Source organism: Nicotiana sylvestris, chromosome 3 (genome assembly GCF_000393655.2).
Source record: "Nicotiana sylvestris chromosome 3, ASM39365v2, whole genome shotgun sequence".
Classification (NCBI taxonomy): domain Eukaryota; kingdom Viridiplantae; phylum Streptophyta; class Magnoliopsida; order Solanales; family Solanaceae; genus Nicotiana; species Nicotiana sylvestris.
This window is the reverse complement of record NC_091059.1, coordinates 220476263-220547979: the sequence shown is the minus strand read 5'-3', so window position 1 is coordinate 220547979 and position 71717 is coordinate 220476263. Positions and strand designations below refer to the sequence as shown.

The 71717-nt window shown below is 36.4% G+C and overlaps 4 protein-coding genes and 1 pseudogene across 8 annotated transcripts; 3 read left to right on the top strand and 2 right to left on the bottom strand.

The window, feature by feature from the left end:
• The first annotated feature begins 14760 nt into the window (after window positions 1-14760).
• On the top strand, window positions 14761-16483 carry LOC104240269 (elongation factor 1-delta 1-like; annotated as a pseudogene).
• A 520-nt stretch (window positions 16484-17003) lies between these two features.
• LOC104240266 (uncharacterized) lies at window positions 17004-20178 on the bottom strand. Of its 3 annotated transcripts, XM_009795078.2 has the most exons (5): window positions 20064-20178; window positions 19928-19955; window positions 18183-18652; window positions 17321-17598; window positions 17004-17244 (listed from the first exon to the last, which is right to left on the bottom strand). In XM_009795078.2, exons 3-5 carry the CDS (start codon window positions 18555-18557, stop codon window positions 17151-17153), a joined length of 747 nt encoding a protein of 248 aa, XP_009793380.1. In that variant the 5' UTR covers window positions 18558-18652; window positions 19928-19955; window positions 20064-20178; the 3' UTR covers window positions 17004-17150. The 3 variants fall into 3 exon arrangements, with proteins under 3 accessions (XP_009793380.1, XP_070024775.1, XP_009793381.1); XM_070168674.1 differs by lacking the exon at window positions 20064-20178 and having other exon boundaries at window positions 19928-20000; XM_009795079.2 differs by lacking the exons at window positions 19928-19955; window positions 20064-20178 and adding an exon at window positions 19428-19483.
• A 1679-nt stretch (window positions 20179-21857) lies between these two features.
• On the top strand, window positions 21858-27972 carry LOC104240265 (protein MICROTUBULE BINDING PROTEIN 2C). Its single transcript, XM_009795076.2, has 5 exons — window positions 21858-22463; window positions 22563-22646; window positions 26445-26792; window positions 27189-27407; window positions 27568-27972. The coding sequence occupies exons 1-5, from the start codon at window positions 22254-22256 to the stop codon at window positions 27721-27723; spliced, it is 1017 nt and encodes a 338-aa protein (XP_009793378.1). The 5' UTR covers window positions 21858-22253; the 3' UTR covers window positions 27724-27972.
• A 99-nt stretch (window positions 27973-28071) lies between these two features.
• LOC104240264 (protein BREAKING OF ASYMMETRY IN THE STOMATAL LINEAGE) lies at window positions 28072-30067 on the bottom strand. Of its 2 annotated transcripts, XM_070171506.1 has the most exons (6): window positions 29987-30067; window positions 29746-29842; window positions 29333-29664; window positions 28908-29018; window positions 28381-28547; window positions 28072-28272 (listed from the first exon to the last, which is right to left on the bottom strand). In XM_070171506.1, the coding sequence occupies exons 2-6, from the start codon at window positions 29831-29833 to the stop codon at window positions 28158-28160; spliced, it is 813 nt and encodes a 270-aa protein (XP_070027607.1). In that variant the 5' UTR covers window positions 29834-29842; window positions 29987-30067; the 3' UTR covers window positions 28072-28157. The 2 variants fall into 2 exon arrangements, with proteins under 2 accessions (XP_070027607.1, XP_009793375.1); XM_009795073.2 differs by having other exon boundaries at window positions 29746-30065.
• A 1966-nt stretch (window positions 30068-32033) lies between these two features.
• On the top strand, window positions 32034-48376 carry LOC104240263 (uncharacterized). Of its 2 annotated transcripts, none has more exons than XM_009795071.2 (27): window positions 32034-32235; window positions 32366-33085; window positions 33802-33898; window positions 33988-34085; window positions 35048-35179; window positions 36821-36889; window positions 37169-37291; window positions 37372-37521; window positions 37731-37862; window positions 37993-38072; window positions 38233-38327; window positions 38440-38507; window positions 39727-39828; window positions 39913-39983; window positions 41251-41358; window positions 41451-41526; window positions 43987-44123; window positions 44206-44365; window positions 44472-44651; window positions 44747-44860; window positions 45108-45263; window positions 46048-46215; window positions 46328-46440; window positions 46548-46671; window positions 47730-47825; window positions 47910-47972; window positions 48060-48376. In XM_009795071.2, the coding sequence occupies exons 1-27, from the start codon at window positions 32077-32079 to the stop codon at window positions 48111-48113; spliced, it is 3645 nt and encodes a 1214-aa protein (XP_009793373.1). In that variant the 5' UTR covers window positions 32034-32076; the 3' UTR covers window positions 48114-48376. The 2 variants fall into 2 exon arrangements, with proteins under 2 accessions (XP_009793373.1, XP_009793372.1); XM_009795070.2 differs by having other exon boundaries at window positions 44744-44860.
• The last annotated feature ends 23341 nt before the right edge of the window (window positions 48377-71717 follow it).

Sequence of the window (71717 nt, the reverse complement as noted above, 5' to 3'; positions counted from 1 at the left end):
GAGAGTTGCCGATAGTAGAACTATTAGAGTATATGAGGACCCTTCTTGAACGTTGGATGAAAAAAAAATTGTTGAAAACAAAGTGTATATTCACATACCTTGGATACAAATGCAACAAAGAGTTGGATGACAACATAACATTGTCGCACAAACTTAGAGTAAGATCTGATTATTTATTGAATCAAATTCATAAACAGCACAATGTAGATTTTTTATAGATATTTTGTATATAGCCTGATTATAACCGTATATGAAATGTTTTTTTGTTTGTAATGTACTCGTAGGTGAGGGCTTCATCAGACTATATCCATACAGTAATAGATGGTGCGAGGCGCTATATTGTTTGTCTTGAAAACAAGAAATGTAGTTGTGAGTAATTCCAGCTTGATGAACTACCTTGTCTACATGTTTTGGCTGCTTTAAGACATAGGGATGAGTCTTTTGAACAATATTGTTCTCCTTATTACACAAGGGCAAACCTCTTGCGTACTTATGAAATACCAGTAAATCCGTTGCCTGATGAAAGCAAATGAAATGTGCCACAACATATAACTGAAGAAGTAGTAAATCCACCTAAAGGAGGGAAAAGGCAGATAGGAAGACCTTAAAAAGAAAGATACAAACATTTCTTGAAATAAATTCAAAGAAGTACAAGGTTCATGCGGTAACTGCGAAGGAGAAGGGCATAACAAAAGATCTTGCAAGAATGCACCAAAAAAGAAATAATATTTTATGTAGTTAACAGAATATTTCATAAAATTTGTTGGTTAGTTCTGGATAACAGATTTTGATGTGTAATCATTGGTGCTTTTTAAGATCATAATGTAGTTAGTTAGGATTTTTCTATATTGAGATAATACTTTCATAGATTGATTTGTTTATGAATGTTTTCTATATATATAATCTAGAACTTTTTTACTATATATGGAATACTTTATATAGTTGTTAATGTGTTTTTGCAGTTTATCTACAATAAAACTACAAAAAAATATATTATCTGGAATTTACAGAGTATATACATTATAAATCTGTAGGAAAGTAGTTAAAAAATTAAAATATTGTAGATGAAGTATTGTTTACATTCAAAAAATGAATATAAAAGAAACAAAACACATTGTTAAAATAATATACAATACAATTATAAAAAACTACAATATCTGTAGCTGACATAATATATAGATTAAAATTCAGGTAGAAAGAAGCTTTATGGTGAAAATAATATAGATCAGAATAAATGTATAAAATTTCAGTTGGAAAGGATTTAAATGCTAAAAACAATGAAGATCAAGTACTGTAAAGATTCAATAAGTGAATATAAACCCAACAGAATGTTTCCATTTGAACTACAGTACTGGATAAGAAAAAAGAAACAAAGGCTACTATAATTGTAGCACAAGTCTCCTACAATTAAAACATAATAAATTGTTCAAAAACTTGTCTACCATCTTTCTTATAAACTAGTATCAACTACACAATTGTACTACATGTTCCATTCAAAACATTACAACTACTACTTCTTCCTCTGGATTCGTATTTTCTCATTCAAAGCTGGTGCACCTTTCCTCCTTGCCAATTTGCCTGTCACCTCACTATCACTAATTACCCCATGCTTCTGCTTCTTTCTAGCATAGTCCCAAAGTAGCGTTCCATAGCATCTACGGTGTTGATCAATATCAGAAAGGTCTTCTGGCGGAATTGATAATTCTCCAATACTAACATACTCTGCAAAGGCATCAACAAATACACCACAATCGCTGCAAAAGATAAAAAAATGTCAATATTTACCAAACCATCAGAAAAAAGGTTAAATGTATAAAAAGAAAGAAGATTTTTGTTACAGTGATCATTCTTTTTGTTGTGGTATCTCTCCGACGATCCACTGAATATTAAGAGGGTCGGTAACAGATTTCTCAATGTATGCTTTTGTATTCTTGAAGTTGATGTCTTTACACTTCCCATAAAACCCGGTGCATGACAAATACAAAGGGATGATAATAGAAAATTTGTCGACACAAGATTCAACAATAGGGTGATTGTGGGAAGAGAACATGGAATCATACACATAAAGACACCTTTCTGCAATGTCAAAAACAACCAACACCCAGTGAAATTTTTCTACAATGTTGACGGGCATGATGACATAATCAACTTCATCCCATGCAACATTTGCGAGTAATCTATACCCCACTATATATATTCTGCTACAACGTCCTGGGATTTGACAACAGAAAACTTCTTTTCTTGAGGAGAATTTTTGAACTTTTCATAAATCTAATCAATCCTAGTCTTGAACACACAATCTATTGTAGTAAATCTGGTTTTGTTGTGGGGGCCATACTTGCCTCTTTTTCTCAAGTAATACATTATAACATTAATGTGATGCAGCAAAAACAGATTGCATTTATTCTACAAGTTATCTCAAAATATTCTACACAAAACTACAAATAACTACAATTCATATACAATCAGAATACAAAGCATCTATTCATTCAGAACACAAACTATCTACAAATTATCTACAAATCAAATACATTGAATCTTACCGAGTCATTAAGGACTTGTCCTGGGTGTGCCAGGGAAAAGAACCACTCCTTCTTGTCAACCTTTTCAACTTCAAGATCCAACCATGGCTTAATTTGGTTGTCCTTTATAGAATACGGAGCCTTCCTCCTATATAAACAAATAGAAATTAAAATAAAATTGTTGAATAAAGTGGATGTGTAAAAGATGAATACTGGAATAAAAGTGTCAAATTGTGCAACCTAACCTCTTTGGACCTGTGTCGGTACCGTGGTATAACCACTTGTGGAATTGATCAAACAACTCAAGGTCTACATTTTGACCAATAATACTAGTAAACGGGTGCTTGAGGTGAAATATTTGAGGTCCAACCGAGGTGCTGGCACCAGAACTGTATAAAGGGAGAAATGGTGATCGGGCACGCTTTCCCGGCTGCCTTGTTCTACCTTGATGCACGAGTGTTGTTTCATCTGGTATAGGCTCGCCGAACTTAACCAACTGGGAGAAGTTATCAGGCAGCTCGAAATCATCAAGCGTAACCTCCTTCTTCTCACCTCCGGATTCTTCTGAATCACCTACATTCACATACTCTGCCTCTTCACCTATATTGTCATCTTCCGAATTCTGCTGTTCTCTTTGAGCTGCTACTGTCACTCCGTGAATTGGAGATTGTGCATGCATATCTTCCCTCTCTGTAACACCATATATATATAACTTAATAAAATGGTAAAAATATTGAAACAGAAAGAAAATATCTCTGAAAACAATTTCATACCTGCATTCTCTTCATCAACTGCCCCTTCAAAATGTGTATATAAATCAACACGTGCTGGATGATTTTCTTCACCAAGTGCACACTCGACATGTTCTGTTTTTTCATTAAAAATGTTAAATAATACTAGATAGTATTGGCTTGACAATTTATGAAGATATGAAGGTGTGTCATAATATCTACATAAACCTATATAGTTGTGCCAATAAGCTGGATTTAATTGTATATATTGTGTATATATAATGTAGACAAATTGTAGTTATGTTGTAGATAATTTGTAGTTATTTTATAGATATTTTGTATCTAATTGTAGATATACTGGAGATATATTGTAGATATCTGTTTTGCTGGGGCTGATCTGCACTGGTTCACCACTATTGAACTAAAATTGCTGATTATTTTTGTCTTTTGGTTGGTCAGTATTTTTTGTTGAACTCCCAGTAAACTGTAAGTTTTATATTAGTTAGGATATATATTTTAGAGGTGACATAAATAGTTTTGTTAATATGATTAAAATTCAAATGTTATATTTACATCAACTTGATCATTTGGATTGTTTATTACCTGCAAAACAGTCTTGATTGAATCCTTTATTAGGTCTCGAAGGCTACTCAGTTCTTCAAATACATCTTTCCTAAAATCTTCAAGCTTTTCATCGACCTACATACTTAAAAAAATACATAGTTAACTTCAAAAATATGTATTAAAAAATAGATGCACTATTATATATAAATCACAATGCTTTTTAGGACTACATGTTACCTTCTCAACACCTCTTTTTAGCTTTTTAATTTTACGAAGAATAGACTCCTTTTCCTCTTTTCCAATTGATTCTTTGGGTTTCAATGGAGGAACATCAACTTTTGGATTTTCAGAAACATGTTCAACCTCTTCAATTGTGTACTCAACTTTATCAGGCAAAGACATAACTGAAAGCTCTTCAGGTGATTCATTTATGTTGGTGAACTGAATGGTGAAAAAAATAAATTAGCTTGTTTAAGGTAGAGTATGTATACAAATTGTAGATATTTTGCAGATAAATTGTATTATCATAAATAAAGACCATTTACCTTCATCCATTCAGGCTTGATCATTTTGTCTTCAATTGCAGCTAACCAATCTGACCCTTAGTAGCTGACCAGTTTACTATGCGATGGATTGAATTAGAAATCTTTGTAGCTATATCAATATTGACGGAGGAGCAACACTCATACAACCATACTTGCATGGCTAGGGGGAATCCTCGAATGAGATAAGAATGAACGAAAGGATTTAGCCTGTGCCTAACTGATTCAATCAACTGTCTGTTTACCCCATGGAAATAACTCGTACTTACCGGACTCCACCAAATAAAACCTAAAATGATCTATCAACCTAATATGGTCTCTCTCTAAAGGACAAATGAAGAATTTTATGAGATATATAATACATAACTTTACTGCATCTTCATCATTGACCCAACATTTGTTGGTTACTATCTGTTTTAGGTATGTCTTCTCCACTTTTACCTTGTTTGGAAAGTAACTGCTCATTATCTTACTGACATAAGTAGGAGTGTAACCAAAGTCTGTCACCTCAGTATGACATCTAAGACCAATTATTACTGCAAACTCTCTCAATCCAAAATTTAACCTCTCACCTTTTAATTCAGCTGAAAAACAGGAAGTATCAGATGATTTCAATTCATACTTCATAAGAAGATGAATAGCTTGATTTTGCATGCATAATTTGGGAAATGATAGTAAATAACCAAAGCATGTCTTCTTGAGCAGCTTCAAACCATTTGGAGACAAAAGCACTTTAATTTGGCAAGGAATGCTAGGGTTACATAATGTCTGAAATCTAAGCACCACATAATCAACATTATGGGATACAAAAAAATATCCATTCTGCAAAATTCAACAATATAATCTAACATTAATACAATAATTAAAAAGCACTGATACATTTGTATTTTATCTTCAAAACTTCAAAAATATACAATATAACAATAATGTTAAACAGATCAGCAAATCTACAATTAATCTTCAAAATTAAGATAAATAATCTCACATAATTTCAGTGCTTAAAAACATAAATACATTTGCAATTTATATACAATATTTCTACAAAAATCTACAAAGCAAAAAAAAAACACAAATTATGTAGATTTTTAACAACTAAAACATGCGAAATAAGTAGTGAAGAAAGTACTAAATTCTTACCTTCCTCAATGAGTGTTTTCGAACATTTTTAGGAGATTTAACACTAGTTTTTTTTTTTGAATTTTTCTTCTTTTTGGGAGTTTTTGAACTGGGAGTCACCTTAGCTTTCTTTCCAGGTTTACTGATAGACACATCTTCTACAAAATCATCATCAAACACTATCTCTTTTCGTTTCTTATCCGCTTGTTTGATTGGCCTCGAAGATTCTCCAGCATCGAAATCATGTTTTTGTTTAGTTCTAGCTTCAGTCCTGATTTGACGCGAAAAAACACTATGCTTCATATCTACAATTGCATGTGCAGATTTCCCTTGCTTTTTGGGTGAATATGGTGATAATACACCCAAATCGAAAGAAGGTATATCAACTTCTAGATCTTTTTTAGGGCTGTGCTTTGAAGCTTTGTTCTTCTTCATTGAGAAAATTTGAAGCTGAAGGTAAAAGGTACATGTGTGTATGAACTTTGAAGATTTGACTTCAATTTTGACATGGTTTGAATCGTGTATGTGGGGTGATACGTGAGTGAGGTTGTGGGTTTAGGAGAGAGAAACGTGGGGGTGGGGGTGGGGGGAGATATGGAGGAATATACGGTACCATTAATTTAGGATTGATATAAGGTACAATTAATGTACAGTTAAAATACCTTATGATATAGAATTGTTAATTAGATATATTAAATGTAATTATATCAAACCTTAAACATTGAGGGTAATATAGTTTTCTATATGGCATGATCACGCTAGGAATCAGGAATCCTCCAATCAAAGGTTCCGTTTGAACATCAGGAGAAAACTAAATTGCAAAAGTCTTTTCTTTTTCTCTATTAATTTTAACACGTAGTTTGAAATCTCATAATAATCCATTATGTAAAAATCGCCAATCACATTTTTTATTTCGTTTGACAACAGAAAATTACTAAAGGATGAAAATATATTTCTTTTGTAAAGGGAAGTGAAACCAAAATGTTGTTGATCAATTTAAGCTGCCGATTTTTTTTTTTTTATTATTTCTGGACTAATCCACACTAATTGGATATGCCAATCACAATTGTGTGAGGCTTCTTTTTGTCTCACAAATTTGGGGAGAAATTCAAAAATAGCCAGATTTACAACTGGTCGTTCAAAAATAGCCTAGTTTTAAAAGTAATCGAAATTTAGTCACTTTTTCATGTAAAGATAAATCTGAGCGAAAACACTGTTCAAAATCCGGAAAATACGCCAGTATATTATACTAACTCCAACATAATATGATGGAGTTCCAGCATAAGTACGCTAGAACTCCAGCATAATATACTGGAGTTCCAGCATAAGTACACTAGAACTCCAGCATAATATACTGGAGTTCCAGCAAGTATAATTGTCCAGTATAATATACTGGAGTTTGGAGCACCGGTGCTCCAGTCTCCAGTATATTATACTGGAGTCAGCAAAGTATATCGGTCCATCATAATATGCTGGAGTTCATACACAAGTGCACCGAACTCCGGTATATTATGCTGGACCGGTCTCTGTTGCAGCAAAATAGTAACTATTTTTCATTGACTTCGTAAACGCTGACTATTTTTGAATGACCAGTCCGAAAACTAGCTATAGCGTGCTATTTTTACACAAATTTGTGGACTCCAATCTTACACTTCTCGGTCCACAAAAATCCGGGTCCACCAAACTGTGAGACAAAAAAAATACCTCATACAATTAATGTAAATTGTATGAGACACAAAATAAAATTTTTCCGTTTTATCATACTTGGTTGATTTTATTAATTTTTTTTTATTGTGACTATTCTTACAAGGTTGAGTCACTTCAAGTCTAAACATGGGTTAAATTATTGAGCCACGATGATTATTGACCTTTTATTCAAGTAACGTTTTAAGTTTAGAGATAAGTATCTCTTCTTCCCAGTTATTATATTGAGCACATATATAAGTTCGGAATCTTTTCAACCAATTAAAATCTCATATGGATCATTTAAAACTAACAATAATGTCTTATATTTTTCATATATCCAGCTAAATAATAATCATGGCTAAGGTCTTCTTGCTTAATTTCATTTTCCTCCGATCACGATTTATTTTTTTACTAATAATTCCCTTTTCTTTCAAATTTGAAGTAATTCTCTTATCTAGATTTTTCTATTTTTATTTCTAGTGTAAAATTAGAGTGAAAAAAAATAAAATTGGGGAAGACGGTCTTTACCAGAATCCTTTTTTTACACTGATTACGTGAAAAACACGTGATATTTCTATTAGTTTTAATCTTTATAGCCTACTAGTATACAGACCCGCGCAATGCGCGGAAAATATTAAATTAAAGTAATTTCACCAAAATTTACCTCAAATAAACTTACATAACACTCAATAGAAAATCAATCCAAAGTATATGACAACAGTAAATACTTACCAATTCTCACAATAATTTAAAAGATTTATTCTTCTCCCTAAGACACAGTTTTAAATATTAAAACACTCAGCAACAAAAATATATTTTAGAAACTTTAGTACTTATTCAATTTTTTTCAAAGCAGCTATAGAGATATTATTCATCCATCCAAAACTGCAGATCTCCAATTCAAAGTATCTGGATATCATCGGGTCAGTTGAGTCGACGCCATGTAACCTCCAACACCAATCTTGCTCTGCACTTGTTATTTATGTACAGGTTGGCATGACAATAACCATTTGTTGAGGATTTGTTCCCTCAAGATTGTGTTGCTCAACCTTATGTCCAAATTAAAAATTTCAAAATTAGCCTCTAACCCAACAATGAGAAGGGCGACTTTAATTTTTATTTTTTCTGCGTCTTTATCACTAAACAGAGAAAATAACTCGATATAAACAGGAAAGAAACAAAAGAGTCTTGAAAGGAAAAAATTATATACGATAACTAAATAAAAAAAATAGTTACTAAGCCTCAGAAAGTTACTTGTAGTATCTCAAAAAGTTATTCACAATACATAATAACTGAACGTGTATATAAATGGGAAAAGCGTATAGTTGAGACTTAAGTATGCCAATAACATCTGTTAAAGTTTGGCAAAATGCCAAAGTCCCACATTGGTTGGGAGTTAAGTTTGGAGGGGATTTTTCCCCTATAAAAGAAGGCCTAATGTTTAGGATTGATACACACCTCTCATTTGCCTTCTCATCTGTTTAAGGCATTTGTATCTTCTCTCTTTAGTATTATTTCACTTGTATTTTTGGAGTGGAATAAAATATTTGGTTGTGTCCGAGGAGTAGGCAATCAGAGCCAAGGTACTGTCTAAGTATGCTCTGTGGTTGCAGCATAGTCTGATCTTCCACATCAGAAAAGATTTATCTTGGTAACTGAGTCAAGGTTCTGTCTGAGTATGCTCTGTGGTTGCAGCTTAGTCTGATCTTCCACACCAGAAAGGAAATAATCTTGATTTGTGTCGTCAGCTATTAAATAATATTTGTGTCAAAGATGGGAGACAATAAACAAGAAGAATCTACATCAAGTGTCAACAATACGTCATCATTGGCATCTTCGCTTATGACAAGAATTGTGTCAAATGCGAAATTTGCGGTCGAAATATTTGACGGGTCCGGACATTTTGGGATGTGGCAAGGCGAGGTTCTAGATGTCCTTTTTCAACAAGGGCTAGATCTGGCCATTGAAGAAAAGAAACCAGATGTTATTGGAGAAGAAGATTGGAGAATTATCAACCGTGTTGCTTGCGGTACCATTCGATCCTACCTTGCTAGAGAGCAGAAATATCCATACACAAAGGAAACTTCTGCAAGTAAATTATGGAAAGCACTGGAGGATAAATTTTTGAAGAAAAACAGTCAAAATAAATTGTACATGAAGAAGAGACTGTTTCACTTCACCTATGTTCCTGGTACCACGATGAATGAACATATCACCAGTTTCAATAAGTTGGTTACAGATTTGCAAAATATGGATACAACTTATGATGATGGTGACTTGGCCTTGATGTTGTTGGCGTCACTTCCTGATGAGTACGAGCACCTTGAAACTACTCTACTCCATGGAAATGACGAAGTTTCTCTCAGAGAAGTTTGTTCGGCTTTGTACAGCTATGAACAAAGAAAGCGAGAAAAACAGAAGGGCGGAGAAGGAGAAGCACTATTTGTGAGGGGTCGTCCTCAAAATCAAACGAGGACAAAGAAGGGAAGATCCAAGTCAAGATCCAGACCCAGCAAAGATGAATGTGCCTTTTGTCGAGAAAAAGGGCACTGGAAGAAAGACTGTCCGAAGTTGAAGAATAAGGCCAAACATAACAATGGAAAGGCTATTATGGATTCAAATGTAGCTGATTGTGATGATTCAGACTTCTCATTAGTTACAACAGAGTCATCAACATCATCAGACATATGGTTGATGGACTCGGCTTGTAGCTATCATATGTGTCCCAACAGGGACTGGTTCGTGGAATTTCAAGAAGGAGAATATGGAGTCGTCCACACAGCGGATAACAGCCCTCTTACCTCATATGGCATTGGTTCAATACGATTAAGGAACCATGATGGAATGATCAGAACATTGATAGATGTTCGATATGTACCGGATTTGAAGAAGAATCTCATCTCTGTGGGAGCCCTAGAATCAAAAGGGTTCAAAATCATTGCAGAAAATGGAGTGATGAGAGTATGCTCCGGTGCACTAGTGGTAATGAAGGCTAATCGGAAGAATAATAATATGTATCGCTATCGTGGCAGTACAGTTATTGGGACAGCGACAGTGACATCCAGTGACGACAAAGAGGCAGAAGCAACCAAGCTATGGCACATGCGCTTGGGACATGCTGGAGGAAAATCCTTGAAAACTCTATCAGATCAAGGATTGTTAAAAGGAGTAAAGGCTTGCAACTTGGAGTTTTGTGAGCATTGTGTCAAAGGGAAACAGACAAGGGTTAAATTTGGTACAGCGATCCATAATACTAAAGGCATTTTGGATTATGTACACTCTGATGTTTGGGGTCCTTCCAAAACACCTTCATTGGGTGGGAAGCACTATTTTGTAACCTTTGTTGATGATTTTTCTCGAAGAGTGTGGGTGTATACAATGAAAAACAAAGATGAAGTGCTGGGAATTTTTCTCAAATGGAAGACGATGGTGGAGAATCAAACAGGCAGGAGGATCAAGTGTATTCGCACAGACAATGGAGGTGAATACAAAAATGATCATTTCAATAAGGTCTGTGAAAATGATGGCATCGTCCGACACTTCACTGTTAGACATACACCACAACAGAATGGAGTGGCAGAACGTATGAACCGGACCTTGCTGGAGAAGGTACGGTGTATGTTGTCCAATGCTGGCTTGGGCAAAGAATTTTGGGCTGAGGCAATTACATATGCATGTCACCTCATTAATCGTCTACCATCTGCTGCTATTGATGGCAAAACACCATTTGAAAAATGGTACGGAAAACCTGCTGTAGATTATAACTCTTTGCACGTGTTTGGCTCAACTGCATATTATCATGTGACGGAGTCAAAATTGGATCCAAGGGCAAAGAAGGCTATTTTTATGGGAATTACTTCTGGAGTCAAAGGATATCGCTTATGGTGCCCTATGACAAAGAAAGTAATATTCAGCAGAGATGTTACCTTTGATGAATTTGCTATGGTAAATAAGGTAACAGAAGATACCAAACAAAATGAAGGTGCTTCTAAGCAGGTGGAGTTTGAGGGAAAATTTATTTTTCCTACACAAGAAGCAGAGGAGGAAACAAATGAAGATTACCCTCTGGAAGGAGAGCCAGTAGAGGAGATTCCAACTCAGGAATCTCAACAACAACTTGAATCAATAGCAACCAGCAGGCCAAAAAGAACAATAACGAAACCTGTTCGTCTCATAGAGACGGTTGCTTGTGCAACCTCAATTGTAGCTGATGATGTTCCTACTACTTATAAAGACGCTGTCCAAAGTTCAGAAGAAGATAAGTGGAGGATTGCCATGAATGATGAAATACAGTCCCTTCATCAGAATCATACATGGAGATTGGCCAATCTCCCGAAGGGAAAGAAAGCAATTGGGTGCAAATGGGTATTTGCAAAGAAGGAAGGATTTCCTAACCAAGTAGATGTTCGCTACAAAGCAAGATTGGTGGCCAAAGGATATGCTCAAAAGGAGGGAATTGATTACAATGAAGTGTTTTCTCCAGTTGTAAAACATTCCTCCATTAGAATATGTTGGCTTTGGTAGCACAATTGGATTTGGAACTAGTTCAGATGGATGTAAAAACTGCGTTTTTACATGGAAACTTGGAGGAGGAAATCTACATGACTCAGCCAGAAGGATTCAAAGTTGCTGGAAAAGAAAATATGGTGTGCAAACTTGAAAAATCGTTGTACGGATTGAAACAATCTTCTAGACAATGGTACAAGCGATTTGACGAGTTTATGTTGCGGCAAGGGTACAAGAGAAGCAAATACGATCATTGTGTGTATTTGCACAAGCTTAAAGATGGTTCCTTTGTATATCTTCTCCTATATGTTGATGATATGTTGATAGCTTCCAAGAATTTGGAAGAAATTGATAAGTTGAAGATTCAACTGAAGAAGGAGTTCGAGATGAAGGATTTGGGTGAGGCAAAGAAAATTCTTGGCATGGAGATAATTAGAGATAGACGTTCAAAGAAACTCTGTTTATCTCAAAAGGAATATTTGAAGAGAGTACTTCAACGTTTTGGCATAGATGACAAGACTAAGCCAGTTAGTACTCCACTTGCTTCCCATTTTAAGCTAAGTACTACTATGTCGCCAATGGATGAAGCTGAACGAGAGTATATGTCAAAGGTACCATACGCAAATGTTGTTGGTAGCTTGATGTATGCAATGGTTTGCACAAGGCCTGACATTTCACAAGCTGTTGGAGTTATTAGCAGATATATGCACAATCCAGGGAAGGAGCATTGGCAAGCTGTGAAGTGGATTCTACGGTATATTCATAATACTGTAGATGTCGGGTTAGTTTTTGAGCAGGAAGACAATCAGTCTGTAGTTGGATATTGTGACTCAGATTTTGCGGGTGATATGGACAAACGAAGATCAACTACTGGTTATGTGTTTACTTTTGCAAAGGCACCAGTTAGTTGGAAGTCTACTTTGCAGTCAACAGTTGCTTTGTCTACAACAGAGGCAGAGTACATGGCTATTACAGATGCTGTGAAAGAGGCAATTTGGCTTCAAGGATTGCTAAAGGAGCTTGGTGTTGAACAAAAAGGTATCACAATTTTTTGTGATAGTCAAAGTGCTATTCAATTAGCGAAGAACCAAGTTTATCATGCAAGGACGAAGCACATTGATGTTCGGTATCATTTCGTACGAGAAATCATAGAAGAAGGTGGAGTCACGGTGAAGAAAATTCATACTACAGAGAATCCTGCTGATATGCTGACAAAGGTGGTGACTGCGGTCAAGTTTCAACATTGTTTGGATTTGATCAACATTGTTGAACACTGAAGATTGAAGATGAAGACACAACCAAAATTTGTTATTGAGAGAGAATTGAAAATGTGGAATTTTGCCAAGGTGGAGATTTGTTGAAGTTTGGCAAAATGCCAAAGTCCCACATTGGTTGGGAGTTAAGTTTGGAGGGGATTTTTCCCCTATAAAAGAAGGCCTAATGTTTAGGATTGATACACACCTCTCATTTGCCTTCTCATCTGTTTAAGGCATTTGTATCTTCTCTCTTTAGTATTATTTCACTTGTATTTTTGGAGTGGAATAAAATATTTGGTTGTGTCCGAGGAGTAGGCAAAATTAGCCGAACCTCGTAAATTCTGGTGTTCCCTTTATTATTGCTTTATTGTCTTATTTATTATTTGGTGGTTGTCATAATTTTTGGTATAGTAGTTGTGACTTATTCACACTCTATACATTTGGCTTCCGCAACAATTGGTATCAGAGCCAAGGTACTGTCTAAGTATGCTCTGTGGTTGCAGCATAGTCTGATCTTCCACATCAGAAAAGATTTATCTTGGTAACTGAGTCAAGGTTCTGTCTGAGTATGCTCTGTAGTTGCAGCTTAGTCTGATCTTCTACATCAGAAAGGAAATAATCTTGATTTGTGTCGTCAGCTATTAAATAATATTTGTGTCAAATATGGGGGACAATAAACAAGAAGAATCTACATCAAGTGTCAACAATACGTCATCATTGGCATCTTCGCTTATGACAAGAATTGTGTCAAATGCGAAATTTGCGGTAGAAATTTTTGACGGGTCCGGACATTTTGGGATGTGGCAAGGCGAGGTTCTAGATGTCCTTTTTCAACAAGGGCTAGATCTGGCCATTGAAGAAAAGAAACCAGATGTTATTGGAGAAGAAGATTGGAGAATTATCAACCGTGTTGCTTGCGGTACCATTCGATCCTACCTTGCTAGAGAGCAGAAATATCCATACACAAAGGAAACTTCTGCAAGTAAATTATGGAAAGCACTGGAGGATAAATTTTTGAAGAAAAATAGTCAAAATAAATTGTACATGAAGAAGAGACTGTTTCAAAGACTTGCATCTTACTCAAGTACAACTTTGTGTATCTGAATGTCCTGGGATAGCTGGGATAGAAAAAGAAGCACCACATTTTGAATAAAACTTTAATAAAATAACAAAATAAATGTCAAAACATATGCAAATTTAAATATATTTTCTATATACTTTCAGTTTTAGTTCTTTTATCTTACAATTTACAGGTTCTTACATGTTCCAAAGTTATGAGTTCGGAGGTTTATGTGTTTGGAAGTTTACGAGTTTAGAAATTATAAAGTTTACGGGTTCGAAAGTTCGCGGTTTAGAAAGTTTAGCGGTTCGGAAGTTTATGACATATATGGGTTCGACAAGTTGTTGGTTCGAATGTTTATGACTTCATATTGATTGTATCTAAATTATTTATGAATACTCTTGAAAAATTATTTTCCTTAATTATGTACCAAACACCAGAAATGTACCAAAAATTATTTCGACTCCATTGCATAGCAGCTCCCCTGATCGTCGGATCGTGGTTAGTGTTCTCTGGCTCTCTTTCTCAAAGATTTTACATTGTTATTATTTCTATTTCTCTGTTGCAAAAGACGGATGATTTGGGATGATAACTTGCATTTCATAATAATTACTATAATTAAAGATTCGAGCAAATAGATGTGTTAACATAGCTCAATTTTCGAATAAGCAATATCAGTGAATTAGGGTAAAGAAAGAGTTTTTACATCCCGTGATTATGAAGTACCAATGTTGTCTTCTTATATAATTGCAGAAAGACTTAGATTATCTTCTGGCAATGGCTGTTGCATTCTACAATCTCAACTCAGATTCTGGTCTGAAGAAGCTTGATGAGTACCAATTAACCCGTAGTTATATCACAGGGTGCATGATTGTTCTCCAATTCCTCTTTGATGATCGATGATGTCTTTTTATATGTCTTAAGCATTTGTTTTGTTTGTTCAACGTTCAGGTACCAAGCCTCGAAGGATGATATCACTGTTTATTCTTCACTAGCAAAACCACCATCATCTGAATATGTAAACGCATCTAGGTGGTCTAAGCACATTGATGCGCTTATGAGAATCTCGCAAGTTATACAGCTTTGTCTATTCATATTTTCTTTGGTGATCAGTTTAGGTATTCTTGAATAACCTTGGCATCTCTAACCGAATACGTGTCTTGTAGTGGTGTATCTGGAGAAGGCTCTGGTGTTAAAGTAGAGGGCTCTGCTCCTATCATCGCGCCAGTGGCAACTCCTCCTGCCGCTGACGCTAAGGTTTGATACTCATGCTATCTACCAAGTGAAGTTTGTTGATTTTTTTTGTTAGTATGATAAGGTCTAACATGTTAAATGTTTGATTGACTTGATCCACCTAAGGTTCCTTATTTTGTTGTTTGGATGTAAGTGTGAATGCTATTCCAGGCCACAGCTGTAGAGGATGACGAAGATGATGATGTAGACCTATTTGGTGAAGAAACTGAAGAGGAAAAAAAAGGCTGCTGAAGAGCGTGCTGCAGCTTTGAAGGCTTCTGGAAAGAAGAAAGAATGTGAGTTATTACCTGTATATCCAAATAGTTTCTTTCTGCATTTGTATCATCTACTGGATATGGATGAAGAGTTTCTGATGTTTGTTTAAAGAATCACGCTGGTACGGATTTAACAGGATTTTAAAGCCACTAAAACAGAGTTTTTAACGAATATAAGAAGCGACCCATTTAGTAAAAACTTGACATTTTCTCTTAAACTTGTTTGACTTCAGCTGGCAAGTCCTCAGTTATTTTGGATGTAAAGCCATGGGATGATGAGACTGATATGAAGAAGCTTGAAGAAGCTGTTCGAACTGTTCAGATCGAAGGATTGTTTTGGGGAGCATGTATGATTTATATTAATTCATACTATTATGTTGTAGGAGTATTTCTTTTACTGTTTCACTACTCGCTAGAAAGTCTTTTTTTACTGGGGGAGGGGAGGGGCATGTGTGCGTTTCATTATTCCAGCACCTTTGAGCATTTCACTCTCCAGTGCATGTGGATCCTATCTTTTTGTACCATTCGTCCAGCCAGAATTTCAAGAACTGCATTGTAAGCTGCTGAAGCATTTTCCTATGTAGCACAATCAGCTAACCCACTATGACATTTGATTGCAGCAAAACTTGTCCCAGTTGGATATGGTATGAAGAAGCTGAAAATACTTACCATTGTGGATGACTTGGAATCTGTCGTTGATCTCGCTGAGAATTATCTGACGGTCGAACCAATTATCGAGTATGTTCAGAGCTGTGATATTGTGGATATCATATAAAATATGTAAGTAAATTAAACAATGTTTGTATTTTTGTTTCTACTAGATTATTTTGCATGTTTGTTTTGCTGTTTTTTGATCATCTGCTGCTTCTTGTGACAGGAAATTATTACTGCATGGAGGTGATAGCGATGAGTGATGAAAGTTAGATCTGGTACGGTCCATCTGTTTTGTTCCTTTGGATGGATTTTATGAATAGTTGGGTAATTTCCTTGAAAGGATTGGAATTTTGCACTTGATGAATGCAAATACTATATCCAAGTTATTTCTTTAGATATCTGCATAGCTGCAATGCTACAATGTTTCCCAGCAGTACATTTTGCAACATTGATGCATGAGTTTAAACATAAAATCATCTATTTAAATTTTTACTCAATCATGTCACATTTACATGTTGGCGTATTTTTAAGATTATAAATCTCATATTTTAAGGAGGCTTACCTATAGAAATCCTTAGAATGACCTGATAGGGTAAAAAGTGTTCATCTACCATGGAGGTCTACCTTCATATTCACTATGATTAAGCAATAAACGGTTAAATAAAGATCTTTTCTGCATATAGAGCATGCGTGTTTCGATTTTTGATTTTAAAAAAAGTAAGACATGAAGAAAAAAAGGACTATAGGATATATAGCCAATTTGACGAAATAAAGACTGGAGACCGTTCTCTGGTCGAGGCCAGCATGTTTAATCAGGCGATTAATCGTGAAATATTTTTCAAAATGCAAAAACTATGATTTGAGTAAAAAGGATGAAGTTTTCATTGCCAAAAGAGGAACTCAATATTGGCTATCTATGGTCGATACACCAGAAAGAGTGATATGAAGACAAGTTGCAGAAGCAGTTATAAGCCTATAACTCAGTGAAAATCAAATCTGCAGAAGTCAAAAGCACATTCTCCAGCAACTTCGCCTTTTAAAATCTCTCCTACCTGCTTCCACCATCTTTGCAGGGCTGCCGGTCCACTCTGAGGTTAATCTGTTTGATAAAGAATTACCTTAGTAAAGTGTTGCGATTGAGGTCAGGCATGAGAAATAGTTTTGCAGAAACTTACACAGGAAATGCAAAAGATTTCGTGCTGTTGGTGCTACTGGAGCGAACTGAGATGTTATCATTACATTGCTTCGATGCTGAGACCATCATAACATTCGAGTCTTCACGATCTGGAAGCTTTTCAGTATTCTGACTTGCAAATAATGACGCTAAACTTCTCATTGGCGTTCCATCTTCAATGTTGGAGCTCTTTTTGTCGTTTGAATTTGATCCTTCTCTAAAAATTGAATCTGGTATATTGCTTTGGTCACTACATGCTTCCTTGTTCATCTCTTGATCCTATAAAAAAGAAGTTAAAAGGTAAGGAGATCATGACAATGGTAATGGAGCAATAATAAGAAACTTCTCCTGCATCATATCTTCTTGACAATTTACTGTTAGGTTTCGGGAATGGAAAATGAAAGAGGCACCTTTTGAATTGCACCTCTTCATCTCACCCTTTCATTGTCTATAAATTTAGAGGCTTTGCCTCATTTTTCAAACATGGAAAATCTCAAAACTTTTCCCCTCTTTTCTACATTTTCAAGTGTGATTTGCTCAGTTTGTTGAGTTCGATGAAGTTCTGTAATTTTGATTGCCAGTATTACAGAATAGTTTTTCCGTTTTATCTTGGGAGGAAGTAATCCATAACCTTGTGCAACAGTGAGAGGACTAAATTCCTTAAGGATATACAAGCAACTTGTGGGCCCGGAATTATTTTACGATTTGTTTATTGAACTAACGTTTTTTCCCCTCTGATTTTCTGGTTTCGAACACAGAATACTAACATTTACGCGGTAAGAGTAAGAGAAAGAAAAAGAAAAAGAAGGAAAACAGAAACTGAAACAGAACAAGGCAAGAATTGCAAAGTATACAGAATATACCTGATTATATTTATTATCAACCAGCTCTCCATCCAAACTCTGCTCTTTTGGCAAAGGATGGTAAAAACTAATGGCACCAGCAATCTCAACTTCAGCACCAGTATCAGCTTTACCTTCCATCAACAGCTTCTTAGAGTCGTCAAAGTGCTTAACAGTTCCCTCGAACGATTCAGGCTTGGATTCAGAAACATGCAAAACTCTGTTCTCTAATTCAGCATTATGATCTAGCTCATACTTAAGCATGTAATAAATATTATTGTGGTTCAGCTCACAATTTTCCAAAGAACATTCTTCCCCATCCATACAGATGTCCTTGAAAACTTGATGATTGTTGTCTTGAAGAAAAACAACTGATTCGGGTAATCTGCACTCCATATAATTCAGATCTTACAAATTCAGTACCCTTTTGTATGCTCTATTTTTCTACTATTCTTTTCTTTTCCTTCTGCTAAGGAAGATTGCATCTTTCTCTGCAGCGAATAAAGGAAATTTCATGTTCTCAGCATTCAATCACAAACGAAATCTATTTTAATAGATAGATCATAGGTAACAATGTAACATGCTATGAGGGATTGTGTGATATCTGCATAACCAGAAAGTGAACAAGGGATATTTGTTCATGGAAAGAAATAATATCCAAGTAGTACAGCTTCACCAATTTTCACTGTGGCAGTATTTTCAAATAACAACAACAAAACCAGTTGAATCCCACAAGTGGGGTCTGGGGAGGGTAATGTGTACGCGGATTTTACGTCTACCTTATGAAGGTGGAGAGGTTGTTTCCAATAGTCACTCCGCTCAAGAACAGTGAAAATAAAGCAATAACCAAATAATAGCAATAACAAGGTATAGGCGGCGAAAGCAAATGGCTAAACATGTACTACTAACCAAGATTTAGGAACATGAGAATACAAGAATAGTACCAATACTATCGGTAAGATTGACGCACCGGGTAATAATAAGGAAAAAAATACAAGATTAGTGTTAATACTAGTGGTAAGACAAGGAGAATCTCTCGATTACCTCTCAACCTAGCAGTAATTTTAAATAAATTTACTAATTTAAACATTTCCTATAAACAATAAGCTAATAATGGAAGTAATAAAGATTGAAAATTGCAAAAAGTTAAAGCATGGAGAAGTATTGAATTGCAAAGAGAAGAAAAATATGATACCAATAAACAAGCCAAAACATCTAACAAACCAGTGAAAGTGGAAAGCCAACTAATTAGGGAGAGTATAAGACCTCAGATTAGAAGGTCTCAACTGTTTCTAATATTATGCCATTTAAGTAATGGCAACAGTTACAGATATATATAATTAACATACGCTTGTGGAAATTTCTAGAAATGATAGTTCAACAAATGCTTTATATATATTTTTCTATGCTTTCACAGATCACAACTACATCTCCTAAATACAAAACTTTTCCTGACAGCAAATCACTCCAAAAAAAACAGCCCGGCGCACTAAGTTCCCGTTATGTACGGGATCCGGAGAAGGGTCGGACCACAAGAGTCTATTGTACACAACTTTACTTTGCATTTCTGCAAGAGGCTGTTTTCACGACTCGTCGTGGAACCACTAAGCCAAAAATATAGAAAAACTAGTGTCTCACTCAGTCAAAGTTTTTTGGGAGGGGGTGGGGGGTGGGGTGGGGGCGGGGGGGGGGGGAACTAAAAAACTACTACTTAGATAATTGATTTAGACAATGAAAATGGACATTTGATTAATGAAGTAAAATACCTTTTTTCAATCAACAGCTGACCGTAACCTGCAAACGGCCATATACATATACAGAAAGTCATGAGTTGGCAGATAAATGTACAAGAAGACTGAAGATGAAATTGAATTCTGAGAAAGAAGCAAAACGAAAACTAACTATTTTAATCTGCCCAAGAATACTGGTCACTGAATAGAGAAGATCTTCTAATTCTTAATATCAGTTTCACATATTAGGAAAAGAAAAAAGTGCATTTATACGGAATTCTCAAGTTAATCCATGAGCTGGATTACTCACTTTCTTATTTAGTGATAGTGATGGCGATTTGTTACTATAATCAAATAAAAGGTTCGTTTTAATTTTCCTTCGTATTGTCAGTAGAAAATCTCTCATTTTCAGTTTTGGACAATACTTTGCGTGGGGAATGCTTAAATTAATTAGCCGACCAACGCAGTTTTCATTAGTTAGAACTGCAACTCTTTTATCGTATAATTAATATTTGAGTACTCTAAAATATAAATTATTGTAGGGGTCCTTTGGTTTGGAGACTAGGGACCGTATAGTTGGTCATTTTACCTCAATTAGCAACTCTAAGTGGGAGATTCAATTTCAAATGGTAATGTCGGAAGTTCAAATTTCATTGATCAAAGTTATAATTAGTTGAATCTTGCTTGTCATCTACAAATTATTTACCTAATAAATAATTAACCAGGAAATCTAATATATTTTATCGAATGATAGGTTTCGCGAGGATGTTTATAAACATATTTTTATAAATTTCACCAATTTTTATGATACAGTATAACCGAACATAATGATAAAGATATTAATTTGACTTATACGTCATGCTAGTGGCAACGAACTAGAAAATTAAATAATAAATTAATAGCTGATAAAATCCAATAATCTCATTTTTTAGCTTTCAAACCCAACTAGGGTAGAGAGACTGTTTCCAAATAGACCCCCGGCATCCTTCCCTCCAAGAACTTCCCACCTTGCTCTTGGGGAGACTCGAACTCACAACCTCTCGATTGGAAGTGGAGGTTGCTTACCATCAGAGCAATCCCTCTTGTCAATAGTATAGATCAAATTTCCAAGGCAATGCTAATATTCACCTAGAAAGGAATAACGTTATATAAAATGATCAATGGTATTATATTGAATATTTGAGATGCCTCAAAATGAAAAAATGTGATATAAATTTGGATGAAGTGAGAAATAATTTTAGATTTAAGTTATATTCATTAATAATGATTCTTTTACGCTATTAATATAATTTAACTAATAAAGTACACCATTTTTTTTAATTTTAAGGTAACCAGATTAGATTTTTAATAAATATTTATCTTCTATTGTAAATTTTAACTTGATAATGTATAAAATTATTCACTATCAACACGTAAGTTTAACCCACTTTATCTGGTATTAATAGGCATTAAATTGCATTTCAAGAAAGGATCTATAATGGCATTCGAGTAACACGATTTATAAGTCGTATTTGAAGAACACGATTTATAAGTCGCTCAACTAATGCAATTTATAAGTCGCATTCCTGCTATGCGATTTGCTTTTAGCTACATAAATGCGACTTCAAAGTAAACTTTATTAACTGAAGTTGGAAGCGTCTAGTGATGTAGCAGCTAAGATAGGTAGAGTTTAGAAGTAAAACCTACCTTCAGATATGAATCCAGTATTTAAATTTTATGAGTTTAATTTTAAGGTTTCATTATATTTTTAAAGTTATGAGTTCATATCTACTACTTTTACAAATTTAATAAATTTTTACATACAAATTTTTATTCCGCGTCAAAAATTATAGGTACAGTAATGTAGGAGCCGGCAAGAATAAAAATTGAAAAGGTAGCCTAATTAAGTACCGATTTGGTGATTGTAATAACATGTCAGCATGTTTTGCATTTACCTATTTACAACATGGTGATTCATCCATTTTCTATCCTCTGAAGATCTTATAAATGATTTGTTTCATTTTTTGTATCATTTCAAGGCTTTATTTAAATAAACGAAGAGCTAAAATTATATATTTGGAAAAAAAGGCCGGCCGGCATATAAGTAGGGGCAGCGTTTGGCTCTGATCGAGAGGTTAAACCGTAATTACCTAGAAATAAATGGGTATTTAGTAAATCTACCGTTCTTTTTTTTAGTTGTAACGTCCCTTAACGCAGATTGAAAATGTAGCCTGGAAAGAGCAAGGAATTTTAAAAAGGGAAAAAAAGAGCAAAACTTTCTTTTTAAAGTCATAGCAAAATCAAAGGCATTTCAATTTTCAAAATTCTCAGAATCGACAAATCTGTCTACTTGACAAATTTGAAAGTCATCTCATCTCCGACAATGTATGAGCCGCAGCAGTTGTTGGATTTGCAGGACAACAATGGCGATTTCGGTGGCGGAGCTGACTCCAGGTCTTGGCTTTCCGGCGAAGACCGCTCCCCTACTCTCCGGCGAACTGATTCTTCTCTCTCTAATTCGGCTGCTGGAAATGTTGACCGCATGCTGTTCAATGACCTCGTCGAGATCGTTCCTCTTGTTCAGTCCCTCATTGTAACTTTTTCCCTCTCTTGAACCTATTGCTTTTTTTACTTGCGCCAAGTTATTCTTATAGGCGTGTAAATTTTGAATTTTTCATGTGATTTCTTACAGGATCGAAAGGCGAAAAGTTCATTTACTAGAAGGGGATCAATGACCTACACTAAAACGCCTTCAAAAGAGTCACTTTACAAGAAGGTAGTTCCCTATCCCCTACCTCTCCCCCCCCTCCCCCCTCCCCACACACCTTCGCACTCCCCCACACGGGGCATCCTTTTTAGTCTTAAATCTAGAAATGATATAATTCTACTGTGATATTTCGTGTATTTGTATTAATAATTTGCTGTCTCAGTTTCAAATTGCTTGGTAATTATAATCTTCCGTGTGCAAATTCCTTTTTTAAGTGTTTGTATATATAGTAATAGAAGCAATGTTTAATAAACCCCAGTTCTCTGGAACCTCTTCCTTTATTGGAACAAATTTTCCTTCTTCATTTCCTAGAACATTATGAGGCTCGAGTTGATGAAATGTAATTAATGCTTTACCTTCCTGGCAATATTTTCAATAGGGAAGAAATTGCAGCTTCTGGTAGATTAGGACTTTGACATGTTGAATTAGGTCTAAGATACAGCAAAGTAAAGTGCCGGTGGACTGAATTTTGACTTACCTTGAACTGTAAATTTTTTATGGCTAATAGGAGTAGTAATTCAATTCCTGTATGCATATATCTATTTTCAGGATTTCAAGTTGATAATAGTGTCGTATCAGAAAAGTAAATAATATTAAGTACATTGTTTGTTTTTCCGACGAATGCTTCAAATTCTGTACTGAACATGTTCTGCGAAGTGTCTCACTTTACTGACATTCTCTTCAGTAGCTTCAACGTAAAAGTAGGATGCAATTTGCTTTAAGTCCAATAGTTTGTCTAAACCCAACTGAAATTTATGTTTATCTTGGTTCTCAGACCTAGTTTTCACTTAGGTCTATTTGAACTAGTGATCGAATATCTATTCAAATATTGTTTAGAGTACTTTCACCCATGCTATTTCCTGGTTCGATGACAATATGAATCCAGATATATTCTTGAACACATGGCACCTTTGGTTTTATGGTTTTGCCCTGCTTTTTCATTGTGATAGACACTTTGAAAGTCAAACTCTCTGGATTTCACCAAATATCTTTTATTTGGGTCCATTCTTTGTCTCCGTGTGTCTCCAAAGTGAGATTAGGGGTGGCCATCTGGTACTTCGGTACGGTATTTAAAAACTTCGATTCGGTACTTCAATATATCAATTATGTATACCAAATACTGTACCAAAGTAGTTCGGTACGGTTCGGTATTTTTTAGTTTGGTTCGGTACGGTTTCGGTACGGTTCTGTAAGATTGCTGTTAGTTTTATTTATTTGCCGGGGGAGTTCTAACAATAGTTTGTCGATATAATCCAAATCCATGAGATAACCATATTGGTTTGTCAACAACTAACTCGAAGGAATAACGTTTTCATCTATTCCACTCAATCTATCTTCAAATGCCTAATATTAGTACGGTACTTAATCCATATTTATGGTAATCACTAATCGTTCCTTTACCCTGAAAAGCTCCCGCCGTGAAAACCAAATCTGCCAAATTTATGTTCTAAACGAGAATCCGCATTAGAGCAACAAAGGACAGAGGAACCAAAGAATCTAAAACAACAACAAAAAGAGGAACTTTTCAAATATTATTTAGTTCCAGAATCAAATAAATGAAGATATCAACACATTCCACCAAGTTGGATTTTGTAATCTTGGTATATATATCTGATTGCAAGTCAAAAGTCGAAGATTGGACTGGGGTAGTTGAATTGGGCCTACTGGCTTTAGGGGTTGGACAGTTGGACTTGGGTTGGGCAGTTGGACTTGGGTTGGGTAATGGATAATTGGGCTAGGCTTACTAAAATATTTTGGTATTTCGGTTTACCAAAGTATCGAAAGTTCAATACCGAGAACCGTACCGAAGTACCGAACTTTTGAAATATTTATACCGAATTAGTACCGAAGAACCGATACCGATACCGAAATACCGAATTAATTTGGTCCGGTCCGGTTTTTTGGGTTTTCGGATTTTATGCCCACCCCTAAGTGAGATACTAGAAATGTTAGAAATGTTACAGTGTTACTACTCTGAAATCAGCGCTTCTGGCTGGTTGAGACGTGCTCCAGAAACCAAACTGGAGAGAATCTTCTGTTGGTTTCTAATGAGTTAAGGAAAGTAAGTGTTATGTTTCAGCAAGGCGGAGAAAAACGATAACTAACATAAGTTGACCTATTGGGTAGGATAGGGCTCAGTTATAAACAGGAGGCTTGGTTGACATAAGGTTGGATGTTGGACAAAGTCAGTTAAGTTTTTAGCATGAGACTTTTCAAGAATATAAATTGGGTTAGACAAGATAGGGGTGCAATGGCACATGATGACTGCAAGTATTTTCCTTTTCTACTAAATTCACCATCCTGCTTTCGTACGACCTCAGTCTAATTACCACGAATAAGGATAACCCAGATATAGAGGAATGACACACGGCTAAGAGATAAATTCACACATTTTCTTTTTCTGGTGAGATGGGGGAATCAATTTAGATAGAAGAGGTGCAATAGAATTTCTCACGAGTACCTCACAGGCCATTGCAAACACTTTATTCAGGTAATCATATAGGAGTAACTAATATAGTTCATAGAAGTCATAAGATTTACATTCCATCAAAACAATTTGAGTTAATCTGCAGGCTTCTTCGTCATATCGGGATAGAGAAATCTGTTGGGAGATAGAAGCTGTCACAAATCAAGCAAAACATGAAAAAGTTTAAACAAGTGACCACAAATTGCAGTATTGCACATACTTATGCAATTCCTTACAACCCGTCTTCTCTATATTCTTGCAACTGTAGTGAAAAGCTGCTTCCATCTGGGAAATAGTTTTTTCAAAAGACGAAGAAAGTAAATTATTATATACTATGCAGGGTGCTTGTTTTTTAGATAAAGTATATTAGGGTGGTTCTCGAATAATAATGTGATATAAGTCAGTTTGTCGATTCCGGTATTCGCTTGAGTACTTATTATTGTGATTGCATCTTTCAATTGGGCTGCTTTATCGATGTTTCAGTCTTCCTTGTTATATTTATGCCATTTTCCAGCTTGTACTGAATGCTCAATTGACTGCTAATATTGTAGGGGACATCCTTCTTTTGGGATCTGCAATTAGGCTATAGTTAAAAGATGGCAAATTAGAGGCTGGAGTAGAAGGTTCAAAATGTTAGTTACCATTTCAATGGCAATCGGAAGGTTGAGAGAGCCTAGAAAATTAACTATATAAAACTTCTTCATATTGATTTGTAGGAGTAATAACTAATTGTATGGAACAATAACGGCAGGCATTGTTCAGGTTCATGACAGGTCAGCACGAATCAAAATTGGGGTTTCATCTACACTGACTAAATTAGAGTTTGCATTAAAAAGAAAGCATCGTACATGCATCCAACTTTGGTGGCTAAAGTTGCCATGAAACTTGGATATGCTGATGCAAGAGAAAAGTGGCATGATGTATTAGCCTCTAATAGTAATGTTTTATTTGAGGTTATAATCTTACAACATCAATATCTAAAATTTTACTCATAAAAAAGAGTTAAAAGGAAGTTTATCTTACTCTATAACAATTTCTTTAATGTACTATTTCTCTCCTCCCGCTCGATATCTCGTCTCAGGTAGTAGGTGAAGCCATTTCCATCAACTCGCTACTATAAATGAGCAGTCAACTTTGTCTAGCTGAGAACTGACCAAATATGATACTTGTATTAGTTGTGTATGTGGAATTAACTTCTGATTGCTTGCATATTCTTCTCTGTGGTTGTCCTTGCTAAACAAGTTTGTTTGTTTGTTTATACCCTAATTGTATGAGAACGAGCATTGCTTTCTTTTGGTCCATTAGAGATGCTAACACTGAATCACTGATGGCTGCTGCAGACGTCTGAGGCAAAAGGAAGGAATGCAGCTCAAACAACTGTGACGAAAAAGCATAGGGACCAAAATAAAAATGTTGACGGTAACCAAGATGGATGCACTGAGAACTTCTCAATGATTTCCTCAAGGTCACCTTTGTTAGAAAAAGATAGAGAAGAATTGATGGCTTTGAGGGAGCAAGTGGAAGATCTGCAAAAGAAATTATCGGAGAAAGATGAACTTTTGAGGGAAGTTGAGATCTCAAAGAATGAAATGGCTTCTATTTGTGCTAAACTAGATGAAATGAAGAAGGAATATGCCGAAAAGGACTCTTTACTCAAATCGACTCAAGTGCAACTCTCTGATGCAAAGGTGAATATATAATGTCAGCTTACGCCCTTTCCAACCCCAACCCCCAAATTGAAAAGCAAAAAGATGCAATTTTTTCTAGAAACGCATGGCTTAACTTAAAGGTCACTAAGTTACCCTCTTAAACATTTGGCTCTACTTTGGCTGTTTTAGACAGACTAAGAAACAAAGATCACTTAGGAGTAGTTATATAATCATACCCTTTGCTTTCTGTTGAGTATCAGGAAGTAAATGCCAACCAGAAGTTTCAATCAATACGTTCTGGTTAATTTCCCCGAGGCTGTAAATTTCACACTACTGCACATTGAACTGGCTCCTACTACTAGATCACTGCTTAGTTTGTATGCAGATTTTCAGGGGTAAACCCCCAACATTATGTCTTCCTTTTGCTCTCCTTAGGTTATGTTAGCTGACAAGCAAGCAGCTGTAGAGAAGTTAGAATGGGAAGCGACGACGTCCAGCAAGAAAGTGGATAAACTTCAGAACGATCTAGAGGTGGTTCGGCGAGAAATAGCATGGTTCATGCAGTTTGTTCAAAAATTGACAAAGAATGGTTCTAGGTCTTTAGCTGAAGATTATGATGTCATCCCTTACTTGTGCGACAAGAACATTGAAACAGTAAGCTAACCTTCCACACCTTTTATTTTGTCAAGGGTCTCTTGCCCTGCCACGCCCTTTGCGCAATCTCTGGCTAGGTCAAGCTATTAGGGAATTTACTTGATATATTTATCTTCTCAGCTTCTAGTAGATTTGTAAATCTCAAATTCGTTTTGTACAGGATCACCCAAACGAAACAGGAATGCAGGAACTGGAGGTGGCAAGAGAAGCTTACATTGCAGCAATTGCTGCTGCTAAAGAAAATCAAGATGAAGCATCTTTTTCTGCAGCTGCCAAAGCAAGACTATATCTGCAGTCACTTGTTCTGGGAACATAAACATGGATTCTGGTTGGGAAATTGACTGCTATAGTTTTTTGTATTATTGTGCAAATGATGTTGTTTAAATAATTTATGGTGACAGTAAATTTCTCAAGTAATTGTACAAGAAATGGGTCCACGATTGATTACCAATATACAGAAGCTCTCTGTTGCTATGATTTGTTCTTTCGAGTAATGTGCTCGAATTCAGAATAGTGTTGTTGGATGTTACTCTTTTATTTTATTTTTTCTTCCTCTTGACCTTCCCATTGGTGTATCTATTTCAGTTCTATTTCTCTTTACTCGGTTTTGTTGCTGGAAGTAAGCAAAATGTACTAACAAGGACCAAAACAAAATGTTGATCAGTGTATAAAAGAACGATTTATATTCTTAACAGTTTGAGAATCCAACAGGAAAATCTCGTAGGGGAAAATGGGGAGGAAAAAAAGGTATCAAAATCTGCAACAGGGATGACGCACACATGTCCAAGCCTTATGCTTCTCGTAACGTGGGCCTTCCTCTGGTTTCGGCATTTGAGCTGGACTGCCCATCCAATCCCAGCCCAAACTGCAAATTTAGCAATATTGGTAACCAATTAAATAATTACCAATTTCAATGCAAAAAATAATTACACCATAAATAAGAGTAAAATAAGAAAGAAAATGGGATACTTACACAGGGAAGGCAAAGGAACCAGTGCTGCCATTAGAGTGATCATTAGACTCACTTGATTCAGCAGATGGACTCGTCTTGCTTTCACTAACATCACCTATGTGACTGATCTCTTTATCGACAGCAGGTGGCCATTCCTCTTCCATATCGTTGCTCCCTTTTCTCTCACCCTGCCAATAACAACATAATATTATTTCTAAATTCTAGACAAGAGTCTAAATCGGACAAATTTCCACATATAAGATCATATACACATTCGTCACCTCGTATATACGTCTTTTATGTAATTCAAATTTTAAGATGCCGAGTTGAGTAGTGTGACTATGCTACTATTGACAAATTTCATTGCCACAAGACGTATCAATAGTTTTTATTCTAAATAGAAAGAAAGTGAGATTTTTTCAAGTGCTAGAGTAATTTTCATTACCAAATGATAGGTTGAAGGTTTTGGTAAAGAATAAGTGAGAACATTGTTGATTAAGCGGAGTAAAAAAAGATAAAAATAACGGAACTTGTCTAAAGGACTTTACCCTTTCATCATTATCTTCTTCAGTTGTACCATAGCTATCTTCTCCATCTGGACTGACCTTGTTTTTTTGACGGTGACCATGGAACTCTTGTCCATTCTCCACATAATTAAGCTGCTTTTACAAAAGTTAAAAAAAAAAAACTGTCTTATTAATAATTATTTTCGCACTTTTAAGTCATATTAAAAATTAAGCCAATGCTTCGACATTCCTAGTCTCAATCGACAACAACAACAACATACCTAGTATAATCTCACACGGAGAGATTTGGACTTTACCCGTACCTTATCGAAGAGGTTATTCCAATAACTAGTCTCAATCGAATTATGTAGTATTATCTATACCGTTAAGAGTGATACTTTTATCCAAATTCAACCCACAGAAAATTATTATAAAATGAATGTAATGGAGAAGAGTTAATTACCAACCTTCCTACAAACAGGCCTTGGGCTTAAGTTAACATGATCAATTTTCTGTTGAAATTTCTCCGACTTTTTATCTTCCACTATATGTATTCCTCCATCATCTTCAAAGCAAAATACTATATAATCCTCTTCTGAGAATCGAGGCCAGCTTGAGTCATTGCCTCCCTCTTCAGCCTTCCCTTCTGCTGAAATTTCCACAAATTCTTTCCTCTTTTCCATTTTCTTTTTCAACTTTTTCCTGTTCTTCTTTCTGTTATGATCACCAATAGGGTCGAAAACCATGTTTCTACTCGGTTTTTGAGGCGACATAGCACAATAAATATCTTTTTCTTCCTCTACCAAAAATGTACTATATCAATTAAATTTAAAGAAAAAATAACAAGAGAAGAAAAAAAAGATTGAAGCTTTAGAATTACCTAAAGGAAATCTGCAAGCATAGAAACAAGACACCCAATCTTTAATTCGCCATCTTACTAGCCTTGTTATTGTGAATGGACTGCTCATTTCGTGGAGCTGTTATTCAATATTCAAGAGAGCAAGATAAGGGAGTTTTTCTGTGAAAAGAGAATGTTAAGGAGAGGGAATTATGGGATTTTTGAATTTGAAAAAAGAATTAAAGAAGAGTGAAGACATAGGAGCATGAAGAGGGGGAATTACAGTTGTATATATCCCATCATGATTAATGAATTGAGTCGGTTATAATTTCTTCAAACATGCTATAATGGGAGTAAAACGAGGAGATATATATGGCAATTTTCAAGAACACAACGTCTCACACTTAGTTTTTTTTCCTACACTTTGTTTATAAGCCAAAATGAGATAGTAATAGAATCCAAATTCCAAATATAGAAGAAAAAACGATGTACTGCTTTTAATGCTACACGTGCGACAGTGTTTGGATCACCACATTCTCGTGAAGTCTATACTTCTCGAGCTATTTCAAAAGTTCAAAAATAGTGTATGTGCTTTATATTCCTACTGTTTTAAAAATGACCATGGCTATATTTGTAAAATTTTCTTTTGGTCCGTACCGTAATTGGTAAGTTGTATGTGTAGGTTAGGTTCTTCCTACAATAGGCAGTTTCTACAATTTAATCCCCGCCTTTAATTGGTTATTGATTGTCTCTTCTTGTTGTTTATTTCTTGTTTCGACGGAAATTTAAAAAATATTTTTTTCACTCTCCACTTCCAATCAAGAGGTTGTGAGTTCGAGTCTCCCTAATAGCAAGGTGAAAAGTTCTTGGAGGGAAGGAGGTCGGGGGTCTATTTGGAAACAGCCTCTCTATCTCAGGGTAGGGGTAAGGTCTGCGTACACACTACCCACCCCAGAACCTACTAAGTGGGATTATACTGGGTTGTTGTTGTTGTTGTTGTTTTTTCACTCTCATTTAAGACTTATCTATGCAAGAGTATAGGACCGTTTGTCCATAAAAAAAATTATTTTTTTTAAAAAAAAAATTGTTTTTTCATAAAATTTTGTAAGTTTTTAAATTTTTTTCGAAAATGAGTTTTTCAAAGAAAAACCAGTTTTTCAATTTTTTTTAAAAAAAATCATCACTTACAAAAATATAATATTTTTTCAAGTGACATGCATGTTCAAACATAATTTCAAATACTCTATTTTTCGACTTAACTCCAAATACTATTTTTTTCCCCCAAAAATTATGGAGTAGTTTTTATGTCCAAATGCCTACCTAGGCCCTGTTTGTCTAGAATTTTTTTTTTTTTTTAAATGTGTTTGTCCATGGACTTCTGCAAGTTTTTGAAACTTTTTCGACAATGAGTTTTTCAAAATTCAAAAATTTTTAGAAAATCTTTTTTCCTCATACACAAAAATGCAATATATTTTTCAAATGAAATACATGTCCAAACATAATTTTAAATTTCAAATATTACTTTTTTCAAAAATTATAATTTTATGTCCAAACGCCTACTTAATACTACGTGGTTTTGAACGGGTTATTTTTCCTTCCAACTTCACATGAAAAAACAAATGATTATCCAACTTTAAGCTATAGAATATTTTCCCTTCTATCGTTTGTATTCTGCTCATTACGTTACCAAGATTCTAGTAAACTTGTCGTAAAATTTGATCCATTGTCTCATGCAATATAGTACTTTTGATGTCATGCTTAATTGTTTCATCTCTTTTATATTTAAGTTTCGTCAATAGATTTTTGAGTTTTGATTTTCATTGTAAAGTTATCAGTACATGCAATTTGTATTTCTAACTTTTTGTTCTGTTTTTCTTAACTCTTTCATTATTCAAATTTAATAGTTTTGATTATTACTTATTTACTCTTTTTAGTACAAAAATAAAATTTTATATAGCTGAGCTGAATAAGATAAATTCAAAAGTAAAGAACACCATTACATAATAATTTCTGAATCGAAAGAGTGCTAGTATAATTTGTAGGATAAAATAGATATTTACAAACTGAATTGAGATAAAAATTGGGATGTTCTATTTTCTAAACAAAGTTAAAGGAGAAAAATAATTTTCAATGAATAGGTAGACGTTTTGTGCAAATTAATTTTCCACTGTTCTAGTTGGAAATTTTTTAATTAAATTACTAGTAGAGTAGTAAGTAATTTGTCCCTTTGGGGACATTTGATGATCTTGGAACGACTAGATCACGTGCGTGAGCGGGGGCTCGCACGTGAGCATCAATTCCCCCGCCATATATTAGATCTTTGCTCCTCCCTAATCCCTATCAACGGCCAACGCCCAAGATTGGAGGAGTAAAATGGAAGAATCAGAGAAAAGTTTGGAGGTCCGTAGCCTAATGGGCGAATCCTTAATCGTCTCCGTTTCGCCGGACAAAACCATTCAAGAACTCAAGCAACTCCTCAAGCAAATTTTCCCTCCCGCTTCAAATTCCCCAAATTTCCATCTTTTTCTCAAGGTAATTTCTTCCATTCCTCTCCTCTTTACCTGATAATTATTGAAATGCTAAAATTTAGTTTCTAGCAGAAAGCAAAAATTTAGTAGTAGTATTTTTTATGTTGATCTTGTGCGGTATATTTTATAATCAGGGTGTGAAATTGGGTTTAGAGAGTAAGGTAAGTGATCATTCAGTTGGAAGTGGGGAATTTCTGGTACTTGTTCCCTATACAAAGAAAGACAGACAACAGAACAAGAAAACCGAGACACATACAAGTTCATCTATCCCAGTTGGTGACTCAACTCTGAAACAGGCGGAGGCAGCATGGTCTGACATGATGCAAGACTTGTCTTACTTCAGCACCATCTCTGCGGACGACATTCAGACCGAAGTTCTATTGGATGCAACACACAATAGCAGTGTTCGGGCAAATTGTTCTTCAGAGGTTAAGCGCAAGAGAAGCGTCAAGAATGACAAGATGGAAGGATATGCAGATGAGCTAGCCGTGAGCATACTAAAATCATCTACCCAAGACATGGATGACGAGAAAGCTAAGATATTTGTTCAGGTTTTAGCGTCTATAAATTGTTTTACCAACCCTGGTTCAGGTGACTGCGCGTGTAAGGAAGCCAACAGAAAGGACAATGTGGTTGATCCATGTTCAAGTTGTAGTGATTCGTGTGGGTGCCCAACGTGGTTGAAGAGTATTAGCAAAGTGTTTTCTTTTTTAAACATTTATTCTGCTTCCTTGCAACTTCAGCAGGTACAAGTTACCTACTCTAGTCTGAAGGGAGCACTTGGTCATCTATGTCCGTTTGGATTTCAAGCCGGTGTGGCAGATATCGAGCAACTTTGTCTACTTTGTCCTGAGGTACTTTGTTTGGAGCTCTGACTATTTGAACAGTTTTATCTCCTACTTCGATATTTTTCAACATTTTTGTCCAGTAGTATCCCATACTATCATCACATGCTGACTTTGAGCTTTGGTCTCACTCAATTCATTTTTGACAATGGATAATTGTTGGAGGGCCTAGCATAAGTGCCTCCGGGTAAACACAAGTATTTCAAACGTGAGCTTACAACTGGAGAGGAAGATCTGTTATTTTAAAGTCTTAACAGTTTCGATGAACTTAGGAAGACCACAGAGTCTGCTGACCTACAAATTTTGTTCACTCTTTCTGGAGAATACTAGCGGTGCCTAAAAATAACTCACTTACCCTACTTTCGTACTTCTTTTCGGTGAATGTATGATTTGATCTCAGTATCACTTACTAGGAATTTATACGAAGCAAGCTTTTATGTTCTTAATTTCGCTTATACTTGTAATCCTTTTAACCCATTAGTTCTTTTTATGTATCATCATAACCAGATGGATTTTACGGGAGTCAGGTGGTTGCAGCCCCCACAGTCTCTTGAAGTTATATTTTTAAATTTGCTAAATATTTTGTCATATCAGTTAGAAATGGCTTTGCCCTCCCCATCCTCGCGGCTCCTGAACCGTCCCAATCCAACCTTGAGATCTAGCTAAACTATTGATCTGGACTTTGAACTTCTATTATCAAGCACTTACGTGTTATTTTCTTTTAGGTTGTACACATTGTTGATGATGATACAGAGGTTAAAAATTTCAAGGATGGTATTGTCATTTTCAGAAACTCAACAACAAAGGGAGACCAGCATGCGAGTATGTTTAGTCATATTTAAATCTTTGATCAAGGAAAATGGCTGCTTGATCACTGAATAAGTCTGTTTTTCTCCTTTTCTGATGACTAGCCCAAAAAGGTCTCACCATATCAAGTGTTCTACACTCAATGAAGAAAAGGGAATATGCATTCCGAAAAAGTCTTATGAAGTTTGTCAAGTTGTTAAAGGTATGCACTTCTCACTTAGTTGGTGTTGTGAGTTTCCAAAGTTCATAACTACAGGCAGTTAAGATGCAGAATCTCAGTCGTGAAGCTTTTTCTTTATGCCTATGTGTTGTTATGACATGTATTTTTATGCTGTGTTGACTTTTTATCTTGTAAGTTCAACTTCACATTACTGTTGTGTTGGCTTATCTACTTGGTAGTCAGACTACAGGACTCATGACCAATTTAAAAAGTTGGTTTTCTTATCCCTTTCTTTTATACTTCATTTAAATGTCTAGCCCAGTCGATCTTTGATTTAATTTCATTTAATTTGTGTTTATGCTAAAGTCCTTCACTAGTGTATTAAGTTGCAGCTATCTTAAAGGAAAGAAACTTTTGAAAGAAATATAATATCTTGCAAGTAAAATTGTTTGGCATTTTGTGATCTCAAGTTCTTTCTATTGGAAATTACACGGGTACTTGGGTAGTATTCTGAAGTTCTGGTTTAGCTTAATGTTATAGATGAACTGTGACAAACATAAGCGTTTTTTTAATGGTGCAATAAAAAAAAAATCATTGGTGTCTAGCATCTCGACTAATCTACCGGGTAGCATGCCTGACCCACAAGCACAGGTTAGGTGTTCCTGCTCAGCAACGCTAGAGCGCATGGGCTCAATCAATTGTTCACCGTTAGAGCAGATGGGCTCAAGCAGGTGTTGTATTGTTTTTATTTTCTATGAAGTTGTTGATCCTTCTATATGCGTTGGTCATTGTGATCATTCAATGTTCTGAGGTTTCCTTCATAGTTTTTATGCCGGCCACCAATTTATCATTATCCCTTCTCTTTAATCCGGGCTTGGAACCAGCTATTCTTTCACATAAGTGGGAGTTGATTGATATTGACTGACTCATTGTGCCAGTTATTTCTTTCATAAACCACAATTCAGTAAGATTTAAATTATTAAATTGTGAATATTGTAATGCAGTGTGTAAATGGAAACGAGTTCACTAAAATTTCCTTGGAAGATTTCATTACCTTTGTGAAGCAAGGTGGTGTTGGTGCAACAGGCATTGACACAAAGCGAGCAGGCTCTCATTCTTTTGAAGCAAACTGTTGTGTAAGTCTTAAAACCCTGCACAAGTCTCTTGTAATTGATGCTCTTTTAATCCATCGTAACATACTACATTTATGCACATCTTTCCACAATCTTTGCATCTTGATTGTACATTTGCAGTTGTGAGACTCCTCCAATTCACAACTTCCTCTGCATCTGAGTTTTACGTTGTAATTCTTCTTCTTCATTAGAAGTGCTTGCATGGGCACTAGAATTATCTTTATCTTTGTTTTTTCAGAGGTCACTCAAACTTATAAAGTAATTATTCATTGTTAATAGGCACAGAAATAATGGGAACTTAGCGGAACACGTCTGCTCATTTTGTTCTAAAATTCTTTCACCTTTTATGATACAACAACAATAACAACACAACCCAGTAAAATTCCACCAGTGGGGTCTGGATAGGGTAGAGTGTACGCAGACCTTACCCCTACCCCATAGGGGTAGAGAGGTTTCCGGGAGACCCTCGGCTCAGAGACTATCGATCCGTGACAACAAAACTTGAAAAATAATATCAGCAACGTGAGAGACAATGAATAAATGGAAAAGCAGTAACACAAATATTATGCAAAAGTATGAAACACGACATAAATCGCTAGCAGTGCTGGACAAGACACTATCATACTCGTCAGTACAAAGAGGGAAATCGGGACAAAGAGGAAAGCCGTTCAACTACCCTTTAACCTACAACCCTAATGCACGACCTCCACACCCTAATGTCCTGTCTGATCACCTCGCCCCAATACTTCTTAGGCTGCCCTCTACCTCTTCTCGTACCTGCCAAAGCTAACCGCTCACACCTCCTAACCGGGGCATCTAGGCTTCTCCTCTGCACGTGTCCAAACCATCTAAGTCGCACTTCCCGCATCTTGTCATCCACCGGAGCCACGCCCACCCTCTTTCGAATATCTTCATTCCTAATCTTATCCAGCCTAGTGTGCCCACACATCCATCTCAACATCCTTATTTTTGCTACTTTCATTTTCTGGATATGTGAATTCTTGATTGGCCAACACTCAGCCCCATACAACATGGTCGGTCTGACCAACATGGTCGGTCTGACCACCGCTTTATAGAACTTACCTTTGAGTTTAGGTGGCACATTCTTGTCACACAGGACTCCAGATGCTAACCTCCATCTCATCCAGCCCACCCCAATACGGTGCATAACATCTCCGTCGATCTCCCCATCTCCCTGGATAATTGACCCCAAGTACTTAAAACTTTCTCTCTTGAGGATGACCTGTGAGTCAAGCCTGACTTCCACATCCTCTTCCCCCGTCACGTCGCTGAACTTAAATTCCACATATCTTTCACCTTTTAAGATGCTAGTGATAAATATCCTCTTTTGCTAGGACAAATGCCAATCATATTTTAGTAACTGTTAATTCTAGAGGGGGAAATTTCAATTTCCAATTTCCAATGAAGTGGGTAGATGAAGAGTACAAAAGAAACACTAGCAGTTGCCTTTTTAAGTGGTACAACTAATAGCGGTGTCTTGAATGACCTTTTATCACTCCCAGATTCCCTTGTTTTTTGTGGTCCTTTTTTTTTTTTTTTTGATAAATGACAGAGAATTATAAATGATTTAAGTTGAATACCTGAGAAAGAGTTCTGCAATTTTGATAAACTTTTGACATGCAGGATACAAATCCTTTGACACCTTTGGAAATGGTGGAACATCTGAAAAGGGGGTTTGGATCTGATGGACAGGTTTTACCTTGTTGCTTTTATTCACTTTGACATTGTGCTTCTCCTCTCTTGACAACTGCATATATTCCATTTTCTTTTCTTATGGGTGAGTTACTCCGGGAGAGTGTTTTATTGCTATGCTGTCAGAGAAAATTGAAGTCCTCATTTACTACGATATGAGTTACTTCAGTGGGTGTGTGCTTCAATTGTGAATGACTTCAAAATAGCTACTATATGACCCAAGTATTATTGTTAGAGCCAAGCCATGGTTGTCCACCATTATTTCTGCTCCTTCTGCAGGTTGTTCATATTGAAAAGATCAGTGCCCGCAATGCCACCTACGTTGAGATCCCAAGTTCACTTTCAGAAAGCACAATGTTGGCTTTGAAAAATGTTGGAGTTACCAGATTATATAGCCATCAGGTAAGGTACTGGTATATCTAATTGTGGTTTCCCCTTAAAATAAAACTTTTCTCTAAAACTTTCTAAGCATTTTTCTACAGGCCGAGTCTATTCAGGCTTCTCTTGGAGGAAAAAATGTTGTTGTAGCTACCTTGACATCGAGTGGGAAATCTCTTTGCTACAATGTGCCAGTTCTGGAAGTATTATCCCAGAATTTGTCAGCATGCGCGTTATACCTCTTTCCTACGAAGGTTCGTAGCTTTATTTTTCCAAGCTTAATTGTTGAAAATTCAGTCTTTTGGAAAGGTAGTCTCACAGAAGTCTTTTGCCTTTACATTTTCTGCTTAGTTTGTTGGATGGCTTTGCGTCTGTTAAGATTTGCTTCAATTCCGTTGTAGTCTAACAATTCTTTATTAGCAACTTTGCGGCAGTTTCTACATCATTTGAGTTGTCAATGCAGGCTTTAGCGCAAGATCAACTAAGGTCTTTATTAACCATGACAAACGAGTTTAGCGCTGGCTTTAGGATTGGTGTATATGATGGGGACACTTCTCAGACGGATAGGAAGTGGCTGCGTGATAATGCTAGACTGGTACTCAGTAAGTTTTGATGTTTAGATAGGCTGAGCATTTCTGTTCTTGTCCTTTTCTCTGTTGGTCTATTTCTCTACCTCTCCTTTCACTTCTCTTATGCAAGTACTGAAATTTCATCTGCTTATACAGTTGATCACAAATCCTGATATGTTGCATGTCTCAATCTTGCCATGTCATAGACAATTCAGTCGAATCTTATCAAATCTTAGGTAAATTTTCCTGATCCTTTAGTCCTAATTTTGTTTTACATTACTAATGTGCTTGAACCTTTCCTGGTTCATTTTCTCTTAGTGTCCCTGGAAGTACTCTTTTTTTTTAAGAAAAAAAAGATTGATTTTTTGACACCTTAATCTCATTTGCATGTCTCAGGTTTGTCATTGTTGATGAAGCTCATTCTTATAAGGGGGCATTTGGATGTCATACTGCTCTTATTTTGAGGAGGCTTTGCCGACTTTGTTCTCATGGTACTCTTTTCCTTGTTGGCTACTGCTACTACTCTACTGCTACTACAAGACTTTTTCTATGCCTTGTTTGTTCCTTGTGTTGAAAATAGCTTTTAATTGATTTCTCATGCAGTGTATGGCAGTAATCCTTCATTTATATTTTCTACTGCGACTTCTGGAAATCCCGTGGAGCACTCAAAGGTATCAATAACATGGATAGTTTCATTTTATTGTATCTTTAACTAATTTAGGTAGTGCTTAAAGTTATATCTGTATGGTTTACATTATGACACGAGAAATGGAGAAGATAAGTGAAAGAGAGATAGTTTCTACCAGATTACACTCAAAAGGGGAATGAACTCACCACCTTAAGGAATATACCAGAAGAGCTGAGAGTTAAAAGTAGAAGAAATCCTTCTTCTGAATAGCTAAGACTCACTCATAAAATTCAATCACAAAAACTATCTCCTACATGCCTGGAGATAGTTTTTTTGATGGATCAATCCTTCATCTCTAGGCTGAGAATTTTAAACAAAGCTTACCCACTAGGTCTACCGACATATTACTTTGCACTATAAAATCTAAATCTACTCTACTGGATAAAGTAGACCTCTATCCTCACAAGGTAGGGGTAAGGTCTGCGTACACACTACCCTCCTCAGACCCCACAATGTGGCATATTACTAGGTATGTTGTTGTTGTTGTTTGGATAAAGTAGACATGGAATCGGCTTAAAATCTTTGAAATCCAACCTAAGTTCTATTTAAAAATACTTTAAAACGGGAATTTCTTCACCAAAATATGAAGTGTTAATGGTGAAATTGGCAATTCATTTCCCAGCCACGTTGACATACCTCAAATAGATTAACCACATCTTACAGTAGGAGGCTCCGAATGACAATTCGTTTAATCTGTTGGAGAATAGACATCCTCTAAAATTCATGGTTTAATTCTTTCTTCTTATCAAGAGATATTTTTTCATCGGAAATCTTCTTATACACAGATATTATGTTGATGTTGACTCTTATTCTGCCTTCTTTCTGTGCTCTTGATAGCTTTGTTGTGTTTTTGCATTCATATTTCTCTTATTTTTGAAAATAAACTGATAATATCATGTTAATTGTCGTCTATTACTTTTCCCTGGTACCATGGAGGATCACATCTCTATAGTTTCTTTATAAGCTAGTCATTCTCGTAGAAACCTTGAATGCTCAAAACTTTACACCATTCTTTTTCTGCATTAGCAGATATTCCAACCTCTATCTGTGGAATTCATCTAAAGCTGAAGTCTAGGATGAACTTCACATTGCTTGCATGTTATAAGACTTCAAATAGAGGGTTGTGTATACACTCTATCATTTAGACTAGTTAGTACTTTGATTTTATAAATATCTCATCTTCTCACCCTGAGGTATTGTAGGAGCTCTCAAATCTACCAACAATGGAGTTGATTCAGAATGATGGCAGCCCATCTGGCTCAAAGCTTTTTGTGTTATGGAATCCTCCTTTACGCCTGAAAATGGTATGTTCTGTGGTAAAGTCCTATAGCTCCCGTGTATTCAATGGGAAGCTGTTTTCGTTCATCTGAGGTACTTCTATCGTGCAGATCTCAAAGAGAATTAAGAGTGGCATTGATGATGACTCTGTTGACAAACATCTGATTGCTAGAAGATCAAGGTTTAAAGCTTGTCCTGCTTTCTGTCTCTTGAGAATTGGATATAGATCGCACCTCGTGTTTTCTGAATACATATTATAAAGAGCCTGTATTTCCCCCCCTACAAACTGGGCCATCCTCGCTGCATCAGGAAGGAAGGAAGGAAGTGCTGTTTCATTTCTAGATATACAGGAATATATACCAGGATATATTCTTCAAAGCGTGACAAATTTGCTAAGGAATCGGAAAATATAGATGTAGGCTTAGGAGACATTATATAACATGACACTACCAACATGCCTATTTGAACTTATTGAATGAATAATTATTTACAAGGAAGATAATACTTTATCTATAAAGAAAGTTGAGTGAGAAGATATTGGCTGAGTAGATTACAAGTCAAATAGGTTATGTGGAGAGATACATCTATAAGCTTAAGCAATGATCATGTAAGAATTCTGAAGAAATTAGTGTAGAGCTTAGGTCATCAGTTCTCCGTTGTAATTTGCAGAAGCGCACTGTAATGAATGCACTACAAGTCTACAACGAGGATAACTAAACGCAAGACTTGCACGATATGGCCATATCATTTTTTTTTTGGATATAGCACACATATAGGAGACCTTGATAACTTGTTGGTAGAGACTGGTGGCATTGTGTAGTCACCATGCATTTAAACAGGGTAATAATACGAATGCTATCCATAACTTATGGTAAAGATTTTACTTATGAAACAAAAAAGTGTAATGAAGATTCTAACTCCAGTGCTACTTTGGAGTGAATGAACATACCTATAAAACTAGAGTAAACTGGATAAGGCTACTGCATTTAATTAGTGATGGCACTTGATTTACAGACAAATAATATGTTTATATGATCAATTTTTTTTTACTGCTAAACATGTAGGAGTGCTATTGGCTTTATTGCTAAAGATATGAAGTATTCGAAGTAGCATAAACAAACTTTTATCCTGCCTTACTAAGAGGCTTGTGTTAGATTATTAGTTAGTGCCAGGTGCCTTACTATCACCTTGCACCTTGGTTTTTTTCTTTGTTCCTTATATCTCCCATTGTTGTTTCTTATCATGCACGTGATCACCTTATCACTCCATAAGTTGGATGCTTGAGAAAATGTTAGATTCTTAGAAGTTAGCCCTAACGGGAATGCTCTTACCTTATTGCCCCATGCATTTTCTTTCCTCTTTTCTTTTTTTCCCTTTTCTTCGTTATTTCATGATCACAGAGAAGTATCTTAATTTCTAACAGCATTTTGTCCCTGTCTCTGTCACAGTCCCATTTTGGAGGTTTCTTGCCTTTTTGCAGAAATGATGCAGCATGGTCTTCGTTGTATTGCATTTTGCAAAACACGCAAACTTTGTGAGCTTGTTTTATGTTACACGTAAGTAAAATTGCATTATAGAATCAAATGGTTCATTCTCATTTTATCTTCTATTAACAGTTTGGTGTGCTGGAATGACTTTTTTTCCTAAGGCGTGAGATTCTTCAGGGAACAGCACCTCATTTAGTTGATACTATATGCGCTTACCGAGCTGGTTATGTTGCTGAGGTTAGCATCTATAACTTGGTTCAAGAGAGTTTGCTCATCCCCTTTAGTCAATCTTTCCCAAGGAAATTTACTAAAACAGTTGTTTTTCATGTTGCTCTAAACTTGCCTGCAATTGGCTTGTATAATTTATTCAATTTTGTTCATTTTGATCCGTTGTAAAGCATCCATATTCCCACTTGTTCAATATTTATGCGCTTCTAAAATAGCATTATTCATACATTATAGGCTTATAATTATGACTGATGCTCTTCATAAATAAAATAATTTGTCGCTAATGTGACCAGGAGGTCACGGGTTCGAGCTGTGGAAACAGCCTCTTGTAGAAATGCAGGGTAAGGCTACGCGATAGACCCTTGTGGTCCGGCCCTTCCCCGGACCCGCATATAGCGGGAGCTTAGTGCACCGGGCTGCCAATGATATACTTCAAGCTAGTCTGCAAATTTGCCAAGTGATTTCTGCCTTGGATTCTTTGGAAATGAATGAGTGGAAAGAGATTTATAATGAGATTACTTTTTTCTTGTTAGACATAAGACTTCATTTAGAGAGCACTACACTAGTTCTGCATGCAGACAAACTGTATTTCTAAGGAATACTTTCTTGTAAGCAAGGGCTTAAAGTACTTTCACCTATCAAAAGAAATGCTGTATTACTACTAAATCATTCGGAGCTTTGGATGTGTTTACTCCAGATTATTCCATGGTACTGTACCCACACAAGAGTTGGTTCTCGTTAGATATAAGCGACCAACGAAGAGCTGATGTTCTCAGGATACAACCAAAAGAAAAAACACAACACTGTCTTGCCCATGCAGACAAACTGTACTTGTTAGGATAACTTTCTTATAAGCAAAGGTTTTAAAGTAACGTTGCCTATCAAAAAAAAGGAAAAGTTATCTTTACTGAGCATTTCAAACCTTTTGGATTTGCTGATTCAACATTAAGTTGTGTACTACCTAACATCAGTTTTGTTGGCTCAATCTAATCTTCTGTCACCTTTTTTTCTTTAGGCAAAATGGTCTCCTGGCCACTTAAACTTGTACCGGATTGCCAACCCGGTAAACGAACTTACAAGTTTTCCAATTTAGCACCTCTACTTCACAATATGTGGAGTAATAAACACACAGGTCTGAGCGTGTTCCTCAATTGCTATATCACAAATGACATGTCATATGCTTTGCCTTTCATAATTTGACATGTGTAATTTGTTGGTCCCACCTTTTTTATTCCAATTTGTCAAAATTTTAACTTATCTTTTTCTTTCTTTTCTCCCCCACCACAATTGAGACCTGCAAGAAACTCATAAACCAGCAATAAACTCAAGTTGGCCGGAGAACTCCCTTGTTATGTCTCTGGTTGGCGACCAATACTTCGCTCTCCGTATTGCCTACTCATTTTATCAATATCCAGCCACCATCTCTGCCCAAACATCTTATTCTATTTGATTTCAACCACCTCAATCACCATCTCCGTCGCGACTTCCTTCCCACCAAGCCCATTGGCACAGACAAAACAGATCAGAAATGGCATTTCACCCCTGCCGCTATTTTTTTTCTGAAAAAAAGATGAGCATTGACCAGATCGGAAAGCTTCTAATAGTGACCTGAACCATAAATCACAATCACCCCCTTCGTTGACAAAAAACATATCACAATCACCCCCTTTGTTGACAAAAAACATACTCCAAAAAGAAATACTCCAAACACTTAAATGTGAAGAAGAGAGCATTTTTTTTCCGCCAGAACTTCGTCCAAAATCATCCATCACCATCGGACCAGATCGGAGAAACTGTTTTCTGCCGAAAATCGAGTTGTGGGTTACCTTCTTCTCTCTAAAACTTTATACTCAATTAATTAAAAAAAAAAACTCTTATTCCTTTCAACTAATTAAAGGTTAATAAAGAAAAGAATGAAAAGGCCTAGGGAGGAAAGGTTGGGGTGAGGGATGGGATAAGAAACGGAAAGTATGGGGGAAAGAAGCAGGAACTAAGGAGGTGGAAGTGCTGGGATCTTAATATATATATATATATTTTTTTTATTTTCTGTCTTTTGTTATTATTTATATATTTTTGTTTATTTTAATATTTTTTCTATTAAAACTATTACATTCACGTGCTATTTAGGTGTGATTTGCACTTAGTTTGGCCATGTCAGCAATGTTTCTTCCACTTATGCATAGTCAACGGTCAGAGGTGTTTATTACTCCTTAGTCTGTAAAGTAGAGGTGTTAAATTGGAAAACTTGTAAGTTCGTTTACCGGATCGGCAATCCGGTACAAGTTTAAGTGGCCAGAGGGCCTTTTTGCCTTTTCTTTATCGTATATGGAAATTCAGTACTCGTTATAGCTAATTCTCGCTTCCATAGTTTATATTTGGCACTTATGCTTATTGTTTTAGCATAGATAAGTAGGGGTTAATTTGCATATTGGCAAAAAGATAGTTTGACCTTAGTTCTTCATGGAACAGGATCGCAGAAGAATTGAGCATGACTTTTTCAGTGGTAGTATATCCGGTATTGCTGCTACAAGTGCTCTTGAATTGGGTATTGATGTAGGACATATTGATGCAACCCTACATCTAGGATTTCCAGGCAGCATAGCTAGGTAGTAGCTGTTTGTTTGTGTCCCTCTGACGATTTTACACTTTTATTCTCAAACTGATATTGTTCCAAATCTTTTCATCAAGTCTGTGGCAACAAGCAGGAAGGTCAGGCAGACGAGGAAATGCATCACTTGCAATTTATGTTGCCTTTGAAGGGCCTTTGGATCAGTATTTCATGAAGTTCCCCAAGAAACTTTTCAGGGGCCCAATTGAATGTTGTCATATAGATGCAAGAAACCGGCAGGTTGTTTGATTTCTTCTTTTCTTGACTTTGCCATCATTTTCAAATTTAGTGATTGAACCATGTTTTTAGTAGGGAATTCACCTAACATTCAAAAAGCATTTGACAGGTTCTTGAACAGCATCTGGCTGCTGCTGCTTTTGAATATCCACTGAGCTTGTCTGATGACGAGAAATACTTTGGCCCTGGCTTGGAGAGTCTCATAATGGCACTTAAAAACAAGGGAATTCTGAGTACAGATATATCACGTAGTGCTGCCACCAGAATATGGAGCTACATCGGGCTGGAGGTATGAACCTTTGAGTGTAGTGTTAATCAACAATAATGTGTTGGTGAGCTGGGGGTGGTTAGCTTTTCTAAACCATTCTATGCTGTTATCAGAAGATCCCCTCAAGTGCAATTAGTATTCGGGCCATAGAAACTGAGCGGTACAAAGTGATTGACATGCAAAAGAATGAAGTCCTGGAGGAAATTGAAGAAAGCAAGGCTTTCTTTCAGGTAAAATAGTAGCAACTACATTTGGAAGTTCTTGTGATTATAATGTCTTCCTATTGTGAGAAGGGGGGAGAACGAAAACACTAATAGGAAAAGGAGAGGGAGAGGGAGATCATCATTATGAAGCTTATATTCATGTGTGTGTATATTATTTTAGTGCAAGAGAACTCTTCAATTCTTGAGGTTTTCTTTTGGCTTCTTTTGAAGTTACCTTGTAAAGTTAATCAGTTTAAGCCCGAATAATTTACAGGTTTATGAAGGGGCCAATTATATGAACCAAGGGAAGACGTATCTTGTGAAGGAGCTTGATGTGGCAAACAGAATTGCTTGGTGCCAACGAGCGGACTTGAAGTATTACACCAAAACTCGTGACTATACTGATGTCCATGTCACTGGTGCCAACTTTGTATGTGAAGATCTCAAGTAGTCCTGTTCGCTTTCCTATATGTTTTTCATGGACTGCCTCAGTCTTCTTTAAGTGGTGACCATTTTGCTTAATCTCATCGTAGAGATATTTGCTCGAGCAAAAAGCTAAAAAAATTGCTTGCTTATTTAAAGCTCTTAGCCTCTATTATTCGTGATGGGTGTTTTTTGGTCTCTGTCTATGTAAAATTTGTGTAATCTCTGCTACCTGCCAGAACTCTTCTGTAAAGTGTCTCTCCCTGAATCTGGTATGGAGATAGTTAGGGTATGACATACATTATCTCAAATAAGTGACTAAAGAAAAAAACCTTAGTTTCTGTCCTCCAAAGAGGAATCTGTATGCTACTGTTACGTCATCCTCTACAAATAAGGTGTTTTTAGAGCATGTGATGCACCCTTCTCATATTATGCTGAGCTAATGGCTCCATTAGTCAAGGAAAACCCTGAACATCCAGTCATCAAAGGTTCGGTAGATATTTTAAAGAAACATAGCCTTTTCATATCATGTTTATTGCTGATAGGTAAATGTTCCTGCTTTCATTTAAGGAACTCGTAGAATGCACTGCATCACAAGAGATCCTCAATTAACTGGCTAGCCTTGAAATGCAAATGCTTTATTGGTCTTATTTAAGAAAAAAAAAGTTCTCATATTGCTTATTGCGTGCTACTTGTGAAATAACTCTGTGTATACCATGTCATTTATAAAATTCAGCTGTTACATTCCAGTTAATATTGGATGGACATGATAATATTTTACTACTATGTAGGCTTACCCAGCAATAACGACTAGTCTCTGTCTTCCAAGAACAACTGCCCAAGCACACAGTTGCAGAGTAACGACTACGTGGTTTGGTTTCCGTAAAATATGGAAAAAGAGCAACCAAGTCTTTGACACTGTTGAACTTTCACTTCCTAATTACACATATGAAACCCAGGTGAATACCAGTTTGAAATGTGTTTTCTGGAGTTCCTCTGTGTGTGATATTCATTCATCACTGTTTTAGTACTCTTTCTTTTTTGTAATTTATAGCTGTAATGCACATGCAGGCTGTCTGGATTCAAGTCCCTCAGACCATAAAGACAGCTGTAGAGACCTTAAATTATTCATTCCGAGGAGGTTTGCATGCTGCTGGTCATGCTCTTCTTAATGTCGTTCCTATGTAAGCTTCAAGCACATGAGTTTTTAGATCTGGCTCAACATGTTCTCTGTCTGAGTTAACATACATTAGAATTGTTCTCTCATTGGCTCCTGAAACTTGTGCTGAAGGTACATAATTTGCAATTCATCTGATTTAGCTTCAGAGTGTGTAAACCCTTATGATACCCGCAATGTTCCAGAAAGAATTCTGCTTTATGATCCACATCCTGGAGGAACTGGCATTTCAGCACAGGTGAACGATGTCTGCTTTTGATTCCTTTTCCTATCATGAGTTTATTCAAATTATGTTATTTTACTAGCTTTATGGATGGTTGTACCATTTTATCAAGATTCCAAGGAACACCAAGAAACTTACGAAAAGGGACCTTAATTTAATTAGTTAGGTTTTGAAATAGATTCAGAATATCAGTAGGACGTTATTTACTGAATTGATGAATTACAATAACATACCCAGTATGATCCCACCAGCGGGGTCTGAGGAGGGTGGGGGTGTATGCAGACCTTGGTGGGGTGTATGCAGACCTTACCCTTACCTTGTGTGAGGTAGAGAGGTTGTTCCCAATAGACCATTGGCTCAAGACACTGAAGTGATGAATTAAGGTAGGAAATTTCTAATTATAAGTTGGAATGGCTTTTATTATATTTAATCATCAAGTTATTAGTCAGAGCTCCATGGAAGAGCATACATGACGTGGTTGGAACTTGTAGTCCTGGAACAACTTTGACTGGCCAGCAAATGTAAAGCATTTGGAAAACTGCTTTTGTTTAAGTTTAAGAGGTGAATTTTTCATCGTAGAGAATATTTATAAAGAACCCACACTTGACCTACATATACTTAATTTGCTTCAAAGGCATATTTGTCTGGAATAGAAGAATAGTTGGTCATTTATTTATCATTTGGCAACTTATGAAAACCTAGTAATTTTGCCATCCGATGTTAAAGAACGTTTAATTCCTCGCCTCTGTTGTGTCTCTGCAGCGACTTTTAGTAGAATAAAGCTAAAATGAGCAGAATGCCTGAGTAAAAGCAATTGAAATTCTTGAGTACTATTGTGGTTGAACATGGTTAGCAAATGAACAGAGTAAATCTAACTTAGGGTACTACTTGGTATAGTTGATATGGTATTGAAAGGAAAAAACCAATGGCTATTAGTATTATGGAAATGCTAAGCCACTTTTTCTATGATTTAAGCTTAAACCATGGAGAAAAGTGATCTAATGGTCTATCCCATGAAATTGCGAAATACAATATTATCACAACTTATTTCCAAAATTATTTGATCTGGACAGGTGCAACCTTTATTCAGTGAGCTGCTGACTGCTGCTTTAGAACTCCTTGCATCATGTCGTTGCTCTGGCGATACTGGTTGCCCTAACTGTGTACAAGTTAGTACTTAGTTGCGAATTATTTTATGCTTTCGTCCTTCCTGTTTATGAAAGATCGAAAGTCAATACTTTTAAGTTTTGCAGAATATTTCTTGTCATGAGTACAATGAGGTTTTGCACAAGGATGCTGCAATAATGATAATAAAGGTTTGACAATAGAAAAATTGTTTGAAGTTAAAGACGCATAGAAACATTCTTTACACCTGCTAATACCGAGCTTTGTTGTTTATGCAGGGTGTATTGGAGGAGGAAGAATCCTTCTTCAGGGATATCTCAGAGTTGTCTTAGGTGTTTTGCTTGGCGCCTTTGCTTTCACCGCAAAAGTAGGAGTCACCATTGCTTGTTGTAGTAGTCTGGCTCCTTTTAAGCAGTATATTTATAAATTATACTTCATTCTACATAGTGCATAATTACCTATATAACTTTAATTGTTCAGTATTTTTCTCCTCTCTACTACCCACCTCCTCTCTGTAAACGAGTCCGGAACCAAAATTGGTTCCTTTTTGACTCAAGTGACTGTTGTGTGGAAAAAAAAATTAGTTATCAAAATATATATAGTGTCTTTTTAAAAGAAGCTATATTTGAATTAAAAAAAGCAGGAAAATATAGCGTCTTTTGTTAAGACGTTATACTATAGCGTCTTAACAAAAGATGCTATATATATAAATATAGTCGTCCCCTTCCCTTCCCCCAAAATAGAACGGTCCCCCCTCCCCCCAATTAAAAAAAAGGGATTTGCCACCCTCCCCCCTCCATTTTTAATACCAAAAAGCTTGAGTGGAGTCTACCCATCCAACATAAAGTAAAGATTCTCGGTCCCACGTGCTAGCTAAGGAGTTATTTCGGACGTTGTTGGTTGTTTCGGCTCAAAATCACAAATTCTTCGACTTTCCTAAAACCTTAAATTGAAGTATTCCGATTTAGTTTGGATAAAACTTGTATAAAAAAATGCATATTAGTTGTTTTTTTGTGCTCTATGTTACTTTGTGATTATTTTACCATTTAACTAATTTGTTTTTTTTTGTCCGGACTATAGTATTAGTGTGCTAAAATAATTTGTAAATAGAGAAATTGTTATTAGTTATTAAAAAAAATGTTAATTAGTTACTTTTTTTTGTGGTAAATGTAATTTCGTGATTGTTTTGTGATTAAATTGATTTGTTGTTTTTATTCAGTTTAGATTATTAATTTGCTAAAAGATTAGTAAACTAGATAAATTGTTACTTTAGTTCCCTGTAGTGGTATCTTGTGCCTAATGTAATGTTCATATTTGTAATGTAGTGACCTTTTAGCGTAGTAAAACGTAGTGCCCTTTAGCATAGTATCCTTGTAGTTATAAAAATGAATAATTTAAGTATCTCTTATTCCCAAAAATACATCAAAAAGTTGATATTCAAACACAAATTATCTCCAATTATAAGTCAACAAACGTAAGAACATAAGAATTCAGGATACATTGGTGCTACTGGGCCTCAAATATTGTGTCAGGAACCAAAATATAATGAGATTTTTTCTTTCCTATACTATATATGAAATCTTATTATCAAAAATGTGCATAGTTTCTAATTTACCTGCCCTGTCCATATTTTTTCTATAGTTATTATACCAATCATTAAATACTAATTAATAGTAGCTGAATCTTCCTAATTTGTCGAGCTAAAATTCAGGAACAGAATCTTCTAAAAAGATTTGGCGTAAATCAGATCAAATCATATCACGGAAATCATTTATCTTCAATTTATAATCAAATTCTGTTCTTCGATATTCTCATCATCGCTACAAATCAAAATCTCAGTTCGTCGAAATCAGAAGCTCAATTTCAAATTGTAGAAATCAGTTCTGCAAATCTCAGTTTGTCGATTTTTTTCCTCAATCCACTAATCAAAAAAGCGACAAAATATTCAACAAATTCAAGTCAAATTGTAGAAATCAATTTTGCCGATTCTCTGTTCTTCGTCTTTTTTTCTTAATCCAAAAAATAAAAAAAGTGACAAAATATTGAACAATGCCTCAACAACGATACACAATCATGTCCAAAATCCCAATCATGCTACATTTTAATGGCAATTGGGATAGCTATGGCAGATTTAGAGATTTTCAAGTTGATGACATTGTGCTTGATGAGGATGCAAGTTACAGTATGTTGATTTCTACAATTGCAGAGCAATTAATGATTGATACTTCGGAAAAAATTGTAAAAATCAAATACATTGTGAATGAGAATTGTCCTCCAATGGAGATTAGGAACAATATGGGGGTTAGTGTGTATATGGAGACAAAAAAGGATAATAAAAACTTAAGATCGTATCCGTTACTCATAAGTGTATGAGATTTCAATATGGAATTGGCTATTACAAATGAGAACACAAGTGCAGGTTTGTTATGTTTCAAATTCTATGGAAGTCTGATTTTACGATAATATCTACAAAATTCCTACATTTATCTATAAATAAACTACAAATCAGTTTTAGGATTTATAAAGCAATATTGTTTTCATGCTTATCAACAAAATTACTACATTTATACTACAATTAAGCTACAAATCATGTTGATAAAAAATTGACTACAAATTCTTTTATTCATCTACAATTTATCTACAAAGATTCTACAAAATTGTATATGACACTGTTTATCTTTATTTTCATGCAGGTTCGTCTGGGACAAACAATTACTTGATATGTCAGCCTCTCCCGTCATAGAGGAATATCAAAGTGAAATAATAACTGAAGGTACACAAAGTGTTATCGAATAAGGACAAGTGTATCAAGACAAGCAAACAATTGCAATTGCGATGAAGCACTATTCTGTCATGCACAAGTTCCAATTCAGGGTTAAAAGATCTAGCCACAGAAGGTATGAAGATATTAATTGTGAAAAGACCTTTATAAACAGTATTTTCCTTGTGAGATGTAGATGAAAAGTAGTTATATTGTATAGTGTATCACTTTATGTTAAAACAATCATTTTGTTAAATCTACATTGATAACCTGTATTATAAATGTATTTTTTTGTAGCTACTGGCTCATATGCGTTGCAGAAAACTGTAATTGGCACTTCAAGGCAATATCAATTAATGATTCTGCAATGTTCAAGATCAGGAGTTTCAACCGACAACACACATGCACCTTAATGGACGATACATTCATACAACGCAAATGTACTGCAGTTGTAGTTGGTAGCATGGTCATGCCAAAGTATTGTGATCGTAAGACAGTTTACACACCAAAGGACATACAAACTGAGATGTTGTCCCAACAAGGAGTGAACCTAAGCTACATGCAAGCATGGAGGGCAAAGGAAAAGGCTTTACAGTTATTGAGAGGTCATCCGGCTGACTCCTACAACAAATTACAAAATATTTTTATATTCTTGAGAAAATGTATCCTGGTTCAGTTGTTAAATTGAAGAAGACAACAGATGAATGCTTCTTATATGCATTTGTTGCTCTTTGTACATCAATAAGTGGTTGAGAATATTGTAGACCAGTAGTAGTGGTTGATGGGACATTCTTAAAGACAGCATACAGAGGGATTATGCTGACAGCAAGCACAATGGATGCAGCAGGTAAAATTGTAGTTATTTTGTAGGCAGTTTATAAATTGTAGATACATTGTAGATATTTTGTGTGTGTGTGTGTATATATATATATATATATATATATATATATATATATATATATATATATATATATATTGTAGTTTATATGTATTTGTGTTTTCATATGCATTTTCAAATCTGTCAGTTAATTATTTTTTTACTAATAATGTAGGTACAATATTGCCTTTGGCATATGCTGTGGTTGATTCGGAAAACGAGCATCATGAAAGTGGATTTTTGAGAAATTCAAGCGAGCATATGATGAAAGAACTTCAATGTGTGTTGTTTCAGATAGGAATGAGAGTATCCTGAATGCAACATTAATTGTTTATCCGGGCGTGCCACACTACTCTTGTGTGTGGCATATTTGGACAAATATATGGGCAAAGTTCAAGAAGGGTCATCTATAATTAAATGGATTGTACTTTGCTACATCAGGGTCATACACTCTGGATGAATTTAATGAAAGAATGTCGAAGATTGAAGAGATAGACCCGCGTGTTAAATCATACCTTTATGATAGTGGCTATCATAGATGGTCAAGAGTACATGCAACGGTGAATAGAACTTGGACTATAACATCAAACATTGCCGAGTCATTGAATGCTGTAACAAAATAGGCAAGAGAGCTGCCAATATTTGACCTATTAGAGTATATGAGGAAACTTCTTGAACGTTAGACGAAAGAGAAGTTATTGAAGGCAAATGGTACTTTCACATACCTTGGGTACAAATTCAAAAAAGAATTGGAGAAAAACAGTACATTATCTCAAAAACTTTGGGTAAGATCTGTTTATTTGGTGCAGAAAATTAATTAATTAATATACATTGTTTCCAAATTGTAGACAAATTGTAGTTAATTTGTAGATTGCAGATAATTTGTAGATATAATTGTAGATACATTGTAGATAATCTATTTTTATGATTGTAAATATTTTTCTTTCTGTTTGTTATGTAATTGTAGGTGAGGACTTCAACATATCATATCCATACTGTGATAGATGGTGTGAAGCGGTACATTGTGTGTCTTGAAAGCAATAAATGTAGTTGTGGCCAGTTCCAACTTGATGAACTTCGATGTCTGCATGCTTTGGAAGCTCTAAGACACCGGAATAAAACTTATGAAAACTATTGCTCTCCGTATTACACAAGGGAGAGCCTGCTGCGTACATATGAAATACCAGTAAATTCCCTTCCTGATGAAAACAAATGGAATGTGTCACAACATATATCTGATGAAGTAGTAAATCCACCTACGGGAGAGAAAAAGCAGTCAGGAAGACCTCAAAAGGAAAGATACAAAACATATGATGAACTAAAGTAAAAAAAGTACAAGGTGTCATGTGGCAAATGTGGAGGTGAAGGGCATAACAAAAGATCTTCAAAGAATGCACCCAAAAAGAAATAAATATCGTGTACTTAGAATAGTATTTCAAAATAATTGTTAGTGTGCTCAAGTTAACAGAATTTTGTGTATAATCATTTAAGTTTTGAAAGATCATAATGTAGTTATCTTTAATTTGTTTCTGTGTTTGTTAACATGTTTTTCTGTATTGTATCAATCATCTACCTCCATTTTTACATTCTGTACATAGCAATTAATATTTATTATCTACAATATAACTACAAGTTAAAAAATTAATGTAACTTGAACTAACAATTACATACAGAAAGTAAATACAACTGGAGGTATTCCCTACAAATTATATACATATTCAACAATAAAATTATATACAATCTCAACATTCAGTGTTTCCATATTGTGGATAACTTGAAGTTTTTTTGTAGATAATTTATATTCTAACAACATAATAACTACTTTTAAGATAATGAAGAACAAGTGTTGTAAATACTAAACAATTGGAGATAAAACCACCAAGTTATTTTCAAGTGAACTACTAAATTAGATAGAAATTAACAAAATAAAAGGTCTGCTACAATAAAAACACAAAAAAAATGTTCAAAAAATTGTGTACTATACTTGTCCTACAAACTAGCATCAACTAAATTACATAGACATGACACTACTTCTTCTTTCTCTGGACTCTTGTTTTCTCATTCAATGAAGGTGCACCCTTCCTCCTTGCTAGTCTGCATGTAACATCACTTTCACTGATTGACTCATCTTCCTGCTTCTTTATAGCATAGTCCCATAGGAGCGCTCGATAGCGTCTACGATGTTGGTCAATATCAGAAAGGTATTCTGCGGGAATTAACAAATCTCCAAGGCTAACATACTTCGCAAATGCAGCAACAAATACACCACAATCGCTGCAGAAACATAATTTTTTTTAAATATTTACCAAATAATTAGAAATAAAAAAAGAATTAAATGCATAGAAAGAGAGAATAGATCTTTTACAGTGACACTTCTTTTTGCTGTGGAATCTCTACAACCATCTACTGAATGTTAAGAGGGCCGGTAACAGGTTTCTCGATGTATGCCTTTGTATTCATGAAGTTAATGTCCTTACGCTTCCCACAGAAACCAGTGCATGACAAATACAAAGGGATAATAACAGAAATTTTTTTGACACAGGATTCAATAACATGATGGTTGTGTGAAGAGACCATGAAATCATACGCATAAAGTTGCATGTCTGCAATGTCGAAAACGACCAACACCAATGGAATTTTTATTTAATATTGACGGGCATGATGACATAGTCAACTTTATCCCATGCAACATTGGCAAGTAATCTATGCCCCAAAATATATTCTGCAACAACATCTTGGGGTTTAACAACCGAATACTTCTCTTGTGGAGGTGAATTTATGAACTTTTCATAAACTTGTTCTATCCTGGTCTTGAACACACAATCTGTTGTGGTAAACCTGGTCTTGTTATTGGGTCCATACTTGCCTCTTTTCCTCAAGTAATACATTATTACATTAATGTGCTGCACCCAAAAATAGTTGGCATATAAACAACAACTCAACTTTAAATAATCTACATGAAACCTACATTATAAGTACAAAAACAGAAACAACAAATATTTACAATGATGTCTAAAAACAGCTCTACAATTTAAACAAATTTACCTACCGTTTACTTACAGTACATGTACAATTTACCTACAATTTAATTACCTAATCTAAAAATAACTACAATTTACCTACAGTTACTGGGCAAACACGTAACACAACATCTACAATCATGTCTACATTATATCTATATTTTAGACTACAATTAATCTTGTAATGTTCTACATAAACTACAAAATAACTACAATTACACTACAGACAGTAAATACAACAATAAAACTATTCTGTCCACAAAATACATATAGAATTTATACTATAACTAATCTTCAAATATGATACATAACATGAAACCTAAATATTAATTACACTACATACAAGAAATTCAACATTTACAATCATGTCTACATTATATCTACACTTTATACTACAAGTCATATTCATATATTATCTACAAAACAGAAGACAAAATATCTACAAACCATATCTTGGGAATAGACTCCTTGATACTTACCGAGTCATTGAGGACTTGTCCGGGGTGAGTCAGCGAAAAGAACCATTCCTTCTTATCAACCTTTTCCACTCCAAGGTCTAACCAAGGCTTAATTTGGTTATCCTTTATGGAAAACGGAGCCTTCCTCCTGTAACAACAAATAAATGACAAAAAAAAATTGTAGATTGAATTAGATATGTAAAAGATAAATGCTGAAATGAAAGTGTCAAATTATGCATTCATACCTCTTTGAACCTTTGTCGCTAGACTGGTATAACCACTTGTTGAAGTTTTCTAAAACATCCGGATCTACAATTTCACCAATAACAATAGTAAAAGGGTACTTGAGGTAGAAAATTTTAGGTCCAACCAAGCTGCTGCCCCCAGAATTGTATAGAGGGATAAATGGTGATCGGACATGCTTTCCCGGATGCCTTGTTCTCCCCAGATGCATAGGTGTTGCATCATCTTGTATGGGCTCGCCAAATATAACCAACTGGGATAAGTTGTCGGGCAACTCAAAATCATCTAGTGTGACCCCATTCTTCTCAACTCCTGATCCTTCTGAATCACCTAGATCTACATACTGTGCATCTGCACCTTCATTGTCATGTTCCTCAATGACCTGTTCTGACTAAGCTGCTACTGTCACTCCGTGAATTGGGGACTGTACATTGATATCTTCTGTAACTGTAACACAATTCATATCAATTTTTACAAGAAATAAACAATAAGAAAATATCTCTAAGTGACAGTATGATACCTGCTTTGTCTTCATCAGCTACAACTTGAAAATGTGTATATAAATCACCATGTGCTGAAAGATTTTCTTGACCAACTGCACCTTCAACATGTTCTGTTTTATAATTAAAAATGGTAAATAATACTGGATAATGGTGGCTTGAAAGGTGTAGCATATGTGTAGCAAAATTGTAGATATTTTGTGGATAAGTGTAGGTATGTTAATTATACACTGACACAAATTGTAGATATTTTGTAGATACCTATTTTGCTGGTGCTTTCCTGCACTTGTTCCCCAATATTGAACTAAAAATGCTAATTGTTCAAGTCTTTTTGTTGGTCATTGTTTTTTGTTGAACTGTCAAAAAACTGAATGTTTTATGTTAGTTTGTATATATTTTTTCATTGTCTAAATTGTTTTGCTATAAAAATAAAAGTCAGATCTTACCTTTGCATCATCTTGCACATTTCTAATGTTTATCATTTGCAAAACAGACTGCACAGAATCATTTATAAACACTCGAAGGTTATCGAGTACTACAAAGACAGCTTTCCTAAAATCTTCAAGCTTTGTATCAACCTACAAGTTACAATATAGTAAGTTGTTAACTTTATAATATGTCCTAACATACAATGCAAAACATATGCAATTATATAAAGATATATATCAGAATTTACAAATTTGTAGATATTTGATAGACAGTTTATGAAATGTAGATATATTGTAGATAAAATATAGATATATTGTAGTTTATATGTATTACCTACTCAATTCCTTTTTCTAATTTACTGATCTTCTCAGCAATAGACTCCTTGTCCTCTTCTCCATCTGTTTGTTTGGGTTCCAACATAGGAGGATCAGCATTGGGAACCTCAGATGTTTGTTCACCTTCTTAAACTTTGTACTCAATTTTGTCGGGCAAAATCAGCACTGCAATCTCTTCTACAGATTCAACTATGTTGGTAAACTGAATGAGGAAAAATAAATTAGTTTGATCAAGGCAGAAAATGTAGAATACTTGTAGATATGTTGAAGGTAAATGTATAATCGTAATAAAAGAAACTATACCTTTATCCACTCAGGCTTTATCATCTTCTCTTCAAAGGCAGCTAACCAAATCTGCCCCTTAGTAGCTGACCATCTTAGTATGCGAATTATTGAGTTAGAACAACTTGTAGCTAGATCAGTGCTAACAATAGAGCAACACTCATAAAGCCATACTTGCAATGCTAGTGAGCATCCCCGTATGAGATAAGAATATACATACGGATTTAGTCTGTGCCTAACAGATTCTATCATCTGGGTGAAAGATTTAATACCCCATAGGTATGACTCATACTGCCCAGATTCTACCAAATAGAACCTAAAGTGATCTACAAAAGAAACATGATCTTTGTCCGAAGGACAAATGAAAAATTCTAAAAGATAAAGGATGCACAACTTCACCACATCCTCATCGTTTACCCAGTATCTAGTGGTTACTATATGTTTCAAATAAGACTTCTCCACTCTTAATTTGTTAGGAAAATAACTGCTCATTATTTTGCTAACATAAGTGGGAGTATAATCAAAATCAGTAACCTGGGTAACACATCTTAGACCAGTAATTAATGCAAACTCATGCAATCTAAAATTTAATGTTTCATCCTTTAACTGTACAGAAAAATATGATTCATTGGATTTGGTCAATTCATACTTCACCAGAAGATGAATGGCTTGGTTTTGCATGCATATGGTGGGAAGAGACAGTAAGTATCCAAAGCACGTCTTTTTGAAAAGATTCAAACCATTTGAGGATAGAAGCTCTTTAATCTGGCTAGGAATGCTAGGATCAAACAAAGTGTGGAATCTAAGCACCCCATAATCATACATTATGTGGGGCAAAAAACTGTCCATTCTACACAAATAATAATTTAATTCATATTAATAAAATGCATAAAAAGGATAATTCATCTACATTTTATCTACAACATAACTACAAATGATTACATAATATCTACATTTTAAAGTATTTTCTACAAAAAGCCAGCAACAAAAGATAACTACAATTTTGCTTCAAATATTACAAGTTACCTAACAGTATAACTACAAAAAAACTACAAAATATCTAAAACTATAAAAGCAGAACATCACAACTACAAATAATCTTCAAAATTAAGACAATTAATCTACACTTGTCTAAAACACGTAGAACATAGATTTAACCATCCTAAACCAAACAAAAAAAATTAGAAACAAAACTAATAAATGTGTACCTTCGCCAATGATTGGTTCCGAACAATTTTAGGGTATTTTTTTGAATGTTTCTTCATTTTTAGATTTTTCGAACCAGGAGACACTTTTGCTTTCTTTCCTGTTCGAAGATTAGAGACCTCTTCTACAAAATCATCGTCTACAGAAATCTCTTTTCCTTTTTGTTTGACTTGTTTGACTGGTGTAGAAGTTTCTCCAGCATCTACATCGTGTTTTTGTTTGGTTCTCATCTCGATTCTGATTTTTTGGGGAGAGGAACTATTAGTAGTCTCTGCAATTGCATGTGGAGATTTGCCTTGCTTTTTGGGTGATTTTGGGGATAAAACACCCAAATCAAACGAGGGTATATCAGCTACTACTGATTTTTAGGACTCTTTTTCGAAGATTTATTGTTCTTCATTGATGAACTTCAACTGGAGTAAAATGGGGAACCAATTTGTTTGAAGGGTTTCTTCAATTTCTGTGATTTTAGAGGGAGATTGGGTGGTTTCAGAAAATGGAAAGTGGTAAAAAGAACGTGGGTACGGGGTTGAGGGGTTAGGAGAGAGAAAGTAAGGGATGAGTGGAGATACTGGAATTAAACGGAAATCCTTTAATTAAGGAGTAAAAAACATCTCATTAATTATACCCCTAATTAATTATGGTATAGAAATGGTAATTTGGTATACTAAGTGTAATTAAATCAAACCTTAAACATTGGGGGTAAAAAAGTTTCCTATGTGGCATAGGAATGTAAAAATTCCAAATATAATTATTCAATAATTAAATCTTGTATAATTATGAAAATTAATTATTTAATTTTAGTATAGTAAAAAAATAAGTCAATAACAAACAAATATACAATAATAAAACTAACATAATTTTTTTATGCAATCAACCTTTACATTACTATTATATATATTTCATATACTAAAATATGTCATTATTCTGTAGGTTATTACTGCACCGACGGCCCCTTCTATCGAGTCTGCCAGCCTTACTGATGATCATGCTGCAGAACATCCTCCGATAAAGAGGCGTCGTGATGAAGATGATCGTGATAGTGTTTTCGGGCGGGATAGGATGCGCCTGAGGCCAACGACTTCTCTAAAGCATACAGGATGTGGGACACATTGATTTTTTTTTTGATTTTATGTACATATGACAATCAGTAAATAATGAAAACTATTTTTATTGTTTACATTATATGTTCATTATATTCTTATCTCTCCGGTTCTTCGTTATTTTAATACTACAACACAAACAAAAATATAGTAACTTAACATAATTTAAATTCAGTACAACAAATGAAAATACAAGACACAGAAAACATAAAGGTAAAATATTACACTCAACACATACATGTCATTGGTTAGTCACTACTCACTACCGCCTAGTATTTTCTGCTCCAACCACTTAAATTTCTCTTCCAACTTATTTTTTTTTCTTCCGCCTCTTTTTGTTTCTCCTGCAATTCCGTAATTTCTCATTTCATTTCAGACTCTCGGCGTCGGCATTCACAGTTCTTATTCCAAATATACTGCAAAGATTTTTTGTAGCATTCCTGCTCAATGGGTTCATCATACCATTCCTCAAAATCGCAATAATTTCCGTCATTGCTTCCAAACCTGTTTACACACATCCAGTATCTGCACCCAATATGACCATCAGACCGACATGAGTTCATCATACAACATTTGCCACAATAGCACATTGGTTGGTCATTGCGTTTAGACATTTGTTAATGAAAAAAAAATCCTGCTTTTATGAAAAGTGTTGCTATTTGTTTTGGTTAAACGCAGATAATAACTAAAATGCGCTAGTTATTTATAGACAAGGTAATACACATAACGTGGTATAAACCGCGTTATGCTTTACGTGCTAATGATTCTTCATGATACAATACAGCTTTTCCAGGCGAGCAGCTTTTGCAGAACTGCAGCTTTATCAGGTTGACAAGACAATACACATAACATGGTATGTAACCGCGCTATGCTTCGCGTGCTAATGATTCTTTTTGGTACAATACAACCTTTCTAGAAGACAGCTTTTGCAGAACGACAGCTTTATCAGGTCGAGAAGACAATACACATAACGTGGTATGTAATCGCGCTATGCTTCGCGTGCTAATGATTATTTCGGGTATAAGAAAATTTCTTAAACTGAACCAAGTTATATGTATTTCAAAGACCTTTTGAATAAACATTACAACATCCATTAAAAAAATGCCATTAATATTTAATAAGTGGTTCAAAAAAGGTAAAAGGGTGAAGGAAGTTCAACAGATCCCCATGGATCACGCCTTAACACTATCGATCCCTACCTTAAAAAAATATGCTAGGTTGCTACTCTTACTTGAGTGATGACAAGTGGTATGGTGTTCTCTGTACCTTGGAAAATCAACCTATCAATATACACACTGATCTCAAAGTCGCAGGGCACATTATTGAGGGCGAAGCGCATTCTACAAAGCCTGAAGGTATGCGAATTTGGGGCTAAAAACTATAATGAGTTCCCCTTTACTCAAAATGGTGTGATTACAAAGTACTGTGTCGCTGGCATGGGCTTGTTCTTAACACTATCTATCTCTACCTTGAAAAAAATATGCTAGGATGCTACACTGACTTGAGTGATGATAAGTGGTATGGTGTTCTCTGTACCTAGGAAAATCAACCTATCAATATACACACTGATCTCAAAGTCGCAGGGCACATTATTGAGGGCGAAGCGCATTCTATAAAGTCTGAAGGTATGCGAATTTGAGACGAAAAACTATAATGGGTTCCCCTTTAATCAAAACGGTGTGATTACAAAGTACTGTGTCACTGGCATGGACTTTTTGTGCCACAAGAACTGTCTGCAGCCTTCCAAACAAACACACACAAAGATGAACCAGAAGTGATTAGGCATCTGATGAAGGAGATTCTAGAGATGGAAAAGGCACTTGTTGTTCATCATGCAATGGATGATCTTAACTTCTTGAGAGGAATGGAGGATCAATACTGGGATTTATTAGAAAATGATAAATTACATATAGATAATAATTATCCTGTTTTCCAACAGTTGTCAAGTGGGAGGGACTACCTAAGTTTCTACGACATACGTTGAACGTAGGTATCCCATATTGTTGTAGAAATCAGGAAAGTGGTCTTCTTGATGATAGCGATGAAATGCGAGAAATGTGTGTCAACTGGGGCCTAGATTACGATGCCCTTGGTCCCGAAGGGTACATACACGATGTTGACGAAAACGTTGAAGACAGTGACAATGAAATAGTGCCAGACAGCGACGATAATGGCGAATGGCAATTTTTTTGGTTGTTTAAATAGGTTTATGTTAGATTATTGTACTGAAGTATTAATGTTAAATATCAATAAGATTTAACAGTAATGGAAACATAATTTTATTTCATACATTCTTCATGGTAAACAAGTACATACACTTATTACAACTACATTACAAACAAGATAAACAAAACACTACGTGTATCTTTGATAGTTGGGCACATTAGATGAACTTCCACCAAAAGCTGGATTACCACTGCCATCCAAACCAGCTGAAGGACATTTACGACGGTCCCGTCCTGTTTGCGAGCATATGCCACTTTTACGCGCATAAACGGTATCACCAATATCCATTTAGCTCCGTATATGCGCTTTTTTTTGAACTTGTAGCTTACGCAAATAGTCCTTGTTACATACCATTTTAAATGATTTCGGTGGCCAATAATGCTCAGTACCCACTGGCTGCAACTGTCCACTATATGTGTTTAAGTATGCAGCAATACTGTACTGCTTATCAACATAGTTGGTTGGTCCTAAACCTGTTTGTCGAAAGCACTTGATGGCATGTGAGCACGACATGTGGTAGATGGACCATTTCCCACAAGAACACAACCTGCTGGCTTCATTTACGGTGTGTATATTATTCTCCTGATTTTGATGGATAGCGGTGCGAACTTCAAAAATATTTCGCTCATTGCAATACTGTAAAAATGAATGCCATTGTGCTCGCCTCTTGTATTTCTCAAATCTCTTCATTGGTATTGGCATAAATTCAATACCCCTCTCCATCAATTCTGATGCACCTTTCAACAAACCTCTATACCATCTGTGTGAATGACATCCGCACTATGGCAGTGACATGCAATCCACGTGCAGACTTCAATAACCTGTTGAAAGACTCTAACATATTTGTAGTCAGGGTTCCCCATCATCTGGCACCATCCGCATGCAATGTCCACTTGTGAAGCTCATGTCGCATCAACCAATGATAGGCTTTTTTGTCTTCATGTCGGATCGATTCCATGCGTCTCCTGAATTTACACTCCTGGTGATTAGTCGCAACCATCCACATTAAATCATGCAAGTCCTTGTTGGGGTATTTCTTCTAGAAATTGGCCTTCAAGTGCCTTACACAGTAATGGTGGTATGCATACGGTTCCTGCCATTTAGGAAAATGCTCTACATAACTTAATATACCCCCATGCCGATCAGATATTAGACAAATACCTGAATGTTATTTGACAACGTGCTCCTTCAAGTGGTTCAAAAATATCGTCCATGTCTCTTGGCTTTCATTGGCACAGATGGCAAAAGCTAGGGAAAATATTTGTCCATTGGCATCTACTGCAACGACGATCAACAACTTAATATCATACTTTCTGTAGACATGAGTACCTTCTATGGATATCATCGGGTGGCAATGCACAAAACCATCAATTGCTGGTTTAAATACCCAAAACACGTATCTAAATATATATTCTGGTATTTCTACACTTTGCTCAAGCTTACATTCAACAACAGTCTCGGGGTTAAAGTGTTGCAATGCGACCATGTACCTGGGTATAGATGCAAATGACTTATCCCAGTCACCATAAATATTTTCAAATGCACGTTTGCGCCCGAGATATGCTTTTCTTTTGGTAATAGTACACCCATATTCCTGGTGGACGGATGTAATACACTCTTTAATCTTGTACCTTATGGATGCTTCATGTGTGGAATCAAGAGAAGAGAAATCAAGTCAACATCCAAGTTGAAGTGATTCCCACTGAATGTGTCCATTTCACAATTGTGGGTGCTAATGTATTTACCCACTTTCCATATATTTGTTTTCTTCTTTATCGCACGCAGCATCCAGTTACAACCCGTAAACCATCTACGACAAACAACCTTGTATACATCCGAAGATGACTCCCATACAATCATCTAATGGCACTCTTTTACGCTGTACATTTTCACCGCCCTGTTTAAGCGCGCCTTATTAGAAAAAAACATGCCATTTGACAACACCGTTGGTTCTAGATTCACCCCACATTGTTGTTTGAATTTTGTCAATATCCCTTGTGAGGGCATCTACATTCGGCGTACCTGCAAATGATCAAGGTAGAGAATATGCCTTGAATGAAATGACACGTGGGACTCGTACACTCTTGGTCTAACGAGAGGTGGAGCATGCTCCCTCGTCAAATCACGTTCGTCATTCTCTTCCTCCTCATCATCACCCTTGTCATGGAAGGGTGTGTCATCTCCAAACTCATCGGCATTGTTGTCATAATCACTATTATTTTTCTGACTCTACGCATCTGCCAAATCCCGAGTAAATACGTCGTCTACGGGCAATTGAGTGAGGCCAAGACCATCAAGTTGCTCGTTTTCACTGCACAACTAAAGAAATAATGAGTTACTGAAATTGGTCCAAACAATACATATAACTTTATATATTTACTTACAAATCATAATGTGTTGATATCCCATGATGCACATTATCTTGTTGATGGTGACTCCCGGATGGACCACCATGATCCAACACACCAAAACTAAGCATATTCCAACAGGCCGTTGGTTCATAATTTGTAAAATTCATATCTGGTCGGTACCCCTATAAAATATATAAATGTTAATACAAATACAATACAAAAAATTATACATCGTAACACAAATGATAATTGAAGTTTACCACTCGGCTTGGGGATTATGTATACTAGGGGAGAAATTATTTCCTCGCTCCTCATTCCCCTGTGTAGATAAGTTTAAATCCGGTCAAACTCTTTCAGCTGGAATCTATTCGGCTAAAACTGCTCCAAAATAACCACCTGATGATTGAGGGATTTCCCTACTTTGCGCAACCTCATTATTGAAAATGTCTTCAACCTTGACGTACATTTCCAATAATTTATCACAATAAATTCCCTGTATTTATCCGGAGTCCCCAAAAAATCTTTCAGAGTTTCATCGTCTTCGATGTTAAACTCAGTATAACAAGCAACCCCTTGCGGAGTCACAAAATACGGATATCTTCTAGTTATTTTAAGATTCACCGAACGTTTACTCAAACTCATTTTATTAGATAACAACGATACCAATCTATCGTATTTCATTGTAAGTGGCAACTTAACATGACACTGTGGAGATAAACTATAGCTTACTGAGTTATTCGTCACCACAACCTCACCCTCCCCCCCCTCCAATATAATGAAATCCTAATTTTTCGCTCTTCAGACATTATGACAAAATGCAAAACAACTTAACAAGGAAAATTTCAGAACACTTGAAGATGTTTATTGATGGATTTTTACAAAATTGTTCACCTCTTTAAATAAGGCAAAAACCAGCCCGAGGGTTCAATTATTAGTGGTATAGCATTTTTACTAAAAATATTATACCCAGTTGAATTATTGTTATGTCAGTTAACCACAAAAGAATTATTTGTGGGCCCACTTAATATGTATAGCGTTTTAGTAAAAACGCTATATATATAGCGTCTTTTTAAAAGACGCTATACTTAACTGGCCAAACGTCCACTAAAGTATAGCGTCTTTTAAAAAGACGCTATATATATTTTGGTAACTAATTTTTCCCCCACACATTTCGGTCACTTGAGTTAAAAATAACCAAAGTTTGGTTTCGGACTCCTCTGTAAACCCCCCCCCCCAAGAAAAAACCCATTCTTGTCATTTTGTGTTCATTTTGTTTGCGGTGCTGCTAATCTGCTACTGGCATACTTGTTTGGGAAAATTAAAAGCAAGTAGACTTCAATACTATTGCGTCGAGTGTGCCAAACATTTCAGACTTGTTACAACTAGATGAGGAAAGGATCCTTGTACCGGTTGGCCTAACATTGCAATCTTAAAATTGTTATTTGTAGGTGCTCAGTTAATTTTTGAAAATTTAACCCAAATAGCCTCTCAATTAATCGATGTTTACCTTGAAAATGGTAATTACAGTTAGATTTGATTTTGTGGTTCTAAAAATATGTGATTTATTTTAATACTAGTTGTTAAGCAATAGATGCTAAGTGTGAGCTAGGAAAGTAAAGTAAAAGTGAGAGGCAGTATGGTTATTCAAACCGAACGACTGCGAGTCGGGGTCTCGGACCGGCCTAAGCTGGGCCTCGAGGTCGAGCTAAAGTGCTTGATAGGGGTTGAACGATGAAGGACTAACAGTTCCAAAAGCCTCAATAATGGCTCTTTATGATCAATAATGAATAATAAATGAGGAACAATCAATGAAACACAATAAATGTAAGCAATAAATCAAAGGAAAGACAATGAAGAATGTTTAGAGAGCAGAGAATGTTCTTGTTCTTGTATTGAATATCATGTATCTTTACAAAATGACAGGGTTTCCTTTATATAGGAGAGAGAATCCCAACATAGTACATATGCATTTATTACAAAAATACGCAACTGGTACAACTATTTAATGTCATGGTACAGACTTGTACTATTCTTGTGGACCTGGTCAGCTTTAGCCACGTGCCTTTTGGGAATTTCTTACTTGTCTAAGATAGCCACCGATTTGCATTGCCCTGAGGTCGAGTATTGGGAATCCTTGGGGTCAAACCTCGAGCTGTGCTTCGAGGCTTCTGAAGATGGGCTATGAAGTGCCATAATGATCATAAAATTGGACTCTCCGATTTTAGCCGTATACAGTTAGTCCCCGCATTTCTTAGAGTGAAATGATAAGAAATGATCTTGACCTCAACTTTCTCGAACATCACGTGATGATGTCATGCTCGTGATGTAAGCGTTCGGAGTGACTGGGATGTCCCATTGATCTGTCTCCCTAGAAGCATTGAATATACCGCCGGTTCGCTTTCCCAAAGGCGGTGATCACACCGCCGATCTGTTTCCCCCAAAAGCATTGATTGCACTATTAATACGTTTACCAAAGGCATTGATTGCGCCGTTGAAACATTTTCCAAAGGCATTGATTGCGTCTTCGGTTACGCTACCGTCCCTCTATAAATGGGGGACTTCTTGAGCCAAGACTTTGCCCAGTCTTTCTTCAACAGCCTTTAGCCTTTTCCCTTATTTTCATCTTCCTTCAAACTCCTATTTATATGGTTCAGGCCTGTGACCAAGGTCATATGGCAACAACTTTGTCAATTAAGCCATGACTTTTTTATATAGCTTTTCCCCAATGAGTGAGATTATATTGGGTTGTTGTTGTTGTTGTTTTTGCTGTTGTTGGCCCGAGATAATGAGAGATGGGCCTCAAATTCTTCCCGTATCATAAAATATATGGACTGCAAACCGCTGCTCATCTCTCTTAACTTTAACCTGGTGTGGAACCTCATTCCTTTTGCTTTCCCTGGAGTGAGGTGGCATCATCTGCTAACTTTTGCATCCCACATCGGTGCAATGTCTCAAGAAGTGGCTTCACAATAGTAGTGCTGATGAGACCTATATTTGCCAGATTTTCTACCAAGCCACAATTTTCCTTGCTTGTTAAAAGCTTTTGCTCTTTGATAAGCTATAGCCCATCTTTTATCAATTGCTGCTTCGGAGGAGATTCTCGAAGACGTCACTCTGAAAACCGAAATGGGGTCCCCGATGAAATGGTTTTCGCATATGTCGTTCCCGAGGATGTACTTTCGAAAGTAGATTAGGCTTTTAAGCTATTGTTTTTTGCTTCTCTGTTTCTGTATAAGGACCCCTCGTGGGCTTTTGTAATCATCTGTTATTAATACAAAAGTTTTTTTTATTTGCCTTTGACTTGTGCTGAACTTCCATTTTACCTTCGATTGGTCCGAATACTGGACCCAGACATCGTAATCCCTTTGGTTCTTGATTGGTTAATATGATATTTCTTGAAATTCTTTGTCACCCTCAGACTAAGTCTGGATTGATCCGGTACAAACTTAGGTTGCTGGGACCTATGAATTCGAGTTGAGTGAGAGCAGGGTCTCAATCATCTTTGCAATAAAGCTTAGCCTTTTTAGGCCTCGTTGCTAGTCCTCAAGTGAGAGTTTGCTTGATCACCTGAAAATAAAGATAGCCCTTAGGCCATTACAAATAGTCCTCGAGTGAGAGTTTGCTTGAACTTGGGTGGCCTCCAACTGAGATAAAATTTTCTTTGAACTTAAAATGAAGATAGCCCTAAGGCGTTATAGATAGTCCCTGGGCGAGGATACACTCTAACTCGGGTGGCCCTTGGGCTTAATAGTCGAGCGGGCATTTGCTCCAACTCAAAGTAAAGATAGCTCTGAGGCTTTATGAATAGTTCCCGAGTGAGAACTAACTCGAAATCGGGTAGCCCTTGGGCTTAGTAATCGAGCGAGCGTTTTCTCAAACTTGAAATAAAGATGGCCCTGAGGCTTTATGGATAGTCCCCGAGTGAGAACTGGCTCAAACTCGGGTAGCCCGTGGGCTAAACAATCGATTGAGCGTTCGCTTGAACTTTGGATGAAGATAGCCCTGAGGCTTTATAAATAGTCCCCGAGCGAGGATTGTCTCAAACTCGAGTAGCCCGTGGGCTAAACAATTGATTGATCATTCGCTCAAACTTCGGATAAAGATATCCCTCAGGCTTTATAAATAGTCCCCGAGTGAGGGATGGCTCGAACTCGGGATAATCGAGTGAGTGTTCGGCTCGAACTCGAGAGGAAGAATTAATTGGCCTTCAGAATAGGCGAACACCCGCCGCTTGCTCTATATATGTATTTGCTTTCTTCTTATTTGAGGATTCCGCTACTTTGAGCAACTATCCATTTTATAGAGCTCTCCTTCCTTGCGTCAGCTCTTTCTCCATTTCAATTCGAAGCTTTTACCTAAGTTTTCATTTCCCTTCTCTTGTTTCACCATAGTTATGGTTGCTACGCCCAAATCCGTTCACCAAGAAGAGGAGAGTTTCGCTTTTGCTTTCCGCTCGGTCGGTGGTACACTACTAGTGTCTGGTGAGCTAACCTCGAGACACTTTGTCACAAGGAGAGACTTTATGTTATAGAGACCTCCCGATGCTTAGGTCTATTGAGAGCATGCATCGAGGTTCATTTCATCAATAGGAGAGGAACATCATGAGGCAGTTAGGAGAGACTGCAGATGGGGAGAAAAGGTGGTACTGCAGGTACCTTCCCCAGAAGAGAGCATCATGGCTCATGTAGAGGGCTTTTTGAACATATACACGTACCCCTTTACATTGGGCCCTCTAAATTGAGTCGTGCTCGAGTTTTGCAGAAGATATCGAGTTACCTTGGCATAGGTTCACTCGTCATTTTGGAGGATAATGTTGATGATAAGGTACTTTGCAGATAAAGTCATGCTCGAGTCACCCTCAGCCATCTTATTAGATTGTACCGGCCCATGCATTACCGAGGCCTGATTACCCTACGACGTCGATCCACCCAGCCCTTTGTTGCCAGTAATGAAAAAGACGGGGACCGAGGGTGGATGAGTCAATTTGTCCGAGTGTGGACTGTCGATATTATCCCCGTAGAGTTCCTGCCGTTTCTTGAGAAATGGAATTTTACATGTAAGTGGTACACTTGTATTTTTATCATTTTTGTTCATGGTGGAGGCAGACTTCGTAAAGACATTTTCCTTCTCTTTTCTGCAGCAATCCCGTGGCTGCCGTACGAGGTCCTTGACCTGGCAGATTGGACTACCAGCTTGCTCGACTTACGATGAGCGTAAGTGGCAAGATCTATCCAAGGGTAGGTGGGAGGTAAAACACCACGGTACGTGCTGTGTGGTTTATTTTCTTTGAAAGGTACTTTCTTTTATGTGTATTAACTCCATCACTGCAGTCATTGGAGAATTTTCTGAGATGAGACCGTGCTCCCTCGGAGAGGAGGAAGGATCGTCAGCTTTGGGGCCGGGGAATGATAACAAACGGAAGGAATCCCTGAAGGACGAGGGTGCTCATAGCGAGGCAAGCCCTACTCGGAGGCTCAAAGAAGATGTATCAGCTGAGCCTGCAACACCCAAGGCTTCTAGCCTCAGAAAAATAGTTCCTCCTTTGCCACCGTTTTCTTTTCCCATCGAAGGTACTTCTAGGGATAAAGATTTTCCGCCGCCATCTTCTTCTCCTATCGAAGGTAGGGATATAGGTTTTCTGCGGCCGTCGTCTCCCCCTGTCGAAAGTACTTCGAAGGATGTTCGAGGTAGGGGCCGCCTAAATCAAGCGGGGTCTCGAGCGATCATACCCCCACCGAGAGTGGTTCAACTGGGACCGATGAGACTAGGCCAGTAGATGTACGCTTAACTTTTGAGGAGGCTCATCGACTTTGTTCTGTGGTGAGTTTTGGTTGACTTCGTTGGTTTTTCAGTTTTGCATTTTTATTTTCTCACTGAGCTTCTTTTTCATAGGCCTTTGACAAGCTTAAGTCCGAGCTGATCCGCCATGAAGCTAGGTTGCGGAAAGCCTTGGACGGGGAGAAATCCCTCAAGCTTCTTTGTGATAAAAGGGCAAAGGAGTTAAGACACCTTCGGTACGATATTAATCGAATCCTGAACTACGAAGGCCGCCTCGAAAAACAGGTAACCTTTGTTTCGAAGGAATGCATGTTTCTTCTTCTATCCTAGGAGATTAATATTTTAATACTTCAGTTGCAGAGTAAGACGGAGGACCTGGAATGCCTTTGGGGCAAAGTTGGTCAGTCTAGGTGTGACTGTAATGAGCTAAGGGCTCAGATAGATGCCCAAGTTGAGGCCAAGAAGAATGCTTTGGCTAAGGCTTCTACCCTCGAGGTGCAACTCCGGAATACTCATGAAAACAGCTCGGTCCAGACGAGCAGGATTGTAAGGCTCGAGTCTGACCTTTTGAAGATGAAGCCCGAGGTCGTGGACGCTCGGGCTGAAGCTAAAGAGATTCAAGCTAAGGCTGATAAGAAAGTGGTCGTCTATTTAAAAGACGATGCCGACGCTCGAGCTGAGTTGAGGGGCTTCCAATCGGGAGAGCAGAAGCAATGAATATGCCCGGTGCAAATCCTGGAGGGAAACCCTCGAGGAGATCTAGGCTAGGGGCTTCGATCTCTCGAAAGAGATAGAGCAGGCCAAAAAGGATGAATGCGATGCTAAGCTCCTTGTATCTGATGCCGAAGATAATGAGGGATAGGCCGATTGGGTCGCAGTCCCCGAGAGGAAAGTAGACTAGGCTTTTCCTTTTTGATTCTGCATATAAGGCTCTTAGAGAACATTGTAAATGAAGCCTTGTATTATTTCACATATACATATAAAAAGAAGCCTTTCAATTTTCCCCTTTCATGAATTTTTCTTTGCTTGTGTATGTCTTTCTTTGTCTTGAATTTTGACGTTTGTTAATGATTAGACAGATGAATTGGCCTTTGAGGTAAAACCCTTAGGTTTACAAATCGGCCCTGAGGCTTGTTAGGCTGGCCCGTAGGCTCTTACGTATTTGCCTTTAGGCGCTTTTTAGTTAACTATTTCGAGTCAGTTTTCGAGTCGGGTTTCGACTCGAGCTCATCGACCCTTAGGTTTTTGAATTTTAAGTTGACTCTTAGGTTCTTACACGTTGGGTCAGCACGACCTCTAATATAGGCTGGCGCTTAGGCTCTTACGCATTGGGTCGGTACGACCTCTAATATAGGCTGACCCTTAGGCTCTTACGTATTGTGTCAGTACGACCTCTAATATAGGCTGGCGCTTAGGCTCTTACGCGTTGGGTTGGTACGACCTCTAATATAGGCTGGCGCTTAGGCTCTTACGCGTTGGGTCGGTATGACCTCTAATATAGGCTTTATTTTTCCCTCGTTAAAGACTTTTTTTTGACATTTTTATTCGTCCGACTCTTTGATGTTTCGATATGGTCTTCGATTGTGAGCCATTATGTGACGATAAATGAACACCTTGGGAGGTTTCGCTCGATGGCTAATGGTTTCGAAGCCTTTTTATTGTTTGGAGCTGATATGATCGAAGATCTTTGCTTATGCCGAGGGTAGCCTGATTAACCGGTTCTTTTCGAAGTATTTTCGAAGTAATTGAAGGCTTGTGATTTTATAGCAATGGTCGGGCATCCTCGAGTCGCATTAGTTGGTCCGTAGCCTCATGACCGTAGTCATCATTTTTGGCCGTAGCCTTTCAGCCCCCGAGTGAGGTAGCCTCGGTATCTATATCGAGGGGTCTTACAAGTTCGGATATATAGCCTTGACTTTAAGATCGGGATTATGCCTTTTGTAAGGTCTTATAAATTTGAACATGCCTTACTTGATGTCTTACAGATAGGCACAAGTATAATTAATGCCTTTCTTGATGTATTACAGATAGGTTACTTGGTACAAGTATAATTCATGCCTCGCTTGAGGTCATACAGATTTGGTATTGCCTTATGGAGGTCTTATGAGCTCGAGGTTGCTCGCTTGGGGTCTTATGGCCTCGATGACAGTCGGCGACAGTCCCCGAGACATCGAAAGTTTTTGGCTCTAGAGCCGTTCTTTGTAAACTTGATGTTGCCTCATTGAGGGCTTATGAGCTTGAAGTTTCCGTCCCGAAGGTCTTACGGCTTCGAATTTTAGATATCAATTCCTGAGTGTTCGGGAAATTTCTGGCCCTGGGGCCGTTTCTTGTAAAAATAACAAACTTCTTTGAGGTGCGAAGCGTTTT

Coding starts and splice junctions, on each gene's coding strand:
- LOC104240266 (XM_009795078.2), bottom strand. CDS start 18,557: ATGGAGTGCAGATTACCCGAATCAGTTGTTTTTCTTCAAGACAACAAT. Junction 17,599..18,182: donor TTGATAATAAATATAATCAG/GTATATTCTGTA, acceptor TCTTTTTTATAG/GATCAAGAGATGAACAAGGA. Junction 17,245..17,320: donor AAATCTTTTGCATTTCCTGT/GTAAGTTTCTGC, acceptor TTTATCAAACAG/ATTAACCTCAGAGTGGACCG.
- LOC104240265 (XM_009795076.2), top strand. CDS start 22,254: ATGTATGAGCCGCAGCAGTTGTTGGATTTGCAGGACAACAATGGCGAT. Junction 22,464..22,562: donor CTCTTGTTCAGTCCCTCATT/GTAACTTTTTCC, acceptor GATTTCTTACAG/GATCGAAAGGCGAAAAGTTC. Junction 27,408..27,567: donor GCGACAAGAACATTGAAACA/GTAAGCTAACCT, acceptor CGTTTTGTACAG/GATCACCCAAACGAAACAGG.
- LOC104240264 (XM_070171506.1), bottom strand. CDS start 29,833: ATGAGCAGTCCATTCACAATAACAAGGCTAGTAAGATGGCGAATTAAA. Junction 29,665..29,745: donor TGCTTGCAGATTTCCTTTAG/GTAATTCTAAAG, acceptor CATTTTTGGTAG/AGGAAGAAAAAGATATTTAT. Junction 29,019..29,332: donor CAAGGCCTGTTTGTAGGAAG/GTTGGTAATTAA, acceptor TTGTAAAAGCAG/CTTAATTATGTGGAGAATGG.
- LOC104240263 (XM_009795070.2), top strand. CDS start 32,077: ATGGAAGAATCAGAGAAAAGTTTGGAGGTCCGTAGCCTAATGGGCGAA. Junction 44,861..45,107: donor AAAGCAAGGCTTTCTTTCAG/GTAAAATAGTAG, acceptor AATAATTTACAG/GTTTATGAAGGGGCCAATTA. Junction 46,216..46,327: donor ATTACACATATGAAACCCAG/GTGAATACCAGT, acceptor ATGCACATGCAG/GCTGTCTGGATTCAAGTCCC.